Source organism: Gossypium hirsutum, chromosome D12 (assembly GCF_007990345.1).
Source record: "Gossypium hirsutum isolate 1008001.06 chromosome D12, Gossypium_hirsutum_v2.1, whole genome shotgun sequence".
Lineage (NCBI taxonomy): Eukaryota > Viridiplantae > Streptophyta > Magnoliopsida > Malvales > Malvaceae > Gossypium > Gossypium hirsutum.
Genome location: NC_053448.1, coordinates 14150670 through 14222758, shown reverse-complemented (window position 1 = coordinate 14222758; position 72089 = coordinate 14150670). Strand labels below are relative to the sequence as shown.

General features: G+C 34.6%; 2 protein-coding genes and 4 non-coding genes across 10 annotated transcripts; 2 read left to right on the top strand and 4 right to left on the bottom strand.

Moving 5' to 3' along the window:
• The first annotated feature begins 530 nt into the window (after nt 1-530).
• LOC121224737 (small nucleolar RNA R71) lies at nt 531-637 on the top strand. The gene has a single exon (XR_005922482.1). It is a non-coding gene; the product is annotated as a small nucleolar RNA R71 (small nucleolar RNA).
• A 14197-nt stretch (nt 638-14834) lies between these two features.
• Nucleotides 14835-28372, bottom strand: LOC107945408 (uncharacterized). 4 transcript variants are annotated; one of them, XM_041108505.1, is made up of 25 exons: nt 28236-28372; nt 26639-26865; nt 26394-26503; nt 25394-25559; nt 25185-25285; nt 24611-24683; nt 24387-24522; nt 24112-24272; nt 23883-24007; nt 23703-23802; nt 22928-23024; nt 22673-22724; nt 22429-22530; nt 22195-22341; nt 21962-22124; nt 21615-21857; nt 21378-21532; nt 20558-20686; nt 19876-19993; nt 19571-19766; nt 19271-19382; nt 19031-19185; nt 17014-18439; nt 16507-16701; nt 14835-15747 (listed from the first exon to the last, which is right to left on the bottom strand). In XM_041108505.1, exons 2-25 carry the CDS (start codon nt 26772-26774, stop codon nt 15271-15273), a joined length of 4875 nt encoding a protein of 1624 aa, XP_040964439.1. In that variant the 5' UTR covers nt 26775-26865; nt 28236-28372; the 3' UTR covers nt 14835-15270. The 4 variants fall into 4 exon arrangements, with proteins under 4 accessions (XP_040964439.1, XP_016734903.1, XP_016734902.1 ...); XM_016879414.2 differs by lacking the exon at nt 28236-28372 and adding an exon at nt 26911-27163 and having other exon boundaries at nt 26639-26802; XM_016879413.2 differs by lacking the exon at nt 28236-28372 and adding an exon at nt 26911-27162 and having other exon boundaries at nt 26639-26798.
• LOC107945409 (zinc finger CCCH domain-containing protein 62) lies at nt 27918-30837 on the bottom strand. Of its 2 annotated transcripts, none has more exons than XM_016879415.2 (9): nt 30582-30837; nt 30398-30504; nt 30174-30291; nt 29966-30027; nt 29816-29867; nt 29596-29701; nt 29263-29361; nt 29066-29180; nt 27918-28954 (listed from the first exon to the last, which is right to left on the bottom strand). In XM_016879415.2, exons 1-9 carry the CDS (start codon nt 30707-30709, stop codon nt 28512-28514), a joined length of 1230 nt encoding a protein of 409 aa, XP_016734904.1. In that variant the 5' UTR covers nt 30710-30837; the 3' UTR covers nt 27918-28511. The 2 variants fall into 2 exon arrangements, with proteins under 2 accessions (XP_016734904.1, XP_040964440.1); XM_041108506.1 differs by having other exon boundaries at nt 29040-29180; nt 30582-30829.
• A 3748-nt stretch (nt 30838-34585) lies between these two features.
• Nucleotides 34586-34691, bottom strand: LOC121224723 (small nucleolar RNA R71). Its single transcript, XR_005922468.1, has one exon. It is a non-coding gene; the product is annotated as a small nucleolar RNA R71 (small nucleolar RNA).
• A 15635-nt stretch (nt 34692-50326) lies between these two features.
• Nucleotides 50327-50433, top strand: LOC121224826 (small nucleolar RNA R71). The gene has a single exon (XR_005922570.1). It is a non-coding gene; the product is annotated as a small nucleolar RNA R71 (small nucleolar RNA).
• A 17771-nt stretch (nt 50434-68204) lies between these two features.
• On the bottom strand, nt 68205-68310 carry LOC121224743 (small nucleolar RNA R71). Its single transcript, XR_005922488.1, has one exon. It is a non-coding gene; the product is annotated as a small nucleolar RNA R71 (small nucleolar RNA).
• Nucleotides 68311-72089: the final 3779 nt, after the last annotated feature.

The following is a 72089-nucleotide window of genomic DNA, read 5'->3' as shown; positions in this document are numbered from 1 at the left end:
ACTAGTTAAATAATCAGTTCATATAAATGCAACATTGAGTATAAATAATAGGATTCATTAACTCGACTCGACTTGACTCAAAATTTTTTGACTCGATTCGATCCGATTAAAAAAATTCAAATTGAGTTTGGTTGCTAAAATAGGATTCGTCAACTCGACTAACTCAAAATTTTTTAACTCAATTAGACTCGACTCGATCGAATACTCACCCCTAAACACACGATAGTTCAACTAATTTTAATACCTAGACTACAGTAGGATTTTTCATTATTTTAATCATATTAGCCAAGAAAGATACTTGGGCTATCAATGAAGTGATTGCATCCAACTCCATAGTACCAGCAGCTCTTTTGCCTGTCCCAACTCTTGTGGTAGGATATTGATAATCATTGTGGGAAATCTTTTCCAAAATCTCATTTGCTTCATTATGAGAGTTATCTAGCAAAGTACCATTGGCCGAAGCCTCAATTATGATCCTCGTATGTGCGTTCAGCCCATTGTAGAATATCTCTATCTGAGTCCAATGTTGGAATCCATGCATCGGACATTTTCGAATTGAATCTTTGAATCGTTCCCAAGCTTCATATAGTGTTTCATCCTCCATTTTCTGAAAAAATGTAATGTCATTTCTAATTTTGGCATTCATATTCGGGGGATTATATCATAGCAAAAACTTCTGGAAAAGATTATTCCATGATGCCACTATTCCCGACGATAAAGCATTCAACCATGCTCTCGCTCAATCTCTTGAATATGGAAATAGTTTAAGTCGTACAGCGTCTTCAGGCACACCCTGCTATCTAAACGAGTCACAAACCTCTAGAAAAAGTCTTAAATGCAGCATTGGATCTTCAGTAGGTAATTTACTAAACTGTCTTACTATTTGTAACATGTGAAACATTATTGGTTTCAGTTCAAACTATTGCACCTGTATTTGTGGTCTTACTATCCCTGGATTCAGGTCATCCAAAATTGGCACAACATACTCTTGAATTCATCTATCTTAGTCATCTATTACCTCACGAATATGAGGATTAGTGTCCTGACCATTCGAATTATCATTCATACCTAGTATCACCTTATGAATAGGAGGACTGACATCTTGACCATTCAGATTATCATTAAGACTAAGTTCATTCTTGTTCTTAGACGATTTTCACAGTTCTTTTTGCCTTCTTCGTAAAGTCCTTTCGATATCTGGGTCAAAAGGATATTCTTTATTAATAGGAATGCCTCTTATCATGCACTGATGGCAAACCTATAGAAATTAAATTAAATTAAATTAAGTTAGATAAAACTAATGGAATTAAGTAAAATAACTAAACCAAATTACACCAAATTACCGATCCCTGACAATGACGCCAAAAACTTGTCGTGTGTGAATATAATATGTGAATTGTGCAAGTATACACGTCGAATCAAGTAATAAAGTGATAAGTGAGATCGTCTCCACAGGGATCGGATTAGGTTTAGAAATGGTCAAGTTATGAAAATGATTACTGTTATGGCAAAACCAAGTTAAGTACGCAGTGATAAATTAAAATAATAAGGGTGAGTGTAAAATGTATACTGACTAATATTGGAAAATGATAAGGCAAAACAAGAATAAAAATGCAATGGCAATTATGAGAATAATCGAGAGAACAAATAAATAACTAAGAATGTTATGGCAAAGATGCTGCGACAATGAATTGAAGGTCTACTATGTTGATTTGGAAGGTTGGGACTACTAAGAATCTGCCCTTACTTTCAGTAATGCCTCAGCATAATTGTACTTAATCTACTGCTCAGAAGAGACCTAAAGTGACCTACTTCTTTCGAAAGCAAGGTCTCAAGTTACCTGGCCTGTGACTATAGGCCTTATCACGGTACCCTGCACTATTTTGTCTTCATTTTATACAAATGTTGCTCTATGTCTAGAGCCTACTGTGAGTATTCAGTCGAATACTCACTTATATCATTCAATTTTGGTCAAATTAATCCAACCTTTTCAGAATTTGATTCAGTTTTTGGGCATGCTACACATTCATCCATTTCTAGAGAATATACACATACATTTAAAAAATAAAAACAGTTAAATGAAACAGTAGATTAAATAAAATATATGCTTCAACAATTATAGAAAATAAAAGTTTTCATCATGTAATCCCAACCCTATGAGATTTAGCTCATCGATTGGCAATTAAAATTCAAGTTTGAAATAATATCCAACATCGTTTTGATTAAATTAATTCATCGAATAACATATTAAGAAATAAAGTAAGAACTTAGGAAGATGGCTATCACCAAATCAATTTGCAATCCAACAGCACAATGTCCTGTGGTGGTTGAGAGGGATAGTTTTCGGGTTCCTCTTTCCCATCTCTACTCAGCCACTACCCTCTATTGTTGCCTTTGACTCTCTCTCCCCCTTCTTTAAGTCTTTTTTCTTTGGCTTTTTATAAGCATTTCGTCCTAGGGTAACTTCAACAACCGACGGTATCCTCTCCTCTTTTTTAGGCAGATATTCTTCGTACAAGTAGAGTTGGGCTAAGGCTGGTATGTGCTGAATGTTGACTCGGTCATCCTCTTGAATTTTCATGACATTCAAGGTGGCAAACTGTCTAACCTTTTGCCCCGATAAACCTTTACTCCTTTATTTCTTTCTACCCAGCATGTACTTGCCAAACCGCTAAACACAACCCTTCCACATACAATTAAAAGTATCTAACATGTAAACACAGTCCAAACTCCTAATTCAAATGATAAAAATACTAATAAAATATCCTAAAATGCCAGTAAGTGTACCTAAGTATAAACATTTAACTAGGCTTAAAGGCATGAAATATAACTCTTTTGAAGAGTTATCACCCATACCCAGTCCAGTCGCCAAACTCAAGCTATGGAATGCCACATTAGCCACCTAAGTGACTCTCCAATAACACCCAGCCTAACCTCTAACACACAACAAGTTCAAACTAATAAAACATGTATAGGTTTTAGATAGTACAAGCTCGTGAACTCACTTCACTTGTTTCATGATATGCAGAGGTAATAACGTGAGAACCTACTTCGCATGCAAGGATTTAACTTACTTTATTTTTGAAGTCATAGAGATTTGGAGAAAGGAGTTAAGAATAGGCTAACCCTTAGTTCGCAAAAAAATATACAACTATTCAACTATCTAACATTGGGGTTCTTGTAATAGCCCGTTTTTAGTGAAATTAGAATAGTGATTTTGAAACCACAAATCTGACAAGTAAATTATTATTTCATTAATATTTAAATGTCTAGGGGATGTTAGTAAGGTTGTATTAAAATTTCGTTAAGAAATTTTGATGTTTGCATGATTAATTAAGTGAAAAGGACTAAATTATAAAAAAAATGTAAAAGGAAAGTTCTAATAATTAAAAGGATCAAATGGCTATGAAACTTGAAAATAAATGGACTTAAATGGTAATTATACCATTCATAAGGTTAGTGGACAATTATGGGCATAAATTGAATGCTTTTTAAAGATAATAAATAAGGTTAAAAAGGTAACTTAATAAATTAAGATAAAGTAAAATAAAGTAAAACTTTGTATCATCTTCTTTAGTGACTTTCACCACCGAAATAGGGAAAGAAAAACAACATTCTTGGTGCTTTGAGGATTCAGTTATGTATAGCTCATGCATGTTGATGTTTTAAGGTTAGTTTTTAATAATTTTTATGTTTTCGGGATCGTTGTAGCTTAATCTAGCTAGCCCAGGGGTCAATTTGTAAAAATTTTAAAGATTGAGGGTTATGTAATGAATTTTCTTGAATGATTTTTTATATTAAATGATAGATTATGAACCTTTTTTGAAAAGTAAACAAGTTTTGTTAAGTGATTTTTGATAAATTTTAGAGTAAGAGATTAAATTATTAAAGGTATAAATTATACGATTTTATTGTTAAAAATGATAAATAGGAGTAGTTTCAAGGTCCTTGCATGTTTAGTTAACATGGAATTTGATAGAAATGGTTAGATTTTAAGTTATAAGCTTAAGGACTAAATTGTGAAAAGTTAAAACGTTAATGACAAAATAGTAATTATGCATAAATGTGAACTATGGATTGAATTGAATGTTTGAGATTAATTGAAATACTTAATTGAATATAATTATTTATTTAGATCAAGAGAAACCTCAATTGGATTTAATCCGAGCAAAGACGAAAGCTATGGATTAGCTCGATTACATTTCTATGTCCTAGTCATCAAGGTAAGTTCGTGGTATTTCAATATCTAAACAATTTCTATTTGTGTATCTATATTGGTGCTTTAATTACTATGTCTTTAGAAGATTATTGTGAATTGCACCTATGTGCCCCCGTTTGTACTTCAGTACCCCTAAATTGCACATACATGCCCCCGTTTGTACTTTGGTACCCCTAATTGCACATACATGCCCCTATTTGTACTTCGGTACCCCCTGAATTGCACCTATGCGCCCCCGTTTATACGTTGGTACCCTTGAATTGCACATACGTGCCCCTGTTTGTACTTTGATACCCCTGAATTGCACATACGCTCCCCTATTTGTACTTCGGTACCCTTGAATTGCACATACATGCCCCTGTTTGTACTTCGATACCCCTAAATACACTTTTGTTCCCCTGTTTGCACTCCGGTAACTTTGAATCAAATAGTATATGAATCATATTTAATTATTTCTAGATTAAATGCTATACTATGTTCTTACTAAGCTTTAAAAGCTTATCAATTTTTGTGGATTGTTTTGTAGATTTTTGTTGCTGACATTTTGGTCGAATCAATCAATCGGCTTACACTATCCATCAATGTTGGTAGTTTTTGTATCTCCTAGGGTAGTGGCATGTATAAACTTATGTAGTAGAATTTTTGGTTGGAATGTATAAGATGTTTTAAAATGGTGTTTTAATGAATATGTAAATATTAACTAAATGTGTTTGTGTTTTGGTGTTATGTATGCATAATAGGTTATAATGCTTACTTTAGAAAGTACTTTTGATCACTTTTGATAATGGATGAGAATGGTTTATTAGTATCATTTGATGCTTTGTGTCATTAAGCTACCTCATGTTGTATGTTTTGAATGGCTCAAATGGCATGTTTTATGATGGTATAGTAATGGTCAAGTTGAGGTATGTTTAGGTAAGTTTTGATGATTGCATTTGAGGTGCCTTGAACGACATATTGGCTAGTTTATTTTAGGACTCTTGAATTGGTCATTATATGTATGTTTTGATAGAGTTTTGATGCTTTGATTATGTGCACATAAGGCCTAAAGGTTTATACATGAATTGATATTGGGAATGGCTTGATTTTAGGCAAATTTTAGATCCACGTGGTCTGAGACACGGGCGAGTGATTCAGCCGTGTGTTTCCTGTCGGTTCCTTTGCATGCAAGTCAGTGACTTGCATGGCCTAGCACACAGCCTGGCACACGGGCATGTGAAGAGATTTCGAGAGTTACACGGCTTGGCACACGGGCGTGTGGCACGACTGTGTGACCCTACTCAGAGAGTTACACGGGTGAGGACACGGGCTAAGACACTACTGTGTGTCTAGTCAAACGTTACACGGCCTGAGACACGGGCGTGGGTCTCAGCCATGTGAGGCACACGACTGTGTGACCCATGTATTCAAATTTTTGTATTTTTTTTCTAGACTTTCTAAATGATTTCAATTTAGTCCCAAATTGTTTCCAAGGTATATTTAAGACCTCGAGATCTCGATTTATGGACAATATGAATCTGAATGAACGTTTATTAATATGTTTATGATAATGTATGAAATGCATGTTTACATGTTCTATTTTTTAGGTAATGCTCCGTAACTCTATTCGGCGACAGATACGGGTTAGGGGTGTTACATTCGCACCCTTACTTAGCTCGCACATTCTAAGTCTTCTCAGAGTAAGACTCTTTAAGTAGTGTAAGTCTCGCGAACCATCTTTTAGGTGCTTAGATACTTCAAACATGGTTCACAAGGTTCTTCCTATACAATATATCGAAACTCATTAAGGGTTCACAAAACTAGTTCAACAATTGATGGGGTTTACACTTTGCACAATTCGCCAACCCTGTCACTTCGCAGCAGCTTTATCAAACTCTACATAAGTTTGTTAGATTTGAATATTTTATGCTATTTCTTATGACAAATACTATTATTAGAAATTAAGTACTTGAGAGTGAACTTGTCAATAAAGAAAACTTCAATCGAACTTGGACTATATTCATATACTTAAAATTCAGATTACTTTAATAAGTATTATCAGTTCGCAAATAAAAACTAAAGGGAAACATAACAAATAATAAAAATAACTAAGTCCTAGAAAAATTGGCGAAGTCAACAGAATGACAACTCTAAGCCTAAGAAAAATCCCACATTGCCTTTAATCCAGAGTTCACTTGTATCACCTTTTCAATATTTTTGCTTCTCCTCGATCACTTGCCTCGTTGCTACTCACCGTGCAATCTAACTATTTGTAGTGTTTAGAAAGGAGTGTCTGAGTTCTTGTGAACTCAGTGAATATATAGGAAATAATAACCACATAGCATACACAAATAATAAGTTAAGAAAAAGCTTTGGCAAAGTCACAGAACTGCGAACTAGGTTCGCCATTCTTATGCAAAGTTTATTTCGTAGATACTCATTGCTAATTAGCTTAAAACAGTAAAACATAGTATTTTAAAAAGACAAACTTATTCATATGTTTTTTTTTCCTGTTGCATAAGCGAATCTCCTTTTAACGCCTCAGAATGACTCAATGATTCTTAACATGTCCCATAAGTGTAGCATAAAGCTAAGCACTCTCCAACACACCAACATGTCCCATTGAATGGAGCTTAGCTCGACATTCCATTATCTCTCCAACCTATCTCAGGACCTTTCGCTCAAAACAGAAAACATAAGGTGAGTACTCACAATCCTATGACATGCCATTATATCCAACAGTTTTAGAAGGTTATCATGTCAAAACATATACTTAAACATAGAGCTCACAAATCATGAGGAGCTTGCAGAGCACTGTTCATATTGAGCTCACAGTATCACTGTTTATAAAAACACATATTTAAACATAGTTACAAAAATAGAGTTTTAGAGAAGCTTACTCTCAGAACTTAGGTTCAAAACCTAAGCTCCTGATTAACGCTATGGTTCACACATGCATGTGGCGAGAACACTCCCCAATTTGTTGAAAAATTAGACAAGCTTCGCTTTTCCATTGTCTTTGCTTGTAGACGATTCTGTCAGTTTCACAATTTCACAAACTCACACAAGTTACAAACAGACTGAGCACATGAAAACTCATACATAAACATAAGAGAACCTAGGTTCACACATGCTTGTGTTTTGGTGAACCTAGTTTCCTTTATTGTGAACCTTTCTTAATTACTTGAACGCATTAGAGAAACAAAGTCTTGCGTTAGATCCTAAGAGCTAAGTTCTAGGTAGAAACTTGAAAACAAGATAATCGATGGGAAAATTTAAGCGAATTTTCCCGTTTAAAAAAACAATATGGAATTTATTAATGAGAAGAGCTTAATTTGTAGGCTTTAAATGTTTTAATGTTCTTAGGATACCCTAGTTGCAGTAAAAGTAGGAAAGACTTACGTGCATGGATGGTTTTATGAAGAGAAAAGTAAGTCAACTTCTTAATTTCGGTATAATTTCCTTTTGATTACTCCTACTTTTGAATCTTGGCCAAAAATAGTGATTACAGCTTGTCAGGCCCACTGCGACCACAGCTCACTAGGCCCACTAGTAATCCCTACTTCACCATGCCCACTGGGGATCATAGTTTGTTAAATCCATTGGTGACCTCAGTTGGTCAGGCATTTTGGTGAACTCTAGCTCGCCAGGCCTATTGGCGAACATCAACTCGCCAAGCCTGCTGGAAAATACTAGCTCACCAAGCCTATTAGCAAATACCAACTTGCCAGGTCTACTAGCATATACCTGCTTGCCAGGCTCAAATTTTTTAGTTCCTATATTAAGATGTTACAACTTTCCCCCTCTTAAGAAATTTCATTCTCAAAATTACCTATGTCAAAACATATGAGGATATTGATGCTTCATTACTTCCTCAGTCTCCTAAGTGGCTTCGTTGGTTTTGTGGTTTTGCCACAACACTTTAACTAAATGAATTCTCTTATTTTGTAGGACTTTTTCTTCGCGAGCTATAACTTCAACTAGTTCCTCATCATAAGTTAAATCAGGTCATACCTCAACTTCAACTACTGACACTATATGGGATGGGTCTACATGATACTTTCTTAACATGGACACATGGAAAACATTATGGACTCACTCAAGTTCTGGTGGCAACTTAAGTTGATAGGCCACTGGACCGATCCTTTCAGCCACCTCATATAGACCAATGAACATTAGACTTGTTTTTCCTTTTCACCTAAATCTTAAAACTTTCTTCCATGGTGAGACCTTTAAGAATACTTTCTCTTCCACTTGGTACTCAATATCTCATTGTTTTAAATTAACGTAGGGTTCTTTTTAATCAGAAGAGGTCTTTAGTCGCTCACAAATCATATTCACTTTTTCCCCTGTTTCGCAAACTAGCTATGGTCCAACCATTCGCCTTTCATCTAGTTCTGCCCAACACAAGGGAGTTCTACATTTTCTTCCATAAAACGCTCCCAACTTCCTGCGAACTCTAACACAGAACATTGCAACATCTCTTCTAGTACTTCTAACACTCTCTTAGATTGACCATCTGTTTGTAGATGATAAACAGCATTGAAGTTAAGTTTTGAACCTAGACCTTCTTGTAAATTTTTCCAAAATCTCAAAGAGAATTGAGGATCTCGATTGGAGGTAATGGAAACAGGTACGCCATGGAGTCGTACTATCTATGCGATGTATAACTCTACCAGTTTTTTACAATGTATAGTTTGTGCAAATAGCTAGGAAGTGTGAACTCTTTGTAAGGCGATCCACAATCGCTTATATAGCATCTTTCTTTGTCAAAGTCAAGGGTAAGCTTGAAATGAAGTCTATGGTGATCCTTTTCCACTTCCATTCTGGAATTTTGAGTGGTTGTAGCAAACTTGAGGGAAATTGATGCTCTGCTTTCACCTTCTGACATACTAAGCATTTTGTTAGAAAGTCAGTGATAGCTTGCTTCAAGCTAGGCCACCAATATAATGTGCGAAGGTCACGGTACATCTTATTTCTCCCTGGGTGCATTGTGTAAGGGCTACTATGAGCTTCAGTAAGGATCACATGTCGAAACTTCTTGTCACTGGGCACGTAGATTCTTTCATGAAAATAGAGTACCTCTTCCTTATTTAGTGCGAAGTCTCCCTGCATTCCCTACCCTACTTGGTGTACCCGCCTCACCAAGTTTTTATCTATGACTTTCTTTTTCTTTATCTGTTGTGAAAGGGTCAGTTTTACTTGTAGTTTGTGAGTAGTCCCCCATCACTTATCACACACAAACGTGCGAGCAGAGAATTTTCAGAATAACAATTTTACCGGTTTCTATTAAAGAAGAGAATTTTCGTTTTCACCACAAAAAGGAAAACTTTTTCTAATTTTATGTTTTGATTCAATTGGTTCAAACCCACACTCGAAGTAGTTCATAGTACGAGAATAGTGAAGAAGATCGTTTGTTTGAAAGTCAAAAAACATTAAGGATCAGCTTATCCAAAAAATAGGTATGAATTCTATTAAGGTTTATTGTTATAAATATCACAAACTGGGTCGATTTTTAAATTTTTTATTTTTCGTTGTGCAAGAAAACCATTTTCAAATTGGGTTTTTTCCAATAGTCGAAGTATTTCGAAATGAGAGGATTGATGGATTCTAGGTATCTCGAATTTAAACCTAAAGGTAATAGAAATAGGGATACTACTACCCAATATAGTACATGACCTGATGAAATGTAAATTGTGACATACCACACCCGACTCGTTCATTGAATTCGAATGTTTGATGTCACATTATGTTACCAGAGCAACTCAGACTATTCCGACACATTTTATAGAAATTATATATGCATGCAAGGATTAATTATAAAATTCACATTATGTGAATAGAAATATACTAAATCACAATCAAATAGGCCTACAAAGAGAGGCTCAGGTCATATGAGGTCAATCGCGGAGTCAAGACACGAATCCTAACTCAATTAATAAATTTTGAAGCAGATGTCTCAAGACGAGGTAAACATGTCTCAAGACATGCTTCCTTTGTTTTATATTTTAGCTTTAGTGTAGAGATTTCTCGAGACAATGGGGTCCATTTCTCGATACTTGCCCTTTTACCTCTCAAGATGTAACTCCCTTGTTTTAAACCCCTAGCTTCAATGTTTTACTACCTTGAGACATAAGCCATTATGTCTTAAGGTTTCAACCATGATGTCTCAAGACTTTCTTGGTAAGTCTCAAGACTTATACCTAGAAATGCATAAAATGGCCATTTTTGTTCTTGAGATCTCGAGACACGCTTTTGATGTCCCGAGACCAAAGGGAAATTTTACCTATTCACATTCTAACTTATCAAAATGGGCAACTAGTCATACTGAAACATAATCATTATAATGCCAAATCAGCATGCACCAATTTAACTCCCAAAAACATATCCAAAACATTCAAAAACATAAAATTCAATGCATTATGCCTTAACATGACTAGGTAAGTAACTTAATACTTATAAGCATGCATACTAATCCATTAATCAAACATTGAAATTCATCAAGTATAACTTCACAAGTCCAAAATTGACCAAAACATACCGAATAGCCAAAATATCAACCACAATTCATAACTTATACTATTAACCTAGGTACATGCCAAATACAACTAGGTTCAAAATGAGGATCATAAACATTAGCTAAACTTAGGGATGGATCTTTGAATGCTTTCAGACTCACTATTATATCAACACCTAACATTATCTGAGCACGAAAATAAACAATTTTTCATGTGAAGCAATAAAAGCTCAATTGCCCTAACATAATTTGAAAATCAACACATAATGGTATTAAACAATAAAACATAATAAAATGGCATTATAATATATTACAACTAAGTTTTATTTCAACATCAATGATCACATAATCTTATGTCATTTTATCAATTAACCCTTTGGGTATTCATGCTTCATTTACCAAGTATTATTATCATAATAATTTTCAATATCACTGAATCATTTCATTTACCACATATCAATGCACCCTCAAGGGATTTACATCTTGTTCCATATATCACAGTCAATAATCGATATCATGCTATTATTCACTTTCCATTATCATATCTATTTCACATTTTATTTTTCACAATTAAACCCCTATTAATTGATTCAGACTCAAGGGTGAATACACAGATCAATCCACCAACACAAAAAAAATACACACATAAGTGTTGACCGGACATAAATGCATTGATACCTACAACCACATCAATATACGCTCGTATCCCCAGGGTATTTGAGCAAGAGATATGTTCTCGACCCCTAAGGTATTAGAGAACTATCAAATAATAATACACGTTTAGCGCTAAAGCTCCCTCTGATATAATATACCCAATGACCTGCCAAGTATACCCGTAATTCTATCCAACACCGTTAATAAAGCATTTTTTATTATCAATTATCACTGAATCATACTCTAACATAATTGACATCATGATATCACCATCACAAACATATATATACTTTGAACATATACCAAACATTTCAAAGTGATCAAGTACAACATACATTTTATATCTTTATTCATCATCAATAATTTTATAAATTTAGCTGATTAATAAATTATGTAGTGAAAATAAATTATGAAAGTACAAATCGAAAAATACTACTCATTGACAGCATTCACCTTTCCTTTGTCTCTTGACATCTCGTCGTCATCTTTTGCTATGTACGATAATTCAATTACAAAAATAGTATTAGTATCACATTCAACAAGAACATATCCATATTCAAACATGAATGCACATTACACAATTAGGTCCCTTAGAACCCTAATATCCCTAAATCTCGTAACTCACAATCTACCCGATCAAATATAAATTCGACTTCGTATCTATACTCTACGGACCTCAAACTATCAATAAACATCATTAAATACCAAGGTTCTCATCTCTTACACTTAGGTCCTTAAAAACTCAGTAATGACCTTAAAGCTTTAACTTAATTTTACCTTACTCTAAATTAACCAACTTTATTTTCCAACATAATTCTCGCATTAACTAAGCTTAATCAACTAGATATTTCAGAATCTAAAAGTCAATTTTTCTATGTATTTAACAATGGCAATTCAAACTAACTTCCAAAATTACAAAAACTAACTAATGTGTTGACTACACCAAGCTTCCTTAGATAAAAATCCATGAAAATTTATCAATAAAAGCTTACTTACCTCTAGCTTTTGGTGGTCGGTTATGGAGAAGAAAAACCCTTTTTTTTCCTCCTTTCTTATGGACGGTTTTGAGAGGAATAATCGAAGATGAATATCATCTTCTCTCTCCCATTTAAACATATATATATACACATGAGATTAATTAAATTAATTAACTTAATTAATAAAAAAAGTGAAAGGCCATCATTTAATTTCACTTATCTTAGTGGATTTCAATGACAAGATCATGTTTGTCCATTAAGCTAAGCTCCAACAGTGGCTAATTGCATTATAGACCTTCGCAAAATTACTACTTAAGTGCTTACCCAATTCCTTAATCAAATTTCTCTAGTTTAATCATTTTATAATTTAGTCCATGTTCTATAGATAACAATTTATCTAATTTAATCATATAGCAAATCGATTCTAGAATTTCATACATGACACTTAAATTCCTTGATTAAAAATTTCAAATTAACTCATTTTAAGAAATCCGGCTTCGAAACTAAAATTTTCAACACCGACTAAAATCGGAACATTACATAAACAATAAAAGAAGGATATTGATGCAGAAGCTCTGGAATGAAGTTTAAGAGCTAAACAATCAACTTGAAGTTTATGATTTTTTCTTGCAACCTAAGTAACTTCTTACAAGAGTAGTTTCTAGACCAAAGTTCTTGAATTCAAATATGAAAATTTCCAACAAGAATTAGATGATAAAACAATAGAAAAATAAAGAACTAAAGAATTAGAAAACATAAAAAGAAAAAAAGAAACAAAGGATGATAGGTGGATTGATGAAAAGAAGATCGTGTTGATGACAAATAGTTGGAAAGATAGCCTAGCCTCATTGGTGAACTTACACCAACAAAGAACTATATTGGCCTTTAATTAAACCTCTCGATTGACTTGAATTAGGCAAGCTGGAGTTATGATAAACCTCCTCCACAATCTTAAAGAATTGAAGCAAAAGTTCTATTGAGAAAGAAACAAGAAATTAGTCTTGTAAGAAAAACTCTCTCATAGCAAGATATTAGTCAAACAACCTAAAAATGTTTGGATTCCATCAAGAAATACATCACAAGTCAACTAATCTTTTAAAGTTGAAAATTGACAGCTTTAATGAAATTAATTTAATGAGTTTCAACTCATCCATGTATCCATCAAATGTGAATCTGGATATACCGTTATTTAACATATGCAAAATGATGATGAATGGACAAGAGATCGCTGATGTCAACCAAAATTCAAAATTTTCATATGACGAATGTGCAGTAACTCCACTGCATCTAAAGAGAATCTTGCTCAGACATAGGGGTATGTTCCAAAATGTCTTAAATGAGGTTTAGGGTTTTAAGGTGAGAAGATTAGATCACTGAAAATATTTATTCATTTGTCCTTTAGCAGATGATATTCAGAAAGTTTCAAAGTTTGGATACGCCTCATCATCACAAGGATTCGGATCGTTGGCATATTGGTGAAAGGCAGGTTCCCATATTCTCATTAATTCAAACCAGAGTGATAATCTTAGCCGAATTACAAAGATTTGTTGGAGAAATTTAAAAGGCCAAATACTTGGAGATCTTTGAAGGAATACTGAACCTTCTTACATATGGTTGCATGCTAAGCTCACTCGGGATGAGTTTCTTTTGTTTAGTAAAGAAGAATCTTACCCAATTCAATGAATAATCACTCAAGAATTAGAACCTCATCTTCTTGGGTTGTACCTCCAAATGAAGGAGCAAAGTTCACATAGATGCTTCTTTGATCCCAAAACTCAAATGGTGGCCCCAATGGGAAATTATGAACGGTTTTAGTGATCGCATTTTTACATCTTCATTGGTCATGGCATCAGGCGATGAGGATGGAAGCGAAAATGCATGTTTTTTGAATCTGACTCCGAGGATCTGATCCATATTCATGGGTGGGAGGATAAAGGCTACCATCCCTTGAAAAATTGATGCAACCATCCATTATACATTGAATGTATGTTACTAGACTTTATGTATTGCCCAATTCATTGAATGTATGTTACTCCCTCGTATATTTCAAAATATAAACACACTAATACAAATGGCATTTCAGCCGTCGATCAAAAGTTGATAAAAGAATCCTACAAAAGCATGTTTTTATAGTTAACTGATTAGACAGAAATGATGCCCCCAGTGCATTTTAGTGACAAGACATCAGCAAGCAGGCGATGTGAAACTTGATTTGATGGTGATGATTGATGGATGTTCCAACCATTTTTCCCAAATTAAGTCCAATGAAATAATCATTCATTTCATAGGTTTGCTTTCTCTCCTACTTTTACCAAGCACACTATAGGCATTTAGCACCACTACCACACCATTCGTTCAAAAAAAAAAAAGAAAAGGACAAACGTCCCCCACGCCTATGAAATAATTGAAATGAAATAGCTAATTTTTCCAATGGTTGAAAAGACACTAATACAATCCAAATGAAGCCAAGGTTGAAACCATCTCCAACTAAAACACCAACCAAAATTTTTGCTTGCTAAAAAAAAGGCATATATCTATCACCAATGTAAAATACAAACCGAGATTAGTTCCTAACTAATGAAAAATTCAACGTAAAACCCTATATTACAAAAGAGGAAGGTCCCAAGTCACACAACAAACAAATGGGGCTGAGCCTGAGGCTTAAGGCGATATATAGGAAAAAAAAAAGTAGGGTAGTGGGGTACTCAGAAAAAAGAATGATATACAAACAAATGAAAAGAGAAATTATACATATACCTCGCGGAACCAGCTAGATTCTTGATGGTGAAGGAACTCAACTTTGAAATGAAATATCAGTGTCCCAAAATGGAGATTTCTGTAGGCAGAGGCCTGTAGCTTAGAATGGGAGAAAGCCTACCTGACCAGGAGAGCTTGCAAGATTAGAGAAATGGTAGATTGTGATCTCAGCCAAATGGAGAAGGAACTGGTCCTGCCCCCCCAAGTGCATCTGATCTTTTAATACTTCCCATGCCACAGATGATGCATCCAGGAGCAGAGAGAGCGGAAAATTTGGCCCCACAAAGATCACAAACATCATATCCAATAGTAGACAGACGGCTGAGCGTGGCAGCACAGAACTGAGAGGGATCCTCTAGTGGATCGATAGACTTGTTGGTTAAACCCCTCTGAACACAAATGTCAATCAGGCTCCTCAATTCCTCTTGCTTACCTGGAGGTGCCTTAGATAGGAGAAGTTCAAGCATCTGCTTCGCATAAGCATAGTTCTGAACATCCATATTTCGTTTTATGGCAGTGCGAATGCAATTTATTCGGTGCTTTGCCTGCAGAGGCAAAGAACCTAGATGTCTAGATAGTCTAGCCATCTCATCTTTTGCGCTGAGTGCTCTTGGGCCTTGGACTTTCTGCAGCCTTGTAATTTCCTGCAGGAGAGCCAAAGGAACATATATTCCGTCATAAAGAACAATTTTATGTTCCAAACTATAGCATAAAGGTGAAGGCTTGGGACTTTCAAATGAGATTAAAGTAAACGCAATTAGAGAGCTTAGCCTATCCACCAAAACCATTTAAATGCTAACTTTTGAATTTACGAATTGTCAAAGTATCAAAGATTAGCATAAACCACCCAATTTGTAAAGGATCCAAACTGAACTACATATTATGAATAATGTGGTCCACATACCCAGACTACATTCATTCTTGTTCCATAAATATTACAGATCAGCTCATTATATGATCTCTAGAACCATGAATGCAATACAAAGACTGGAGTTAAATTGATGAGAATCAATAAAAACTGCTAGCAACAATGAGCCTAAGCAAAAATATCCTTATCATGCTATTGGCATGTAAAATTCAAAAGCAAGAACAGAATAAGATCAATCAAAGATGAGAAAGAACATTGAACCTAAATTAATATTTTCAAAACTTGAAAGAATCTTAAGCTCTTAGCTTGTAAAAACAGTAGACTAGCTTGACTACTGAGCATAAGACCAAAATAAAAAGCTCACGCAGGATGATCAAGAGCTCAATGTTCGAAAAATCATAAAATATTATCATCAATCCATTCTCTGTCTTCAGTCTTTAGCACAACTCGATCTAAAAGACAAATGCTCGTTAAATTTCCTCAGATGCTTGACCCAAGTTGTAATTCATTTAGTGCCCCAAAAATGATGACATACCTGAAGAAGCATTACAGCTATCTTGTATTGAGCACAGATGGTAGCTTGAGCTTTAATATCAGCTCCACGAGAGTTATCCTTAGCCAGTGCCAGAAAAGCTTCATCAAAACAGGATAATGAATCTGGAAGTTGATTCTGCTCAAGGTGAGCAAGTCCAGTCTTAAAACATATGGGAGCTGCTGCCCCACGTGGAACCTATTAAGAGAGAAAATATTGTAAATGGAAGTATTTAGAAAGCTACATAATAAACATATCTCCAGAGAATGACAGAATTAGTAGCTTCCAAGTCACAAGGACAGATTATTACTACAAAGCCAATCAGTTAAAACAACCTTTATTCCAAATACTGTTAGAAATGATTTTGTTTTTCCCCAGGGCAATAAGTTAAGCAACTTGAAGTTATTGGACACATGCAGCCATGTTTGTTAATTACAAAATGCAAGTGCATCCCACAATCAGGATTGAAGAGGAGGGGAGAAGAAGAAATAACATAATGCACATATTCACCTGTCCAGGACGCACAGATGTTGGAGTGGGTGCAGAGGAAGTAGGTTTTTCAGACTCTGCAGAGTTTGGAACTCCAAGAGCACTAAGGTCAAGAGGTTGCGTGGATAGTGGCATTTGAGCAGGCTGAACTTGAGGCTGTGGCAAACCAGCAGCTGGAGCTGAGTATTGTGGAGGAATACCGCCACCAGGAAGTGCAAGAGACTCAGGAGGAATAGGTTGTTCAGCGGACTGAGGAGGAACCCCACCACCGGGGAGACCAATATCAGCCGCAGGTGCATTTACATGGTCAGGTGGTACCTTTCCACCAACTTCAACCTTTTGAGGAGTTTGATCCAACTTTGAAAGATAAGATCCAGGAGGAGGCAAAGCAGCTGCAACCTGGAGGGATGGTATTGTGTTCTGGAAAAAGTCTTCTGGTATAGGTCCAGCAGCAGTTCCAACACCTTTGGTCGCAGGAGCTGATTCTGATACCAATGCAGGTTGTACCCATGAATCAGTGCCGAAGAGATCTCCAGGGGCAGAAACTGTGGGATTAGTCAGAGAAGCACTGGTAGCAGGATAAGGTTGCTGTTGACTCTGACCAAGATCCTGACCAGTCCATGATTTTGTCCTGGCTATAGGTAGGCCCAAGCCATCACCAAGTCGCTTTGTCGCTTCTTTAATCTTATTAACATCCACAGTTCCTGACGTTGGCTTTTCTCGTATTCTGATCTGTAACTTCTTCATTTTTGACACTCCTTCTTCATCACTGCTGCTACCACTATCAGCTGTGCCATACATTGTTTTCTTGAATTCTTCAGCAGCTTTAGCCTGTTCATCAGCAGCAGTGGAACTGTGATTGGGTTTGATTAAAGTTTCCAGACCCATCAAAGAACCAGCCTTGGTTTCACCACTTGTAACTCCCATAGAACTATCTGTAGATTTAGCCACAGAAGTATGGACTCCATTTGGCTTATGGTCACCTGCTGCAGGTATAACCAAGCTACCTTCCTTTACTTCAATAATGTTTCCTCTTCCTTTGATTGAACCAAGGTAAACACCAATATGATCTGTGATAATTGATGGAATGGCACCATCATCAGTCTTCATGTATGGCATAACTTCTGCAGCAAGCTCCCATTGAGGTATACTCTTTAAGTTCGTAGGGGTCTTGAATTCCCAGTTTCCACCACCCCATTCAGGTCCCTTGGGAACCATACTTTCAGCAGCGAAGTTGGCAAAAATGCCTTGTGTCCAACCACTTGAGCGGACTCTTAAAATCCTTTCACAATATCGCCTCAATTCTGAATCAGCGCCTTCTTCCTCAAGCCTCTGAGCAAGACGCCGCATTGCACTGGGGTTGAGGTGGCATATAAACAGGTCTAGCATGCTTTCATAGTCTGCTATGACTTCAAAAGTTTCCTTCGCACTGTCAAACTGACCATACCTGCGGTTCAAAATTTTAGTCTCATCAAAGAAAAAATGGGACCATATAATGACAAGTCAGTCATAAAGGCTGAACAATGTTAATGGATAGAAGCTCAGAAGATTACTGTATAATGCTCTTAATAAAGTAACATGATTTGTGATAATAATTCTAAACATAGATGCTTAAACTCAAAATGCATAACATCATTTTATGTGCTTTGAACTTTTGGTAAAGAACTTAAACAGCATCCTTAACTATAAGACAGATCCAAATAGGCACTAGAGGTACATAACCACAGCAAAAACTGGAGTCATATATCCCAAAATTGCATAAACGAAAGATTGGTATGAATACTAATTTAAGTTCAGCACACACTGCAAACAATCAAAATGTAATGATCTGAACTGTGAACCAGAGATCAGCAGAAAAATATCGAGCATGATATATTACAAATTGAATCTTCTGAAAAGTAACCAACACATTCACTTCATTTATGAAAGAGTCCGTTATATCCTCAACCTTCTAAAAAATTATTATTGACAAGTTCATTTACAAAATCAAGAACCTCAGCACTGAGAAAGGAAGAAGTCAATGGCTGTGATCGCTTACTTGATACAGGCATATCCCAATTGGCGGAACCGGTGGAACAAATGAGAGTTTGGTGGGCATTTTGGATAATCTCTAGAGCGCACAAATTCATCTTTTAAAACAGATAGAGCAGTAGAAAAACGAAGTGCTTTGATTGCATAGAGTCCCCGCATCACCTAAAATTGTTTTATTATAGCAAAGTTCAGAACCAATAGTAAAAGGTTAATAAAATGTAAACATAATACACAATTGTTCATCTACCTGAGTGAACTGTGGACCTGCTTGGGATAATGATACTGCAAGATCTCCACAAACAGGGGGACCAACAGCAAGAATATCAAGAGATCGAGGAGTGATACGTAAGCTGTCAAACCTTAATAAGGTAAAAAAATATAGAAGTCAGATGCCAAGTTTCATGCATAAATCCACTTTGCTATAGCTAATGAAAAGATAATAATAACAAAAAATGCTAAGTTCTACACATCAAACATGAGCAAGATTTCAATTAGATGAGTAACATTAGGCAAAAAACATGAAAAATATGCAAAGGGAAAGGAAAACCTTGATGTTATTTGGTATAGTATTTCAGAAAGGTCAAGCTTCTGGTCAAAGTTTTGTTGCATGGTAGCAAAACCAATAAGAAGAGGTTCAAGAAGCCCAACAAGGCAGCTCTTAATCTCAACCCCCTTCTTTTGTCTAGGATTTATATCTGTAGGGTTAGCTAGCAACAACCGATCATTTAGAGCCCCAACTAGAGCTGCAGGATAGAAATCATCTCAGTAACTCCACAATATAATCATGCCGCACCAGGTTGCATTTGATACAATACAATGGTGTAAAAATCAATTGGGAACAAGAATGCAAACCTGCATTTGGCATGCTAATGGAGAGTACAGTCCTCACTTTCCCATCCCATCCTAAAATACAAACTGCAGTTGCAGTAGAAAAAAGAAGTGTAGGTCCAACCCACAAAAGGGATCTAAAGTGCTCATGAGTTAAGAAGTAAAACAAATTAATTAATCTTGACTATATAAATTATGTATTAGTACAAGGATGCATGCAAATATATACAAGACTAACCACATATCACTAATAAAAGATTTTCATTCCTTAACACATAAATGGGATTGAATTTATACTGAACACGTCCCGACAAATATTGTTGGAATGGGTAAAACCAGAGCGTAATTCCATGGGGAAAATGGTATGAAGAAGCAAAACCGGTAAAAGAACCTAATGCAAATCAAAAAGAATAAAAAAATGCTAAGATACAGGTATCAGCAATTACTCCTAGTAGAAGCAGGTATTGTTCCAATGAGAATCATAGAAAGAGGAACTGATTCATAAAATTGACTTTCTGGTAGTATGATAAGGGAAACAAGAGATTGTCAGTTGCTATATATCAGGTAGAACATTAAAAGGCCTATAACATGCATATACTTTTACAAGCATCCAAGGAGAGAGTTATTTTTTACACATGTATATGTATTCATGTATGCATGCATGTATTTGTGATAGGATTTATGCTGCATTACGTATTCAGGATATTGAAGGATTTCCTTTGTCAAATTTAAAAGAACTGCTTGCAAGTACATCAAGGTCTGCTGAAACCATAAGCACCCTGTGAGTGGTTAACACTCCTGCAACATAGCCTCTTGGAGTTTCTTGCCAATGTACCTGCAGATATTGGAAAACTACAGGGTTAAAATTCCAAACCTGTATTATTTTCAAGAAAAAAGCAGTCAAGCTAGATAGTTGATGCATAAATTTGTGCACAGAATAAAGGTATACATAGATAAAGGTGCGATAGATATGTATTAGTTTGTAAATGTACATATATGTATGCATTCAGTTCCTAGATGCAATTCCTTTTGCACAAAAATGCATGTGTTTTATAAGCAGTCAAATCCACAATTCAGCAGATCTCAGTCATCAATGCTATTAGATTACATGAAGGCTTGAGTAAATAAAGCAGTGTTAGGATCTTATATAAGGTGGTCAGTTGACCCAAGCAGCTCCAGGTGTTATATGTATTTTTCCCCTAATACATTCATGATATCAATCCTTCATGGATCTGGCATAATTCACATGCTAAATTGAGATTTCTTTAAAATTTAGTGATGAATTAAAGAAAAGAAAAGGCAGAGGCCTTTGCAAGTTTATGGAGGAACCAAACAAAAAGGACAGGTGACACCACAAGGTCTGCAACAGGAAAAATTAGAAGGGACAGCTAGCAAATTAAATCCTTTCTTTTTTCTTTTAGTTTATATATATATAACTTCCATGTACTTTCATGAGTTTTATCATATTATCTAAAAAGCTTTCATGAAATGAACAAAAGTCATCCTTAAAGAGTTGAATAACTCACCTGAAGCACAATCTCATTTGCTTTTAACCTTATAAACTTTTTCCCCTCTGTTTTTGTTGATATATAGTGACCATCAGAAGATGGAAGAATGTAACCTTGAACTAACTTAGCCAACCCAATCTGCTTCCCGTTACATGCAAACATCAAAGTGGACTCTGAAACCACAGAAGATACTTATCAGTATCATGTCTTACAAATGGTGATATCTAACATGAAGTATCATATGTGCCCAACCACCTATAGGAGTGGAAAATATTCGATCAATTTCGGTGTCGAACAAAAATGGCATAGGACCCTGAATAGAATTAGGGTTTCCATCCACAGGTTGATCAGGTAAAAAATTTGGTTCAACTGCAGCATTTTTTCCATCAGCTTCTTGTAAAGCTGCTCCTGGAAGAATATACAGAGCCAGTCCAGACTTATCTTCATCAAGAATAGCAAATTGATTTTCATTGGGGCCAATAAATGCAGCATCACAACCTACAATTTGAAAAGGAGAATAGCATAAATAAATTCTTGAGGCATAATATGTGAGAAACGAGCTGGTAAAACAAGCAAGACAAACATATTTTTGTCAGATATACCTTTGATTGTGCTTCCCTTGTTGTTAGCTAACTTTATATCGGTATGTTCCCAATAAAGGACCACTTCATTTGTAGTGCCACTAAACTCGTAAACAATGAGAAATAGATGCCTCTTCTTACCATAAACCATATATTTAGGATAATATTCCACATTTCCTGGGATCTGAAAGAAAATTATATTGTTAAGAACCAAAACCTTGTCAGCATTAAAAAACATCTTTTTAAGCATTTACCGATGTGAAAAGTTTCTTGTAAATACTATCTCCTCCAGAAGAAAGATTATAAGCCATGAGGTTAACACCATCTACATAAAAAGCCCTGACAGGGTAATGAAGAACACGGTTCTCCTTATTGAAGAAATTGAGCTCCAAATGAAATGGCTGCCAATAAAGTGAGTCATATCAGCCAAATAGTAAACAGAGGCAACATAGATATTAATGCATAATCAAAATCACAAACCAATGCACCTGGCAAACAGGAATGTCCTTCAGTTTATTTTTAGCATCCACAATAGAGATGAGAGGCAGCCTAGATATTGGGGCAGTTTTAGCATGACCTTCCATGAAATGCTGCAATAATAAAGAAAGGTAATGAGTTAAAAGAAAATGAAACAGTTCAGCATTCTTGAAACTGAAGTTAACATACATTTTAGAAATTAATATATAAAAATAACTTAATTTGAAATGAATAAAGTTCAAAGGAGGAGCATACACTATAGAGGAATGCCTTCCGTGCAATGTCTGAAATTGCAAGATCACTTTGGCTGCCATGAAAAATATATAAATGGTCAACAATGATACATGATTACATAAAAATAGATTGTATGATTGAGTTGAATCATATCAATGTAAAAATTTATCCATGATAGTATGTAACAGTTATAAATGTACGACCACTAAACCAAAATAATTAAACATTACAACCTCCAAACTAAATACATTTATCTGCACTCCAGATTTAACCTACCCCTTAATATGTTGTTCTTGCAGTTGTGCTTGAAGCTGATGATCAGCCAAAATTCCAGAGGAACCCATAGATGAAAGCTTCTCCTTTAGGACAGATGCTGCACATGATATCTACTTTCAGCAAATATACTCAAAAAGTTAAGCAGCATATCACATATGTTACACAGACTATGAGGTGAGTGTTAGATATGGATGTCCCGACAAAGGCGTGCTAAATTTTTTTGCAAGTTTTACAAAATTTATGGAAAATCAGTCATAACCATGTCCAAATATGTATAGGATACAGGTGTCTCAAACGGATCCTTGAGGAAAAACGAAGAGTCTCGGTAATACAGGATATCACCATAAAGAATGTTCTTACTGTGATATACAAAAAAAATAACATAATGTAGAGAGAAAACATAGAAGGCATTGACAGCTTTACTTATTTTTGGTCTTAGCAAATGCATACAACATTATCAAATAAAAACTGAGCAGTTTCTCAAGAGTTGAGAGAATATGAGTTTAGATTCTGTAGAAGCAGTGCTGAAGAGAACAAAACATTCAGTTCTGCTTCGATCACATCAATGAGGTATAACTTTAAACAAGACCATGCTCTGAAAGCAATCGCACCATCCTATATTGAAAGAAACTGCTCCAATAATATATCTTAAGACCGTTAACACTTGATATTCAGGTATATTCAGAAATTAAACTAGCATAAATTATTTTAAAACAGATTATTTCCTTCATATGTAACAATGCACATGTAGACAGATGATCCATTAAATGTCCACCTGAAGATCCCCTGGCACTTTGCAAAACTGCAAAGAGTTGTTTCCTTCCTTCCCTAGTGTAAGAAGCCCTGTTCTTCATGTTGTCACCGCCACTCATATTCTGTCATGGGAAATGCTTATTTATACATCATAAATTAACAAATAGTTTATAATGCAATGACATAGGTGAGCGCTCTTAACTGCAAAAAGCAGAGCCGCTAAGTTCAATTTTGGATGAACTTCCAAAGCTCTGATAAGAGGCAAGGGATAAACTGCTTCCCCACCCTGCTGAGACAGAATGCGTGGTATGTCCAATGATTCAATTGCTGCAAAGAAAACACCAACGGCTCTTGAGTATGTGATTTCCATTTAAGAAAAAAATGTATGTATCTCATCCTCCTTCACTCCCAGGGAGTGTGTTTGTACTTACAAGCCGGCTCAAAAAAATTTACTTGTGTTGGAGGTTTATTTGGATTAACTAGCAATCGTGTTTTCCAAACTTGTAAAGTTCCATCCTTGGAAAGAATGACGAGTAAACGCAACATTGGAAGCCAAGCTAATGATGTGATTGGTTGAGTACCCACCTGTGTGCTGTGTGGCAAAAACAGAACATTTCAACAAATAAGTGCCTTCTTCTAATATCAACACACATAATACAGGCTTGAAAAGAAGGAAAAGATAAAAAGTTAGAAAAAACAAGCTTACATTCCAATCATAATAGGTCTTTCTGTTGATACATCCCAGGCAAGAAGTGTACCACGTCTATCACCAACAAAAATCCATTCCAGTGTTGGATGAAAGGCAAATGCACCAGCACCAACTAGCTTAATGGTATTATCAACTGAAGGGAACAAGACAGGAAAGCATATGATATTTAAGCATGATATATAATAAAATACAAAAGGAGAATAATTTTTTCCTCAACTTACGTTGTAGTGTATAATGGACAGCATATGTATGAATGTTGTACGCCCGAATCAAACCTTCTGCATATGCTACATACTTTTCTCCCCCAAAACAGAAGGGACAGGAACAAGAAAACAGACAACTATTCAGTACATTCTTAATCATAAGAATGAAAATGATCATTTAGCCATATAATGGCAGATAAAAGATGTAAGTAGATCAGATTGCATTGCAACTGCTATCGAGTTAGTCATGTATGTCAGAAGAGAAGATGATATTTTGGAAATCCAGTTCCAGCCAAGAAGAAAAGATCCATTTCAACAATCATTCCATCAGAATTAAATTAAACAAGCACTTTGAGCATCTCCACTTCACTGCTATATCACATATCTCATGTGCATTAAATAATCCAGCCAAAAACCAAGAACAGATTCAAATTTCAAGTTTCATGCTTATCCTAGTAAATTCCGAAGCACTGAAACTTCGAACAACTATTAACTACCTGGAACAATTAATTTCATTTACAACATCAGAAAGAAACAAAAGATAATAAAAATCATAAGAATAAAACCTATAGCTGGAAAATGACAAATGTACCAGGACAGGTAGTCGAGGATGACAAGCAAGATTCACAACAGGTTTCTTCAAGTCTGTCTTTATTTTTGTAGGGGGTCTCCCACCTTCAATGGTCCCAACAACTTCACATATGACAGTAAAAATATTAGAAACATTATTAAAATCCCTAGTATAATATGATGATGCAAGTACAAAATAATTCTGCTAGAAAACACATGGAGCTAAGTAACCTGTTACACTCATTCTCTTGTGAAAACCAAAAAATACAACAGGTTGGAGAGGAGTCAAAGCAAGATGAACTTCTGTTTCAGACGAAATGTGCTCCGTCTTCTTTTCAGGTGAATGTAAAACACAAGTTTGTTCAGCATCAAAGTCACAAGAACGTATTGTACAATCCTGCAACATGACATTTTCAGAAAGATAAAGGGTTATAATTTGCATTAGGGAACTTCATATAGAGGGGAACTAATATAAGCGACTCTTTCATGTAAAAAAAGGAGCTTAAAGGCAACAATCATACCATTATTGCATTAAATCAAAATGTCAGAGGAGGTGGTATTTCTTTCTTTAAAATGTAATCCAATAAGGCTCAAGTAAAAATAAAAGGGGTAAAGTCCGCCATGGCAGGGACCTTAAGGATAACATCAAAAAAAGCAACTGGGATCTAATTATAAATTATAATATCAGAATAATGAAAAGGAACAACAAAATTTTTCCTCATTACATGGGTTAGACAATCTATATATCTAGAATGACTGCTTGTCACCACTTTCTCCAACTTGGGAACGACCACACAAAATATATGACCCCTAGAATACCACTAGCATAGATTGGTTCCAATAAACCATCTTACCACAACATATTTTGTGAATAATTGAAAACTGAAAAGGAAATGAATTTTAGGAAGCTATCTAAAATATCAACGCCACACATTGAAAGAACACACCCTACCTTAAAATGCCTCGACATTCTTAGGAACAAAAAAATAAGATTCAAACTATCTCCTCATACTAGAATATTTACAAAGAAACCTGTCTAATGGCAGTAAAATCATAAGATTGAACTAATACCAATCTTATATGCTCTACCCTCTACATCAATTGATTAACAATTGTACTAATACTAATCTTAATATGCAGTAATTCTATTCTCATGATAATTGAATGCAATTTCTTTTTTGTTCTTTTTTGTGGTAATGATCGAAGCTAACTTTAAAATTGCGGAACCAACCTCAAGAATGGCAATCAAAGAGTGACCACTTGTAGGACTATAAGCCATCCGAACCACCGGCGAACCAATGTCTATAGTAGCTAGCTTACTTCCAGTTAAAGCATCAAATTCTGCAACCAAAAAAGATCCAAACATGTTTTAATCCTTTTAAAGCAGATTTAACTGCTCAGCTCTAAAAGTTATCCAAAACCTATCCAAATTCCTTTTTTTTAAAAAGACAAAAGTTGAACTTTAGTCGTCATTACCGATGATGTAAGTGCCGATGGCAGCGGAAACGAGAGCCTGAGTAGGATGAAAAGCTGCAGCGTGTGGCTGCAACGGTTTGTAAATACCTCGTGCGACATGGCGTAGATCCAAGTGTTGCAAAGTCGTCCACTCCATCGATTCTTCTTTTGAACTCTCTCTCTATCTCTCACACAGAAAAAGGAAAATCAGAATTGGGAAGAGAGCGGAGACCTAGATCCGATCTGAACTGCACGTTGAGAATTGAAGGAAATTTTAAAATTAATCTGTTTACCTCTTGTGTTTTCTATGCGAAAGAAGTTCAATTCATCCCGAGATTTCTTTTGAAAGGGAAATGCGTAGAAAAGAATATCAAAATAACAAAAATAAGCTGTGAAATTTAAGAGAAAAAAAAATAGGCTGGTCTGGCTGGTTGGTGATGGCGAAACTGAGAGTTGGCCTTAATGGGGGAACAAATATTTGGGCCTCCTTTTATTTGCTGGTTTTATTTTAGTATACTACGATTTAGCCCATTTTGGACTATCGAGTTAATAATATAAAACTTTCTAAGTGAACTTGGGAAAGATATTTAAGATGTTAATGACGGGAAGTGGGGTGGGCAATTTTTGGGTCATGTTACACATATCATATTTGTATTAATTGTTTTAGTTAATATATATGAAGTTACCTGAAATTTGCAATTTGTACTCTTTTTAACTTTAATTGGTATCTAACCTTAAAATTGCGATTTCAATTTGGTACTTTTTTTTTAAGGTATCTAACATTATTAATACAAGCGGACATGGCAACATGCCAATCTCACATTGACAGATGACAAAATTTTAAAAAAAAATTAAAATTAAGTACCTAAACTTGACTTAAAAGGAACAAATTGGCACTTACGAGGTTTTTTATCGAATAGGTACCTAAACTTGACTTGATATCTAAACTTTTTTTATCCAATTAGGTACCTGAACTTGGCTTTTTTATTCCAATTAGTACCTAAACTTAGCTTCATGGTTCAAATAAGTCATTCACAAAAAGTATTAATTTGGACCAAAAAGCCAAGTACCAATTTGAACCAAGAAGCCAAGTTCAAGTACTTAATTGCACCAAAATATACTTTACGTACCAAACTGAACTTTAGGGTCAAGTTCAAGTACCTAATTGAAGTAAAAAACATTAAGCAACAATATGAACTTTAAAACCAAATTCAAGTACCAAAAAATATATTTACCCAATTTTGACATATTTAATAATATTTTCACGTCTATATTCAAATTGATGACACCAAAAAAAAAATTCGAAACACAGACATGCATATAGCTCAGCCATCAGCTAGTCTTATCCAGGAACAGGTAACTCCATGGGTCACCATCAGCAGTGGCTATCAATGCCTAATCTTTGGCATGAATAAGGCCTAACTGCTATAAAACAACAAAACTATCAGTATGTAGCTTACACAGAGTTATAGTTGATCGGTTTAGATCAACTATCCGTCAAGCAAATCTTCACATATTTAATCTACACTGTAAAACTAAAATATCAACAGAAAAAAATTTGTGGCCATAAAAAGTGCGCAAAATATATGCAAAGAATTGCATTGTTCAACCATATTACCATTTCATAGAATGAAAAGTGCAGAAGATGTTCGTTTCCTATTTATCTTTGCATGATTTCCATGCTGAGAAGGTAACTTCCAGCTGTTGCTTGTGCATTGTAGCATCCTAATGAAAATTGAGTCAAAAGAAATTTTGCGTCCATTTACACGCCTTCACTGCAGAAAGTGATCAGTATTATAACTGCCTGTCAACATTCATCAAATCTGGAGATTGGATCAAATTCCTTTATCTATTGCAAAAGCCAGGATTTGAGTTGGGATGGTGGCTGTATTTGTCAGTTGAACTGCTGGTTTTGAGAAGCAGGTATTGTCCATGGATCTACATAAGGTCTAAAGGGCAATGACCTTACCATTGTTGAAGTAGATCCGATATTATAGCTGGAAAACCCATGAGGTGCACTCTGGTGGTTAAAGTTTCGTTGAGGTTGATATGGATTTAGGATAGTACCGGCATATGAATGATGAAAGGCACCTGTATCTTTAGCAAAATGAACGGGCTTTTCATAACTATAAGAGGTATTAGAGACTCTTAACCTTGAGTTTTGCTTCTTTTTCACTTTTCCAACTGGAGAAGACACTTGGTAATTGTTACCCATACTTGGACACCTTGGAATAGGGGTTTTTCTTCGTGGGTTATTAATCTTTCCCCTGTCCGGTTCAGTAGTTTTTCTTTTTTTCGATGGTCTTGATTGATGTGAATGCTTTTGGCATTTTGTACCTAGTTATAAAAGAAGAAACATGTGATGTAAAATTCCAGTAGCCCAATAGTCAAGAGAAATGGAATTCACAGAAACATAGTTTACTTTCACCATCTCGCTCTCCAACATACCAACATCAGTAGACCACTTCCTCGTTCTTTTCATTGCTTTTACCAGTCTTGCTGCGTTGCCTCGTTTGTGCTTCTCGGCAAGTACATGTTTTCTTTCGGCCTCATCACTCCAATGCTGATGTAGACCAAAAGAAGAAAAGCATAAATAAACCAAGCCCATCATGGCTAAAAATGTCAATTTCCAGCCAGATACTTGCCTGTCTGTAAGTTTTCAATTTATAAAGGTTTCGACCCTTTACAAGCAAAGGAAATAATGAAGGCAATTTTTTACTCCCCTTGCTCCATAATACTTCAACCTATACATCAAAAACACGGAACTGGTGGATACTATCATCAAGTGCACAAACAACTCATTGGGGAAAAAAAAATTACAGAAAACGCATGAAAGGAACAATTTGTCACCTATTGCAAACTATCACTCAGATTGGCAAAATCAACCGTTTTGAACATATCTTTGTTTTAGAAACCAAATATGTGCAACATTTACAGGACTTCTACCTACCTAACATAAGATAGTGCATTGGAATTACCGTAAATGTGTGTTGTTGTTTGGCTTTGCCATAGCTTTCCTTCACAACCCTTCCTGCAATAGTTCTCTTCCCCAGAAGTTTTCCACGCCTAGTCATTTTATTGAACCTGTTTTAAAAACCAAACCTTGATTTACATAGCCCCAAAAATGACAAGGAAATGTAAGAAGAGAAATAGACAAGATAAGGAGAATCTGCAATGTTAGTTCAGATAAGGGATTACTTCTTATAAACCTTCTGAGTAAACAAAACAACATCTCCTTTACAAACATCACCTACATTATTAAGTAACAATAACTTCGTATTACTCATTCAAATTGCCGAAATAATAATTCAAATGAAAAGAAAAAACAAATCAATAACAGGTAATTACCAGTACAGTTGATGAAAAACGATGACCTGGGATATAAGGCTTCAGCTCTCCCATCTTTTATTCTGAGAAAGAAAAAAGAATGTGTTGTTAAGTGAGGATATTAATACCTACTCATTTTTCCAAAGTTTTGAGAGATCTATTGCAACGTGGGAACAGAAAATTGTATGAAATTTCTACAAAAATGGATAAAAAGATGTGAAGAGATTACCTCCAATGCTCAAGAATTCTCTGTTGACACACTGCCTTAGTGCCTGTGATTCGGAGGCCATGGTTTCTCAAATAAGCTTTGAGTTGTTTCAAGCTCAAGCTTTCTAAGTCACCTCCTTCTATGGAATACAAGGATCATAAATTGTAAGGACTTTTTTTCGGATCAAATACAATTATTATTTTCAAAAACAAAAAATTAATAAATTCAAAGAAGGCAAATATGACCTTTGAGAAGAGTGATAACTCCATTGCAGAGAGAATCGTCGTTATCGGTCCGATCATTATCGTCCGAATCGTTCTCTTCCTCTTCCTCTTCCTCAGTTTCATCTCCACTGATGATATGAGAATTAAATCAATATTAAAGGGGGGAAACCCGAATAAATTGAAAATGAAATAGGAATTACAATACCTGGAACTGGAAAAGCTTTTATCTTCATAATCATCATCGTCACCATCTTCTTCTTCTGTTTCGTCTTCTTCCTCGGAAGAAGAGAGGGAAATCAAAGTAGGTTTGGCTTTTCCTTTCTTATCAGACATTTTGATTGAAGTCAAACGGAAGAGCGAAATTTACGACTGCAAACTCGAATCAAATTTTCTTACTAATTTAATTTTAATAACTTCACAATTTTTGAAGACATTTTATCTGAGGAAATCCGAGTCGACACATGTAAGGTCAGGTCGCGTTGGAATTTAAAGCCGAATATCGAAATTAGCCCAACACTATAAAAACCATTCTCGGCCCAATTACAGTCCATTATCTCCGTTTTTGGTTAATTCAGTTTTTTCAGTTCAATCGATCTAATATTGATTAGGAAGATTTTGTAAGTTAATAAGCTCGCTAAGTTTGCTTCTTCTATTTAAATTAGTTAACCACCATTCTAACATCAATTTATATGATTGTAATTCCTTCAAGAATTCTGTATGTATTAGATTCTTATTTCCAAGGTTATATGCAACCCTAAAGCCTACAAAATTCTTGGACAAGCTTTTGAACACCTTTATTTGCGTGTTCTGGTCCAGATTGGCCTCATTATCTGTATTCTCGGTAAATTTTCCCATAAGAGTAATCATATGGTCTTTAACTGAAATGTCGGGCTTTTTTTGGGCATTTATCAAACTAGTTATAGCTAACTGTCGAGCCAATGCAGCTTAACCTCCGAATATATCCTCTAATTTGCTAGCATATAGCAAGGAGTTATCTCATCATACTTCTCTCAACATTTTCTAGCCTTAGCTTCAATTTCTCACAACTTAAGACAATCATGAGATTTTTTTTCCATTCCTTATAGTTATTTTTCATTCAGCTTGTTTCAGTAAGAATGCTTAGTAAGGGAGTATGTGCTATTTTTTGAACTAAAAAATAAAATATTCATTCATTAATATCTTTTACGTAGCAAATATTAATAAAATGTTTTGCAACATACGATATACATTAATATGATGCATGTGTTTTACATTAAAATTTGAAAACATTTATAAGTTGTTGCGACGATAATTCCTACACTTATTGAATTAAGTTACCATGGGCCAACCCTAATCAACTAGTGATAACATGGATTTCCATCCAATTAATACATGAACCTAATTCTTTAGGCATTCATACGTACTAATAATCATTTAACATTTGACCATCATTCTAATTTAAGTAGAGCTTCGTGGGAAGCTACTTAACTAGAAGACTTTGAATGTATAACCATCAACTCAACACTTATCACATCATGTACCACAAATGAGTCATCGTGGGACAATCTCACCAAGTGACATGCTATGACTAGTTGTCATTTTTAAAGAAAAACTTCTTGTTATATTGCATGATAATTGATAACTCGAAATTATATAGACATTTATAGCATCTTCTGACTAATAATTCATGCAAATCCGAGTATTTTGATAGCAAATTTTGTAGTTTCATTACAAATTTGTAAAGTAAGACAAAATTAAAGATGAAATTTTAATCTTACTTATTTAAATGCTAATTTGACATATTTTTTTCTAATCAATTTGTAAAGTAAGACAAAATTAAAGATGAAATTTTAATCTTACTTATTTACATGCTAATTTGACATATTTTTTTCTAATTTGACACAGTTTGGTAAAATAGAAAAAAGTTAGATTTGAAGCTCACCTATTCGATGTTCGATGTTGTAGCATTCATGCAACAGAGGCCAGGCTGACGTAGGTTGATGGCTGATTAGCATGGGGCATAAAATTCACTTATTGGACTTTTAAATTCAATTTGACCCAACTCATAAATGGGTTAATGAAGTGGACAAGCATGTTGCCAAATTTGAAGCCCAAAATGTCCACTAAGGAGGAAATAGCCCAATTTGGCTATGAGAAATCCAACCGTCCATAAAAATAATTAATTTAAACACCCAAGACTTCTTAAAATATCACAAATCAGCCACAATAATTTTCCCATGTGACCATTCAACTCCTTCCCATGAATCAAACATGAACTAGCTAAATTTAGCAAAGTTATCCACCTTCCTTCCTTAACATAATAGGTCAGCCATGCATGAGATAAAAAATGGGGATTATCATGCCAAAAATAGAAAACTCAATGGGCTCCTCACTATTATAAATAGAGAGAAATTTGCTATTTGTTTCATTAATCACACACTTATCATATCTTCCATTTGCTATTTGTTTAATTCATCACACACTTATCATATCTTCTCCCTTTTCTATCTTCTTTTACTTCTCATTTTCCATTCTTCAAAAAGTGTTTGCAATACTTTAAGAGCAGCCCCATTCAACCATATTAGGAGCTTTTAAGCTTGGTAGTCACCGCAAGAAGCAAAGAACGAAAGAAGAGCAAAGTGAGTTGTGCCTCGGAGGACCACTGGAAATGGTTTAGCATTTCTTTTCCCTTCAATCTTTTTTTGTTCAAATCAAGAAACATGATTGCAAATGAGTTTTCTGCTTTTAATATAATCATGATTGCTTAATTTTGTTGGTGTTAGAATGATTTAAATTTCGTAGCTTATATCATTTAATATTGTTAAAGATGTTCTGTACATTTGATATATTTATTTATTCAAATAAAATCATGAACATGTTATTCTTGCATTATAAATGTAGGGATGCAATTTAATTGATTATTAAATCAAAACCATATTGTAATTAATTGACACAATATATGAATGGTGCATGTTTGATCTTTTTATGATGAAATTAGGTCAAATTAGTAATAATATCGAAAAAACTTTATTACCTTGCATAACCTTAGGATTAATGTGATTAAACCGTTTCAGTGTAAAAAGATTACTGTTACCTCACATGATTTGATTTCTGCTTATTAAAATACTAAGTTGATTGAACATAGACATATTATAGAAAAACTTAATAATTTAATAAGTGTGATTTCTTAGATGATGCCTGGAAAGGTAATCTTGAAGTCAGACGTGACACAGAAATATGCAAGGAGACCAAAAGGTTAAGCTTAGGCCTTTGAGAGAAGTCAATGCACTCATAAAATCAGGGTTAGTAAATTATCAATATGCCACGAAATCATCGTAACATCTTTTAACCGTGTTTAAATAATTGTAAGTTAAAAAGAAAGATTATTCTAACACATGCATTCTATTGTGATTACTCTTAAAACATGCATGCTTTTTTTGTGTTTATTTTAATTTTAAGCATACTTAGATTAGTTTTAGTATAACCAGAAATCCATCACACTTTAATTTATTTCATCACCAACCAATTTGCCAAGTATTAATTTTGCAATACTTGACTTGCATAAATAGTCCCTATGGAGACAATAACTATTTCTTACTACTTTATTACTTGCCAACGATTGTGTATACTTGCACATCAATCGAATAATTTCGAGAAAAATTTTTGGCACTGTTGCCGGAGACTATTATTTTAGTCAATTATTTATGAAATTAATTATCTTGCAATTTGGTTCAATTTTCTTTTGTTTTTACTTTAATAGCTTTCGTTATTATTCAGGTGTTAATGGATCCCCCACAATATATTCAAGGAGGAGCATTTGCTTATAAAGCTCAAAATTCGATTATTGTTGCAGATGAAAGAAACTGTGCCATTCGACAATATGTCGTTCCTCTCTTTAATGAGCTCAATCCGAGTATTGTGAGACCCAAAATTGAGGCACTGTAATTCGAACTAAAACCACTTATGTTTCAAATGTCGCAAACTGTGAGTCAATTTAGTGGGATGCCTATTGAGAATTTACATCTTCATCTTCAGCTATTCATGGAAGTGAGCGATTCTTTCAAATTAGCCAAGGTGACTGAGGACGACTTGAGATTGAAATTGTTTTCATACTCCTTAAGATATAGAGCACAAGTATGGTTGAACTCTCTACCGTTCGGTTTTATAACTACATGACAAGAGTTGATTGAATGTTTCTTAATGAAATACTTTCCTCCATTTCTAAATGCCAAGCTCTGAAATAAGTCACTTCACTTTAGCAATTTGATGAAGACTCATTATATGAAGCATGGGAGCGGTTTAATGATTTACTATGAAAGTGCCCTCATCATAACATTCCTTATTGCATTCAAATGGAGACTTTCTATATTGGTTTTAATTCTCATATTAGAATGATGGTGGATGCCTCTACAAATAGACCCCTTCTTTTGAAATCTTACAATGAGGCTTACAAAATTCTTGAAAGGATTTCTAGCAAAAATTTCAACAGCCGGCTAATTGAGTAGCCACGGGAAGAAGAGTGACAGGAGTACAGGGAGCGGACACACTTACTTCTTTAGCAACCCAGGTATCTTCTCTGTCTTCTATGCTTAAGAACATTATTGCTAATGGTTTCAATAGTAATTTGATAGGTCAGCAGTCGAACCAGATTGAGAATATTTCTTGTGTATACTGTGTGATGGTCATTTCTTTGAAAATTGCCCATTAAATCCATAGTTAAAACATTACATGAGAAACCAGAATTAGAGTAGTTCGCAATTGAATTTGTGCAATCCTTCATGGCAGAATCATCTAAATTTCTCATGGAGTAACCAATGGGCGGGCCCTAGCACCTCTTTTATGCCATCTCGACCAAATTATCTGCTAGAATATTCTCAACAAGTGCAACAACTCCCACCAATTGAATCTTCAAGTAATCTTGAGAATCTACTAAAGGCGTACATAGTGAAGAATGATGTACTAATCCAAAGCCAAGCAGCAATGTTGAGGAATTTAGGAAACCAAGTGGGACAGGTAACTAATGAACTCAGAAGTAGGCCCCAAGGTATTTTTCTTAGCGACATAGAAAACCTGAGAAGCACGAGCAAAGAGCATTGCAAAGTTGTCACATTAAGGAGTGAAAAGACGTTGGAACCCAAAGTTGTTAAAGCTGGAGGTAAACCTGTTGTTACTCAAAACAAGGAGGAAATTAAACCGGATGTTGGAATTCCTACAGCACACAAGACTGTTCCCGCAGCTGAGACCCAAGAAGTAGTCTTACCGCAACAAAGTAGATAGGACAAGATCAAAACCCCACCACCTCTATATCCTTAACGGTTCTAGAAGTAGGAACAGGATACTCAATTTAAGAAAATTTTGGATGACACAGCAGCTTTTAACGACTTCAATGTTACTAAATCCCTAGATGTAATTGAAGATTGTTCTACTATTTCCAAGATAGAATTGATAGCTTCTATAGAATTGGAAATCAAATTCTCTAGACGATCCATTACAATGCATTCTACTAGGAAAATCGCCAAGTGATGATGAAGACGAGGAATGTTTTGCCTTGTTAAAAGCTAATTCGAAGGGATTCATTCAGGAAGTTTGTAACATCCCAAGTCCGACCTGTTTGTCAGATTCGGGTATGGAGCGTCACAATGGTTCGGTTTTACCTATACTTAATTTTTTATTTGCCTAAAATATTATAAAGCAGACTAAAGATAAAAACTAATAATAAATCTTACAACAAATGCCTTAAGCCACTGAATGTTTAAATCCTCATAGTTTCTATTTCTAATCAGTCTATTTGTTTACAAAATAACTTTTAAAATTTAACTGAGGACTATCTGTCCTATAATCTAGATTTTAAGGGTGTTGTCTGGCTTCATTATTATTGATCATGAGGAGAAGCCTCTAATGGTACCCTATTCCTAAGTGCATGACTCTAATTGCCTGCGAACCCCGATCTCCTCACTATCTGGCTGGGTCCCTCCTCTGAGTCATTGATCAACCTCTCAAATCCTGTGAACATCAACCACACTGCTGTAAGTTCAAATGAACTTAGTGAGTTCCTTCACTAGGTCACAATAAATAAACAATATCACACAAGGGTAAAAAATGTAAAATAAATTAAACTTAAATTAACTCCCTACTAGTTCAAGGTAGATGTTCTTTATTAGTGTCGTGGACTCCACTCGATCTTTCAAGCTTTTCGGCTCACTATGAGACCTTCCTCTGGTTGAACTCTCTACTTGACAGTGATCCGTACACCTCGTCATATCAGCGATTCTTATCCTTACTTCGCGTCTTTCCTTCCTTTCATACACCCCGTATACAGGGTGTTTGGTGACCTTTAACTTACTTGGATATATGCCTGTTTTCCCATATTGTACCTCTGTTTTAGCTTTCTCATCTTCCCATTCAATGGTTCTTAGGACCTACCTTTTTTGGAAGACTTTCATGATTGAACTAGTCTTTGGTGGACTCCCCCTCTCCATACCATAGTCCCGAAAGACTTATTGACACCTCCGTATTATGTTGACTTTCAGCAGACCTTGCCACTCTGGCGAACCCATTCTCTTTCCATCCTACTAATAACAATGGTGGGATTACTCCTAATAATTTGCGTTATGTACAAGACTAACGTGGGACCTCACCTATCTCATATGATGAACAATTAACTTATCATCCTGGCTGGCCATCGCTCATTAAACTATACGAGTCTACCTTCCCTTTTACATAGGTTCTCCTTTTGGGGATAACTTTATGGCATGTTTTTGTAAAGGACTATCCTCAAAGAGGAATAGTATTGACAGACATACTATCTCATGGATAGAATCCTTATCCTAGGAGTAGAAATTCCCATCCCTCACATGAGATTTGCTTCTCATATACAACTTCATTATTGACTACTCGTGCTCATGCGGATTAAAATGAATGATTTTGGAAAAATATTTTGAAACACAAGCTTTAACTGCAAGCGGACAGCGTCATTTGTAATATTTATTGTTCCGATGGAACAATATTTTAATGGGTCGAACCCAAAGGAGACGACGATCGAGTAATAAATAGCGTGCACTTTAGAGTCTAAGCAGCTATTGGTATGATTTTATAGTACGATAAATCATAATAAGAAAATGTTGCAAGGGAATTAAATACGCTACTCTAGGGACCAAATTGTAAAGAGTAAAAAACTACGAAATTAATCATTAAATGACTAACATTGGTTGGTTGACTTCGATGTGGTTTGTCAATTTTCAAAGGAAGGACTTAAATCGCTTAAATTACTAAAGTGGCTTAATTTTATCTATCGATCTCAATTTTCCCAAATTAGACAAATTAGGTCGATTTATCTTTTGATCTCATCAGGTAATCTGGGACTAATAAATTGGTGCACAACAAGATTACCTCTCGGTCTCACTTGTCTAGATGTTCCCTTAGGGGCATCAATCCTAAGTTTTTAGGTTCATTCAAATTAATCCAATTTATTACAATTTGGTCTTTCATCCAAAAATCAACTCATCATATCTCTATCAACCAACCCCGTTAAAGGTTAAACTACTCATGTTGAAAATACAGCTAACTACCATGGAAATGAAAAGTAAAGAAGCCATTAAAGTAAAGCTTAAGAAAAATATAAAAGTTGAGATTTTTATGCAAAAAAAATGTAAAAGACATGTAAAGAAAAGCATTCAACAAGAAAATCAAAAGAAATAAACATAAAAGGAAAAAAGTTGAACAACTACAAAGTAAAAGAAACTGAAATACACTAAACTAAATCTAAAAATGTCTTACAACCAAGGTATAGGGACTAAAGATGCAAATAACCTTAAGCTACAATGATAACTAACTTAACTAACTACAAGACATTAAGAAGAAGAAGGAAATGCTGTAAAAAAACCCTAAAACTAAGAAAGGCAAAGAAAAAATATAAACACTAAAAATGTTACAAAAAAAACTAAAAGAAAACCTAAAGAAAAATAATGCTAAAAACTAAACTAATGTATGTCTCCTACTGATTTATCGTAATTCGATGTAGCAGATTAAACTAGTTTTCGTACTTAAGGAGCTTGAATACAAGCAATTTTATTATGTTGTAGTTAAGTTTTCATATTTTTGTTTGAATTCAATAAAAAGTGTATTTTGAGTCTTTTATTGTCTTTAGGGACCGAATAAGGCCTAAAACCAAGCTAACGTACTTAGTAAGTGTGCAGAAGAACATTCAAAGGCATAGGAACTCCAAGCTGGTCACTATGTTGCAACATGGGGAGTTTTATGTCACAGTATGAGGAGTAGAATACAAGAATTTCAAGTCTACCTTTGGTGCTACGACACAGCAATGGGATGTCGTAACACACATCTGAACTATGCATATTGCCTTTAGTGTCACGACACAAGCATTAGGGTGCCACGACAACGACCCTGTACGAGATTAATTACAAGGGGCATTTTGGTCAGCACAATGGAAATTAAATATGAGAACGTCAGCTAAGCTAGAGCTGAGGACGACGACTACCCTAATTCTATAAATAGGCTTATTTAGCACTTGTTTAAAGACAACTTTTCGTATTCTAATTTTTCTTTGTAATTTTAGTTTCAGTTTTCTTTTCTTTCAAGCCTTAGGTTTATTTTTTAGTTCTTTTTATTTTTGTTCTCCGGACAGTTTAAGGCTTAGCGCGGTTTGAGATTCAAACAATAGATACTCAAAATGGGTTCAAGCACTAGAAATGGTTAATAACATGACATTGTTCCCTACTCGCTCCCAATTTATTCACAAGCTCACCTCATTATTTCTCCTTCCCTCTCCTATCTTATTTCTCCAAAATGTTAGAAGGTATTATAGGAGATTAGCATATACAAAAATTTTGTAAATGTGAATCAAAAGATTTTCATTTTTTAGCTTAATTTTGATTTAGCTCTCTTTTTCTTTATTTTACACTCTTTCGCTCACCTTGTTTTTTAAACAAAATGTTCTAATCCGCATAATCTCTTCATTTTTTCTCACACAAAGCCACCATGATGTCTCTACCTAGCCCTTAATGTCCATGGCCCAACGTCCATTACATAGTGCATTTTAAAGAACGGGACCGAAAATGATTGAATGCTAGACTTATTTAGGCTCAATGCTTTGATATTAAGGTAAAAGGAAAAGGTATTTGGGGCTCAAAGAAAAAACTAAATCCAAAAGATAGTGTAGTTTAATAGTTTACATGTTGCACAAATAAAAATAAAATGAAATGTGAAAACATGTAACTAAGCATTGGACGTATCGTCCTCCAAGTCAGTTTCCTCAATTATCTACCTATTTCTTTTCTTGGGAGCGGTTCTCTTGCTGCGTATTCGATGAATTGGTGTACTCTACTCTCCGATGGCAACACCCTCGGTTTTCAGACATGCAACGGTAAATACTATTAGGTCTGTTGCCCTAAGTATAGTATTTTTGTCTAAGTACATGTAATTTTTTCGAACAGATTGGTTAATAAAATTATTCATAAATTACATTAATACTTTATATATTGTCCTTACATGATTTTTGCACGCAAAGTAAAATGGAAGAAAATGTTGCTTATTGGTTGTCTAAATGTTTAAATAATACTAAGCGGTATAACGTGGTCAGGTCATAGTACGGAAAGATAGCTTATATTAATAGACGAACCTAAACATGTCCTTAGTTTAATAAAAAATGAGCAAACCAATTAAAAGACTAATATGTCATCTATCAAGTCCAACTGAGGAAATGCCTTATATTGGGCATCGGAGCGGATGACTCCCAGAAGATAAAGACATATATGTGACTGATTGGACTAATAGTACATCAGATAGGACCCAAGTAGAATAGATCTTGAGTCCATTTTTGGATTTATTCATTTGTTACATTCATAGTGTGACATACCTAAATCCTGAGTGGATGACGAACTATGTATGCATGACTCTTATAGTTTGATGTAAGAAAATAGATAAGGAACAGAAAGTTGGTGCATTGGGTGTATGACTTCTGTAGTATGTAGCGTCATTCCCAATAGTGGAATTCGTAGCCCAAAACATGGGTAAATGATATCCTCTCGTTGGCATTACATGGTTTATGAAAAGTAAATGTAGCCACGAGCTGTCCGTCTTTGTGATGGATGAATTTATCACTATTTGATAGTGATTGTCTTTTCATGAAAGAAAATGTAATTGTTACCATGAGATAAAATAAGATCATATTGGGAGAACGAATATTATCCCAAAGAGATTAAGGATATCCTATGAGGGTAACACAACACTAAGTCTTTGCTTTCGTAATAGTATGTCGTTAGGGAAAGCTTAATCACAATACTATAGTGGAATGACTTCATGACTAAATGAGTTTATAATTAATAGGCAAAAAGACAGAACTTAATTATAAATCATTTGAGTCTCAACTACATATGTCCAATCGATCCCTTCGATACCTCCTTGAAACTAGAAATGAATTGCGTGTTTGAATAGAAATGAACGGAATGAATAGAAAAAGAGAAATGAGAAACATTCAAAAATGATTATGGTTTTCTTCGAAATAGAGAAATGGAATCATTTGAAAATGAATGTAGGTTTCCAAAAATGGAAATAGAAACGGAAATGATCCATTTGCAATTCTATATGGATTACTTAAAAATGACTGGAAGAATAAGTTTATGTTTTTTATCTGTTTTAAAGCTTGAAAATGAAAATAAATCATTCAATCATAGTGAATATGTTGAGTTGTAAAATATCGAACGAATTTTCTCAAAATTTTAACAGGGTAAAATTGTCAAAACTTTATCAAGGGTTAAATTGTCAGAATTTTACAATGGGTAAAATTGGGATGAGAAAATAATTTAATATATATTGAAGTTTATTTTGGGAAATAGAAAAACAGAAATGAGTTGGATCAAATTACTAAGTGTGGGTTAAAAACCAAAAAATGCTACTAATTGGGCCTAATGTGAGAGAGGCCCAAAAAGCCTATCTTGTAATAAGGTGGGATGAGAAAACCCTAGTATTATTAACTAGGGTTGCCGCCCTCTGCATCCTATTTGAGCTAGGATATCATTTTTCAAGTAGAAATAAACTTCTAAAACTCTAAAAGGGTTCTTCCTTCTCTACCTATAAATAGATGACACCAATTGAGCTATTTACAGATTTTTAAAAGATATCCTTCTAGAATAAAAATTCTATCGGTTTCTAATAAGAAGAGAGAATTTTCGTCTTCACCCCAAAAAAGGAGAGAAAACTCTCTCTAGTTCTGTGTTTCGGTTCAATTGGTTTGAGCCCACACTCGAAACAATTCGTGGAACAAGAATAGCAGAGAAGATCGTTTGGTGGAAAGCAAGGAACAACAAACGTCCGCTAAGCCGAAAACACAGGTATGAATTTGGTTAGAGTTTATTGCTATAAATATCACAAATTGAGTTAGTTTTCAAAATTTAAATTTTTCGCTGTGCAAGAAAATCATTTTCAATCCAGATTTTTCCAACAAATATTTCATCGATGGTATCAGCATCCGTTTGTCGTGTCGTCATCAGTTTATTTGCTGATTTACTGTAATTCGGTGTAATAGATTAAACTGGTTTTCGGATTTAAGGAGCTTAAATACAAGCATTTTCGTTATGTTTAAGTTAAGTTTCTTTAGTTTTACTTACATTCAATAAAATGTGCACATCGAGTCTTCTGTGGATTCGTATAATTCAATATCAATCAGGCTTTCTTAAACTCTTTATTCCACTTTATTCCCCCATGATTAATTATTCCATTCTTTCTATGTTGTTTCTTTAAGTCATGAGGAACTAATCCTTCTATGGGGGATTAGCGAGTGGAGGCACGATATTTTAACTATTTTTTAGGTTTGCTCAACGGATCAATTGTTTGGAAAAAATGAGAACATGAGACAAACCCTAGGCCTGTCAAACCTGAGAAGCCATCAGGTGAGAATTAACCCAAAATTGGTATTGCCCATTCGTGAACACCTTTACCCCCATCTAGTCTGAACTATGATGTCGGAAGATAAGTAGTTCTTGCTGACTCGTTATGTTAGTGGAAGATCGAAAGATCCTTCTAGGGTAATGACTAGTATGTTGATGAGGAACCCAAAACGACAGTTAATTGAGATTGTCGAAACGAGCTAATCACCCATCCTCAAATTTGGATTCACTTTATTTTTCTCTATCTCTCGCAACTTTAATTTCTCTTTATGTTATTTTATTTTATTATTTTACAAGTCCTAAACATATTTCTCAGTTTGCACTCGTACTACATCTAACTTAAAGTATTAATTAGATCTTTAATTCTTTAGGTTCAGATTGATTTAGTACTCACCTCCCTTGGGTACGATCCTCAGAGTACTCACCTACTTCAGGAACCCAACACGAAGAAGACAAACAATTTGAGCTTTACATGATCAAAGAAAGAAGCACCCACCAATAGGAGTTAGAGCGGTCATGATCAATCGAGTAACTTCTTTCTTTATCTTTTAATGGGCTACACATTGAGAACAATGTGTCAACTAAAGTGTGGGGGTAACTTAGGTTGTTTTTAAAGTTTTAAAGTTTTAATTTTTTGTTGATTTTTCATTGTCTTTTGTTGTGATTGAGTTTGTAGAAATACAAATGATTGTTTAGGAGCATGTACATAGGTTGCTTATGTTTATAAATAAGTTTGACATGACAATAGGAGGTTTTAAAGTTTTTATTATTAGACTACTAAAGTTCTATATGTTAGTTGATTAAATCTGTGCATGATAAGATAGTTAGGGCTGACCTAAGGCATTGTTTGGAACACAACTAGTGCCAAAAAGCTATCCTATTTTACTCTACCTTTAGTACCAATTTTAAGTCTTTTTGATACTTCTTGATGAACCACATTACAAACCCCAAGTCTGAAAATGTTAATTTGTATATACCCTTTTTCTTTGGTCCTGTACCGCAAAATTAAGATGTCTAGCCATACGTATTGAGGGTTAAGTAGATACATCACGAAAAAGTTTGCAAAATTAGAGTGAAATAGGAAAGATTTGTGTGATATAGGAACTATAAGTTTTCCTAATGTTTGAAACAAAAAGAAAAACCCAAAAAGGGATTTAGTGCCAGTAGAAAAAGTCTTTAACCAGCGAAAAAAGCATTCATGAGTGAGATGTATTGAAAAAGAGAAAAGTTACAAGGTCACAAAAGAAAGAAAAACTCGTTCATTAGTGCACAAAAACTCGTAGGGCTAGCCATAGTTACTATGTCATGCTATGATTTCCTACAGATTGAGAGACAAGGAAGGTAAGAGAATGAGAAATAAGTTGGTGAGTGGGTAAGGGTCACTAAGGGGAGAAGAATAAGGATTAATACAATGTGCCAAACTACTTTCGTGTTTGTAACCTTTTGATGCTTACTGCTTTTTAATTCCATACTTGTCCTAAGCCTCAGAACGTTACAAGTCGAAAAGCCCTATGTGACATAAGTATCATCATACATGAATGGACATCATACTGAACATATGCATAAACAACTATTGGTATTCTGCTCGGATACTCAAATTACTTGTATGATTTGTTAATGGATTCCTATAGGTGAGAAACTTAATACTTGTATATTCTGTAACATACTGAACTTAGATGTTTGTAATCAAAAGTGGTAAGTCAACTACTCATCATGTTGAAATTGTTAATAAGCATGAAATGCCTAAGTCATATGCTCTGAAGTCAATGCTTTTATCATACTTGCTTAAGGGTCGTCACTTTTATTTGTCATCTTTGTTTATGTTGCTTGAGGACAAGCAATGACTTAAGTGTGGGGGAGTTTGATCTACCGTAATTTGGCGTAGCAGATTAAACTAGTTTTCACATTTCAGAAGCTTGAATATAATCATTTTCATTATGTTTTAGTTAAGTATCTTTAGTTTTACTTATATTCAATAAAATGTACACATCAAGTCTTTTATTGACCTTAAGGGCTGAAGGAGTCCTAAGGGAGAGCTAACGTATTTTGTGAGTGTGAAGGAGACCATTAGAAGGCATTTTTCGCTAATACTGGACGTTATGTCACAACATAGGAGATTTAATGTTGCAAGATAGAGAGCAGAATAGAGAAAGTGAGAAACTACCTTCAATGTCACGACATACCCCTAATGACGGCTATAGAGGAGCATAATGGTTGCTATGTCGCAACATAGGTCCTGGTGTGTAGCGACATCAACTCGATGATGAGAATAAAACATGAAGTAGGGGTATTTTAGTTTACACAATCAAACTTTACTATTTTATTTATCTCTCTCGTAACTTTAATTTCCTTTTATGTTATTTTATTTTATTATTTTACAATCCCTAAACATATTTCTTAGTTTACTCTCTTACTACAACTAACTTAAAGTATTAATTAGATCTTTAACTGTTTAGGTTAAGATTGATTTAGTACTCGCCTCCCTTGGGTATGATCCTCGGAGTACTCACCTACTTCAATGTAAAATCTATATTACAACTTGATCCGTATACTTGTGGATACCACCTCATAACTCTCTATTTTAGTGTAGTATTCACACCCTGGATGTTAGTACGTCTAGAGGCAATCATTCGCCTTCATCACTCCTCTACGCATTGGTTTCTGATCGCCTCCGAATACACCAACGTCTAGAGTAGAAATCCTACACAAAAGATGTGAAAATGCAGTATCCGCTAATATACGGGTCAAGTTGTAATATAGTTACAACAGAGTAGGTAAGTACTCTGAGGATCATACCCAATGGAGGCAAGCACTAAATTAATTCTAACTTAAACATAAATAGATCTAAATAATTTTTTAATTAAATTATAGCACGAAAGATTAAAAGAAGGGTTTTAATAAACTAAACTAATAATAAGCAAGGACATAAAAAAATTAAATAAATGAAAAATAAGAAATCAAATAAGAAAATATATATCAAATTCGAGCATGGGTGATTAGCTCGCTTTGGTAATCTTAGTAAACTATCGACTTGGGTTTTCTTGTTTAATCAACTATTTAATACCTAGCAGGATCTTCCAATGCATTCACTGGAATACTAATTCAGCAAAAAATACTTATCTATCAATCTCGTAGTCCAGACCGATTCAGGGTTAAGGTGTTCACGGATAAGCCATAAAAAATTTTAGTTAATTCCCACCTTGATGACTTCCTAGGGTTGTCAGGCCTAGGGTTTTAGATTCTTCCTCTCCTGACCAGCTAATGCATTAAGAAATACCTACAAAATAGCTAATTATTCATACCTCCACTTGCTAATCCCCCCATAGGAGGATATTCTTCCTCTCCTGAACAGCTAATGCATTAAGAAATACCTACAAAATAGCTAATTATTCATACCTCCACTTGCTAATCCCCCCATAGGAGGATCAGTTCCTCCTGGATCTAGTAAACAATATAAACTTGAACGAAAGAGTGAACATAAAGAACAATTTCAAGAATAGAGTTTAGAAGAAGCCTAATTGTATTAAATTTAAGCGTAGAATCCTCACTGAGTTTGAGAATAATTTCAGAATCTGATTTCACCCCAAAAGTAAAATAACAAGAACAGAAATTTAAAACCTAAGAAAAAGAAAACTAAAGGCTAAATCTAAAGAGAAAATTTTACAATATGAAAAAGGTGTCTATAACATGTGTTTGTTGAGCCTATTTATAGACTTAGAATGGTCATCGTCCATAACCCTAGGTCAATTGACATTCTTGAGCTTAAAATTGGAACGTGTGGACAAAAACACTCTTGGCTCGTATTAATTTCCCGTCCAGAGGTGATGTCATGACACACCATGTCCTATGTCGCGACATTGATAGCAGTATGCTCAACTTTAAGTTATCTTCAAGGGTATGTCACGACATCCTCAGGCTGTGTCGCGACATTAAATGGGGTCTTGGAATTTTCTTATTCTACTCTTTACGTTGTGAAATCCCATGTTTTATGTTGCAACCTAGCGATGAGTATCGAGTTAATGCGCCTTATAATGGTCTCCTACACACTCACAAAGTATATTAGCTCACCCTTAGGCCTCGTTTGACCCCTAAGGTAAATAAAAGACACAAACAACACATTTTATTGAATTTAAATAAATGTAAGAAATCTTAACTAAATTCCAACTAAAATGCTCGCATTAAAGCTCCACAAATGCAACAACTAGTTTAATTTACTACACCGAATTATGGCAGATTAGTTTTTTCCTCCTCATCTTCATCTTCCTCAAATGAATCACTTGACCTGTTAGGCCATTGTATGACCTCTACTCCCTAACTTGCCATAAATGTATCCACAAATGGCTCAATTCCCTCTAACATACAAGTGTTGTATCGCACGTGTCAACCTAACTTATGTTGCTAGTATGTAGGCTCATCCTTAGTCTTGTTCTTAGTGCTTAGTTTTTTTTTGCTACTCAGACACACGTCCATTGTGTTTTTATGTCGGTGATTCCAGTCTTGAATCTACTTCCTATGAAGCTTTTGGAATTGGTGGAGCAAGGAATCACTAATGCTGCTATGAGTAGGACGATGAGTCTGCTCGGTGGATGTGATGTCTACTCCAGCCTTATAATAGAGATCGATGACCAAATTCGAGAAATAAATACCCACCTTTCCACCTGCAATGCAATAGTTCAATTGTTCATTTATCCATATACCTACACAAATTTTTTTGCGTTATAAAATAGAGTACAATAGGGTTGCTTTAAAAATGTTACAGTTATTAGTGTCGTGTGTTGGGCTGAGACGAGTACATAAAAATTGCATCCAAATTTTTGCAATGGGGAACACTATTGTTTTTTTAAATGAGAAAGGTCACCCCAATGAAGCTTCCTGCTTCCACTCGCCTCTAACCTTCCGTAAGGTAGTTCAAAATCGCGTCCATGTCTATGTTAGTAAAATGAGTTAAATCGAGGGATGATAGATCGTCCTCCTCATAACAAAGGATGCCATAATATTCGCAAGTGGCCTCGGAGGAAATATATAAACTAGCATACCTAATATACACCCGATCACATTTAGAAATTTTAAAATTGGAGTAAAACTCTAATGGGTACTACAATAGGCCTACAATAGGCTTCTTAGGAAGCATGCAAATAATTTCCCACTAGTGAAAGCAGATATTAGCCCAAATTTCATTGTTAAATGAAGAGCCCGGATCAAAACCACGTTCAGGGATGAACGACAATCCTTGAATCGCCTGATAGAAGCCTACAACCTTTTTTTGGGAAAATTTAACGCTATTAAAGTCCGAAAATAGACCTGAGGTGGTTTAGGATCGAGACCGATTTTTGTTGTTTCGGGGGCCCTTTTATAACTTTCACAATTTTAAATAAACAATATTAAACTAACCAACTTGCCACAAGCACCAAGGAACAATCTAAACTAAAAATAACAAAAGCATAAATAAATCTAACTATCAAGATAACAAGAAATTCTAACTAAAGAAAAATAAATAAAGCAAAAATAACAAAAACTAAGAAACGAGAAATAAAAATAAAAGAAAAGAAAACTTAAATTGAATTTGTTGTGATGGCAAAGTCAGTGGATTCCACAAAGCTCTATGCCTTCCAAACTATATAAGATAATAAAAGTTGCAAAAGAAGGAAATGAACCAAAACAAAGTAGAGGGAAAAATGAAATCTCAAAGAAAATAGAGGAGATTAAAAGTGAGATTGAGAGAAAATAGAGAGGGGGAGTGTTTTTAGGGATTTCAATTTGAAACTTTGGGAAGAAAAGGAAGGGAATGAGGGTGTTGGGAGGCTTTTTAAGCCTCCCAAAATAAGGGATATTGTGATACTCGGTTAGGGTATCAACTGACTTGACATGGGTATCGCGATACCCAGGGTGGGTATCACAACATCCTCTATTTTTGGGCCCTTCCAATTCCCATGCTATCTGAGGTACAGTGATACCCAGTCATCAGTATCGTGGTACCGCGATACCAGGGGTTCGATATCGTGATGCCTAGAAAAATTTTTGGCCCCCAATAAAAAATATTTAAGAAATTGCGATGCCCTCTTGGATATCACAATTTCATTGAACGAAACCCCAAAATACTTACAAATTTTTCAAATTTTCTCTCAACTCTCAAAAATCTGACCTACCAAGTTCAAAATTAAATCAACATAAATTAAAATCCTAATCTAAATATAGAAAATATGTGGAGTCCATGCTTAATAATCCAAGTATTTACAAATTTTTTGGTTCAATTGCCACGTGCTGCAAAAGAAAAATGGAATTCAGGGTGACCAATTACACCCCCGTAGTGATGCTTCATTGGTATCCTCGACACCTAGATGCACCTCTTATTCCATGTTCAATTGTTGACTTCTAAGAATTGTATTGGCTACTTCATCCTTGTTCACTTTCAGATCCTCTTGCATGTCAAATGAACACCTACAAAATTACACCATTCTAAAAAAATATGAATTTGTTAGCAAGAAAAGGTTTTGTCTCAACCACCTGTTACTCATACATTGTGATGGCAACACCTACTTAGACTCAGGCTCGGGCTCTACGCATTTGAAAATTTTGGTCTCTCCCTCAATGTCCATGGTCAACTCACCCTTTCCTACATTTATGGTAGCTCTAGACGTGGCCAAGAAAGTTCTCCCTGAAAGGATAGGAATTTCAAGATCCTCCTCGCAATCCAGTATGATGAAGTCAACGGGAAAAATAATTGCCTAAACCTTACTAAAATGTCCTCAAGGACTTTCTTGGGACGTACCAAAGATCGGTCGGCTAATTGGAAAGTCACCATCATTTCCCTAAGATCCCATAGACCTAACCTCTTATAAATTGACAATAACATGAGGTTAATGCTTGCTCTTAAATCACACAAAGCTTTCCTGAAACTCACTCATCCTATTTCTATTTGGACGATGAAGCTATCAGGGTCCTTGAGCTTGGGGGGAACTCTTCTAGATACTACAGCGTTGTATTCAGCATTAAAAGTGAATCACTCTTCTCCTCCAATCTTTTTTCTCCTAGACATCACTTTTCCAAGGAACTTGGCATATTTCAGCACTTTTTCTAGGACCTCAAAAAATGGGAGGTTTACATTTGAATCCTTAAATATCTTAAGAAAGTCTAAAACTCCTCATTGTCTCGCTTCTTCTTCTTTTCTAGTCTAATCGAAAAGGGTATGGGGATTGGATTTAGTTGTTATATTGGAACGATTCTATCCTTTGGTTCAGTTTGTGTGGGCTCACTTTCAGTTCCTTCCTTTTCTCCCACCTTATCTCCAAAACTAGAAGCGTGGGTGCTCTCATCCCACAACCTCAGATCTAAGGATAATTGCCTTGGCATGTTTTTCTTCCTTCCATCTTTGGGTCTGGCTCAATATTAATAGGGATTCTAGAGGGTGCATGGTTTTGCAATAATTTTACGATTTTTTCTAATTGACCACGAATTTGATGCACATTTACTTGCACCACATGCAAGCCTTCCTCTACCTTGCTTACCCTAATCGACATCGGAGGGTCACTATTAAAGGCTAGTTATTTTTTTGGATCTTGAGGTGCCCTAAATGGTAATAAAGGTTCATAAGATGTAGGGTCTAGGAGGATTAAGATTTTGGACTCCTTAATTAGAAGGACCTCCTTAGTTATAGGTGTTGGAGTATGGATTATATCATTTATACCACATATAGTTAACCTCCATTTGGCTGCTCTCATTAGTATTTCCCAACATAATGCCTTCACCATCATGTGTTGCATTAGAATGAGTTAGAATTGGATGATTTTGGACTTGCGCTGTGGTTGAACTCATCTCTAATTGATGGAGCCTTTTGAGAACTTGTTGATACTTGCCATCGCTATTAACCGCATTCACGATCGATTGTTTGGCTCTATATGTGAACTACTTAACCGACCACATGTAAGAATTCATTACCATGTGCTCGATGAGTTGGAAAGCTTTAATGTAACTCTTTGACATGAACGCCCGTGTAGACGCTCTGTCAAGACCAGAGTGCAAATTTCCATCAAGCCAATTATAAAAAACTTGAAATTGCAGCCAATCTTGCAAGCCATGATATGGGCACTTATGTAACATGAGTTTAAAGCGCTCCTACGCCTCATATAGTAATTCCCCATCCAATTGCCGAAAATTTTTAATATCCATACAAAGCTTCATTGTCTTACTCGAGAGAAAGTATTTCGCCAAGAATTTGCTCGCTAGCTCATCCCAAGTGTTGGTGGAATCTACCTGCTGTGAATCAAACCGCATAAATGCATCATCAGTAAAAGAGAAAGGGAATAATCGAAGATAGATAGCATCATTGGATATCCCATTGTATTTAAAGGCATCACAAATGGTTAGAAATCTCTTAAAATGTTAATACGGATTCTCATTCATTAACCCTCAAAATTGAAGGTTTGATTGTATTATTTGGACCATTGTCAGTTTGATTTCGAATTTATTAACATTAATCAACGAGCAATTAATGCTACCTCGAACAACATCAAGATTGGACAACGCGTAGTCGTACAAAGTATGTTGCTCCATAGATGGGTTTGGTGGTGGTTGAATATCTACCCGTGGATTTTTTATGGTCTAATCTCTTTGTGGAGGTTGGGTATCTCTTGGATGTTGTGCCCTCCTTAAATGTGTGATGATATGTTTCAGTTCCAGCTCAAATGGTATGACACCATTACCAGTCCGAGTCATATAACGCCTCCTAGAGGCACAAGAGAGTTAAGTAAATTAATTAAAAATTTAAAATGATATAAAGGCAAATAAAAACAAAGTCGTATCTATAAAACCTACATTTGCTACTTATCTTTATGTAAAGGTACACAACTAAAAATTTTTCAATCTTGCACCGTCTCACCGAAAATGGTGCCGACAGCTTTGACCACCCGACGCATGCGGATTAAAACAAATGATTTTGGAAAAATATTTTGAAACGCAAGCTTTAACTGCAAGCGGATAGTGTCATTTGTAACATTTATAGTTCCAATGGAACAACTATTCCAATATGTCAAACCCAAAGGAGACGGCGATTGACAACAAATAGCTTGCACTTTAGAGTCTAAGCAGCTATTGGTATGATTTTATAGTACAAAAAATTATAACAAGAAAATGTTGCACAGAAATTAAATACGCTACTTTAGGGACCAAATTATAAAGAGTACAAAACTACAAAATTAATCAATAAATGACTAATAGTGGGTGGTTAACTTCGATGTGGTTTGTCGATTTTCGAAAGAGGGACTTAAATTGCTTAAATTACTAAAGTGGCTCAATTTTATCTCTCGATCTCAATTTTTCCAAATTAGACAAATTAGGTCAGTTTATCTCTCGATCTCATCAGGTAAACCGGGACTAACGAATTGGTGCACAACAAGATTACCTCTCGGCCTCACTTGTCTAGATGTTCCCCTAGGGGCATCAATCTTAAGTTTTTAGGTTCATTCAAATTAATCCAATTTATTACAATTTGGTCCTTGATCCAAAAATTAGCTCATCACATCTCCATCAACCAACCCCCTTAAAGGTTTAGCTACTCATGCTAAAAATACAACTAACTACCATAGAAATGAAAAGCAAAGAAGTCGTTAAAGTAAAGCTTAAGAAAAATATAAAAGTTGAGATATTTATGCAAGAAAATGTAAAAGGCATGTAAAGAAAAGCATTCAACAAGAAAATCTAAAGCAACAAGCATAAAAGGAACAAACTTTAACAACTACAACGTAAAAGAAACTAAAATACATTAAACTAAATCTAAAAATGTCTTACAACCAAGGTACAAGGACTAAAGATGCAAATAATCCTAAGTTACAATGATAACTAACTTAACTAACTACAAGAACACTAAGAATAAGAAGGAAATGCAGTAAAACAAACTCTAAAACTAAGAAAGGAGAAGAGAAACTATAAACCCTAAAAAAGTTGTGGAAAAACTAAAAAAACATAGAGAAAACTAAAGTTAAAAACTAAACTAATGTGTGTCTCCTCCCTCATCAGCCAAAATTGGTTGTTTTAGGCTGATGGCTAATGAATTTTTGTTGCCAAAATTACCCCTGCACGGGCCTCGTGTGATTAGTGTGTTAGGTGGACAAACACTACAATTTTTTCTAATTGTCTCCTCACATTATCAATATCACGATACCCAAGAAGAGGATATCACGATACCCCGATCTTTTTTAAACTTGGGAGTCTTCTTGGAAGGTGGATATCGAGATGCCACTAAATGATGGTCTCCAATCTTCAAGTTTGTTAGAGGTATCGCGATTCCAAGGTTTTGATATGGTGATTCCCTTTCCTTTAGTGTCATTTTTGCTTGTTTTCAACCTCCAACACGCCCCTACACTACTCAATCTCACGTTAGGGCCCCTGATGGCACTATTGGCCAAGTTGTATCACAAAATGACTAAAAATGAGATATTTACACTTATTAACTTAAAATCTAAAAATTACGAAAATACATTACTTTGCTTGAGAATAAGCTCTTTAAGTATACCAAGAAAGCCTAATTTTCCATATCAAATTATGGTAGATCAGTTATACTCAATATTCTTAGCTTAAACCCACTTTTCCAGAAACATGCAGAACCCTTAAAATTATTTTGATGTCCATAACTTTATTCTACATACACAAAAGGGTTAAAAACCTTACCTACTTGCTCGTTTCCCTAGTTTTCCATCTCCACCCTCATTAAGTTTTCTCCATACAGAACCTTCCATGTTTATTCCTTCTTCAGGCTATCACAGAAGGTGAAGAAAAGAAAATGGAGAAAAGTTGGGAAGAAAATTCAACCCTGGGAAGCTATTTCTAGCTATTTATAACCCTTCTTGTGCTATTACCAACCTCATGAGAACTGTGGCTTCACAATCATTATGTCCCCCACAATTAAATCGATTGGTTCCTTTCTAACCGAACCAGATTTGGTTCTCAAACATGTCCAATTTAGTTTTTTGCTTTCCCCTTTCTTCTAATTCAAGCTGCCAACTTGCAGTCTCTTTCGTTTTAGTCCACCAATTATTTCAAGTTTCCAAGTTAATTGGGAATCCGGTGTTACAAATTTCCACTCGAATCATTAAAGTTATCACCTCGGAAGTACACACAACCAAAAGTGTTGATTTAAGAGCTAGTTGAATTGGAACTAAAGATTTTGCCCCCTCATTTCAAATATGATTATTTCGCTCTATCTTCAACTTTACTTGTCATTATTTTAATTGAGTTCACCAAGAATCAAGAAGAAGAGTCACTTGTGGTTTTGGAAAGGCACAAGAAGGGTATCAGATGAATTGTTTCAGATATTCGAGTCATAGGTTAGAGGATTTGCATGAATTACAGGAAGTTAAATAAAGCCACTAGGAAAGACCATTTTCGGCTTTCTTTCCTTAATCAGATGTTGGATAGATTTGCTGGGAAGGAGTATGATTAGTTCTTAGATAAGTATGGTTGGTATGATAAATGGCCCTTTGACACCGTTTCAATTAGTGACGATTCCAAATAAAATTGAGGGATTTTTCTTAACTTTTCTCTGTCATTATTTTCAGTTGCCATCCATTTCATTTTTTCTCTACTGTTATTTTACATTTTTAGTTCAATAAATATTAAGTTGCAATAATGAATAAATTGAGCAAACTTGCATTTTATTTTTAAATTTCCGAAAAAATGAGAAGTGTGGTAATGGAAATGTGCATGTCTAAGATTGGATCTGTTAAGGAAAGATTGGTATTTAAGCAGTCAAATTTGACTCACATCCCTTTCCTAATATCCTACCTGGTGCATAATTTTCATTCACTTATTTTATTTTTCCCTTCTATTATGTGTTTTAAACAATGAGGACATGTTTCTCTTTAGTGGAGGACTGGAAATATTTTTTTAGGGGATTTTTTTATAAAAATTAATATTTCCAAAAAGTTATGTTTAAGTAAAAAATTGCTCAAGTTTTTAATTTTTTCTTAATTATTTTAGCTTTAGTATCTATAAAATTTTATTATTTCAATTATTTTTAATGCTATCTTAATTATGTCAAAAATGCTAAACTTAGTAATTATGTATAAGTCAAAACCATGAGAATTTATTTCCTTAGAAAAACTAATCATGCATGAAAGTTTAAGCCTTTAGAATTACCTTAGTGGATTCCCTGAGATGAAATCTTAGGAGGCATGGTAATTTGAAAATGATTTAGACAATTTTTTAGGGGTCGTTTGAACTTTTCAAGCTAACCTTAGTAAATAATTATCCCTTGAAACCCTACTTTGAGCTATATGGCCAGATTTTTCTTTTAAATCTTATATTAATTAGCCATCCTTCCTTTAATATTTATCTCAACTTGTCCCTAATCATAGACTCAGTTCATCTAGAATATTCTTTGTGATTAAGTTTGGAAGGGTTAGAGAGAAGTACTGGAATGCTCAAGAATAAAGTGTTGAGTTGTAAGCTCAAGAAAGCATCTGTGATTGCTTAAAAAAATACGTTGTTGAAAAAAGATGTACAGAGATCATGTGTACTCAAACTTAAAGTAAGTTGGTGTTGCTTGGGATAGTTGTATTTGGAAGGTTGGAGTTAAGCTGAGACTAAGGTTTTAGCCTAAAAATTATCTATTCTTTTTCCTACCTTAACCTAAGCCACATTACAACCATTTTAAAGACCTATTGGTTTAGATTTCTGTGCTAACTACATTAGTGGAGAGGAATTACTTAGTTCAACATATGAAGGGGTAATTAAACATTAGGACTGTTACTTAGTTCCATCAAGGGAAATAAAATTTGATTGGGAATGTAACAGCCTAATTTTTAGTGGTGTCAAAAACAGTGGTTCGAGACCACTAAATCAGACAAATGAGCTCGTAAAATTTCTCATATAGTATTTATGAGTCGATTGTGAATTTAGAAAGACTTATGAACTAGTGAATTATGCTTTAGAAATATTTGTTAGATTAATTGGTTCTAAAAACGAGGTATCGAGACCATAATTTAATAAATCGAGCTGTAAATGTTTTTATAAATATTTTTGGAGTTTCATTAAGGTAGAATTAAAGTTTTGTTAGAAAATTTTAACATTTGGATAGTTAATTAACTAAAAAGGACTAAATTGAAAAAGGTACAAAATTTTCTAATTAAAGAAATAGTGATTAAATGGATTAATTAATGAACAAAGGAGGACTTAATGAGCAATTATGCCGAAAATAAAGGCTTGAGGCAGCATAAGCAAAAAAGAAAACAAAAATCATGTGATTAAAGGGAAAATTTGTAAATTTTTTGAAATTAACTTAAATAAATTGAATCCTAAACTTTTCTAGGTTATTCTTCTTTTAATTTTCAGTCCAAAAATGCCATTGAAGATCCTATAAGCTGGTTTTTCATATTTTGCAGCATGTGAGATCAATTCTTGCTCTTTTCTTGTAATTTTTGTGTTTTAAGACTTTTACAATTAGGTCCAACTATCTAATTAATTAGTTTTTTATTCTATGGGTAATTTTGAAAGTTACCATTGATGTGTTCAGGATGTTTATGATGAATTAACATGGATTTGAAGTGTTAATTTTGTTATATGAAGATTTTATCAAGTAATTTCAATAGAAATTGATTTTAGGACTAAATTGTAAAAAAGATTAAATCTTAGGGTTTGATATTAAAATTTTTTTATTAAAGGCTTTTGAATAGCTTATAATATTTAGATACAGTGTTAATTGAGAAAAATTAGCTCATTTGATGAGTTAATTAATGAGGGGCTAAATTGTAAAAATTGTAAAAGTTGGGGTAATTGTGTAATTTTAAAATTTGAAGGGTATAAATTGTGAAGTGGACTAAAATTGAAATATATGCTAATGAATGAAAAAATTTACATTCTAGATCAAGAGCTCGTAGATCAACGAGAAAAAGGGAAATTAGTCGAGTAGTCTCTAAACTACTACTAATTTTACAATCCAACCCAGGTAAGTTCATATGGTTAAACTTTCATGATTACTTGTTAATTTAGGAATGGTATAATATATTTATTCATATTTTGTTTTTGAAATTAAGATTATTGTAAAAGTATGAATATTTAATTGAATGTTTAAAATGAGTAGAACGCAGGATTGAGTATGATTGTTCCGTGGCAAAGAATGAATTGATGGATAAGACCATGGTTAGACCATGGAAATGTTTAAATGTTAAACCATAGTTGGGCTATGGGATTTTAATGAAAAGACCATATCTGGGTTATGGCACCTTGAACGTAAGACCATTGTTGGATAATGGCAGTATAGATACATGTGTAAGACCATAGTTGGGCAATGGCATTCTGATGATTAGACCATAATTGGGTTATGGCACTACAAATTTAAAACCATGGTAGGGCCATGGAAATGTATGTGTAAGACAATAGTTGGACTATGGCACAAAAAGAACAATGTACTCATATCTGTAAGTCGTTCTTCAATTAAATAAGAAATGGTAAGAGACTTTTGTGATTGAATTGAAAGATTTATAGATTATTATTGATATTGATATGAAGGAAGTGTGATTATTGATTATGTTCTACTTGACAGGGAAAAATGTATGATTTATTTACAATTTATTTTATTTTATTATATTAAGTTCGGTAAGATCAATGCTTAACCTATTGAACTTACTAAGCTACATTATGCTTACTCGTGTTTTTTAATGTTCTTGTAGATTAACGTGTAGTTGGAATATTTGATCAACACATCAAGCTAGAGTATCTAGTTTATTGTAGTAGTTTTTACATTGTAAATTTTGGTTTATATGGCATGTATAGGGTTGGTTTGCCAGTGAAATAGTTTGAATTGTTGTTGTGAATCTTAAATATTTGTATGTATGTAATTAGTAGTAGAATTTGATAAATCAATGAAATGACTTAAATAGGTAGGTATAAGTAAATGAAATATTTGTGATTTTATGTCATGTTGAGAACATGTTTTAGCTTGTATTGATTGCTTGGTTAGGATATATTGGTGTATGTGAATGTTGAGTGCAGGTTAATGTCAAAATGGGTGAGAAAAGTGGCCTTAAATGGCTTATTTTCATCCACACAGGCAGAGACACGGGCGTGCGTCTCAGCCGTGGGTGAAACACGTCCTGGAAAATGGGCGCGTAGTCTGGTCGTGTGTCCCCTACACCTTGAATTTTATAACAGAATACCCAAGTTTGTACACACGGCCTAGCACACGGGCGTGTGGCTTAGCCGTGTGACCCCTGCACCTTGCACACGACCTAGCACATGGGCGTGTAGTTGGCAGTGTGACCCAAGTTAAAGAGTTGCACGGGTAAGGACACAGGTTGGGACACGGCCATGTGCCTCATATCAAATGCCCACACGGCCTAAGACACAGGCGTGTCTCCTAGCCATGTGAGCCACATGGCCGGCTCACACGGCTGGCCACACGGGCGTGTCTCCTAGCCGTGTGAGCCACACAGCTAGCCACAAGGGCGTGTGTCCCCTACTTTTAAGAAAAGTTTTGAGATTTTGGGAAAAATTCCCTGAGTACCCAATTTAGTCCCGATTCACTTCTAAGGTGAATATTGGGTCTCGAGGATCCATCAAAGGGACAATATGAGTGTTATATGATTGATTTTTAATATGTGCAACAAAGGTCGGGAAATGCCTGTAGTTAATTTATAAAGTTTGGCAATGCTCTGTAACCCCATTTTGGTGACAGATAAGGGTTAGGGCTGTTACATTTATTTGTATCCGAGCTTCGACTTAGTCGATTCTCGGAATGATAGTAATGTGTAAAATGTCTAGAAATACATGCCATATAAATCTGTGATAGTATGATGTGTATGATCTGATCTAACTCTTGTTTTTCTTATAGATTGTAAAGATGTGTGATAGATCTGAGCATGCTAAACATGATGAGGTCAATAGTAGAGTACAGGCATCTGAGCACGGGACAAGTAATAACGTCCCAATTTCTCCGGTTCAAGAACAAGAACTTAAAAATATGTTCTTTAGGTTTATGAATCAATGGTTTAATGAATTTATGCAGGAAAGAAATCAGGCTCAACAACATCCTCCCCCTACTGCACCGTCCGAAGTGCCCCTGGTAGCACCTCCACCTCCTTTGGTGATTGAATCCAGCAAACGTACTCCGATCAAAAAACTTAGAAAATATGGCACCGAAGAATTCCGAGGTAGGTCAGATGATGTTCCTACCAAAGCTGAGTACTAGCTTCAGAACACAATAAGAGTTTTTGAGGAATTAGCTTGTTCTTCCAAGGATTATCTGGGATGTGCTGTGTCACTACTAAAAGAAGAAGCTTATAATTGGTGGATGGCTATAGTGGTCGTGGTGCCGAAAGAGAAAATCACTTGGGAATTGTTCCATAGTGAATTTAAAAAGAAATATGTTGGCAATAGATATTTGGCTAAAAAGAAGAGGGAATTTCTTGACTTACGACAAGGAAATCGATTGGTAGCTGAATACGAGAAGGAATTTATATACCTTAGTAGATATGCCCAAGAAATTGTACAAACCAAAGAAGACATGTGTATTCAGTTTTAGGAAGGACTGAATGATAAAATCAGAATGATGATTAGGGGCATAGAAATACGAGAATTTGTCCTTTTGTCAGATCGTGCTCAGAAGTTGGAAAAGGTATATAACAGAAAAATACAAAGAGATAGAAGGAATAAAGAATCTTACAAGAGAAGTTCCTCCAAGTCATTTCCAACAATTCCGGCTAAAAAGACTAGAGATGATTTTAGTCGAGCCACTCCAATGCCGAAATGATCAAATAAGAATAAGGCAACTCAACAAGATTACGGGATTACTATTAGACCTACGGCTAGTGTGGGTAGTATGTAAAATGTTCCTATGCCCAAATGTAAATATTGTGGGAAAAATCACTTCGGTGAAGTAAAGGCAAGGCAGGAGCTTGTTAAAAATGTGGGGTCACCAATCATTTTATTCGAGATTGCCCTCAGTTACAAAGAGAGGAAGAAGAGCAGAAAGAGAAATAGACGGCCACTTCTCAAAGAAGTAAACATTCGGGCCAAAATAGTGTCGCTGGGACTACTCGTTCAGGTATGAGAGATTCTGCTTCCCGGTCAGAGGCTAGGGCACCTACACGTACTTATGCTATCCGAGTGAGGGAGGAAGCTACGGCTCCAGATGTAATAGCTGGTACATTTTATCTTTTTGATGCTATTGTGTATGCAATGATTGACCCTAGATTCATGCATTCTTATAGTTGCACTACATTACTAACAAAAAACAAAATGCCTGCTGAGTTTAATAATTATGATATTCAAGTCACTAATCCATTTGGCCAAAGTGTGATAGTTAATTTAGTGTGTCAAAATTGTTCATTGAAAGGAAAAGGCTGTGAATCCCCTGCTGATTTGATTGTGCTACCTTTTTAGGAATTTGATGTTATTTTGGGAATGGATTGGTTGACAAAGTATGATGCTATATTAAATTGTAAGGAAAAATAGATTGATCTGAATGTCAGATAGGTGAAATAATTACTGTTGAGCCTGAAAATTTGAAGGAAATTGTTAGAATTATTTTAGCTTTTTTAGCTCAAAAACTAATACGGAAAGGTATGAGGCATTTTTAGCCTACAATCTTGATCCCGGGATTCTAAATCAAACTTAGAACAGTTACCAGTTGTTAATGAGTTTGCTGATGTGTTTCCTGAGTAGTTGTTGGGTTTACCACCTGATCGTGAAGTTGAATTTCTAATTGATGTAATTTCGGGAACAGCACCAATATGGATAACAGCATACCGTATGGCACCAGCTGAGTTAAAGGAGTTAAAGACACAGTTGCAAGAGTTATTGGACAAAGGGTTCATCAGACCGAGTATGTCTCTTTGGGGTGAACCTGTCTTATTTATGAAAAAGAAAAGTGGTTATTTGAGACTGTGTATAGACTATAGGCAGTTGCACAACGTCATAATTAAAAATAAATATCCTTTGCCTCGTATTGACGATTTGTTTGACCAACTAAAAGGTGATGCAGTATTTTTGAAGATAGATCTCAGATCTGGGTATTATCAGTTGAAGGTTAAAGAGTGTAATGTGCCGAAAAATGCTTTCAGAACTTGGGATGGTCACTATGAGTTTCTGGTAATGTCATTTGGTTTGATCAATGCTCCTGCTGCTTTTATGGATCTAATGAATGAAATTTTTCAACCTTATTTGGATAGATTTGTGGTTGTGTTTATTGATGATATACTGATATATTCCAAGACAGAATCCGAGCATGTACAACACTTGAGAACTATGTTACAGATTTTGAGAGAAAATAATTGTATACAAAGTTTAATAAAAATAAATTTTGGCTACATGAGGTCGGATTCCTGGGTCATATTGTATCAACCGAAGGGATTCTAGTGGACCCGAGTAAAGTATCTACAGTGATGAATTGGAAAACTCCAAAGAATATAATAGAAGTGCAAAGTTTTCTGGGTTTAGCAGGATATTACCACCGATTTTTCAAGAAATTTTTGATGATTGCTTCACCGATGACTTGATTACTACAGAAAAACGTAGAATTTTTTTGGTCTGATGAGTATTAACAGAGTTTTGATCAATTGAAGAAAATGCTAACAGAAGCTCCGGTCTTACCTCGGCTAGAATCGGGTGTACCGTATGTTGTTTACAGTGATGCGTCTTTAAATGGATTGGGTTGTGTACTGATGTAATCGGGAAAAGTAGTGGCCTATGCTTCTCGGAAGTTAAAACCGCATGAGAAGAATTTTCCTGCACATGATCTTGAGTTGGCTGCAATTATGTTTGCTTTGAAAATCTAGAGACACTATTTATACGGTGAGAAATGTTATGTGTTTATGGATCACAAAAGTTTGAAATACTTGATGACTCAGAAAGAGATGAATTTGAGACTGAGACGGTGGTGAGAGATACTAAAAGATTATGCATGGTTATTGACTACCACCCGGGGAAGGCTAATGTGGTTGCAAATGCACTTAGTCGAAAGTCGTCATCGTTTGCACTTCAAGCGATGAACGCTCATTTGTCTCTTAATGAAGACGGTTCTGTATTAGTAGAATTGAGAACGAAACCTATGTTCCTTCAACGAATTCAGGAGTTGCAAGATAATGATCTAAAATTAGTGTTAAAACGACAAATGGTTCAGGACAAGTTGAGTTCAGAGTATACCATTGATGATAATGGTATGTTGCGTTATCGCAATAGAATTTGTGTTCCGAATAATTCAGATTTGAAAAATGAAATTCTTTTTGAAGCTCATAGTAGCATGTATTCCATTCATCCGTGTAGTATGAAAATGTATTGTGATTTGAAAAGAATGTATTGATGGCCGGGTATGAAACGAGAGATTTGTGAGTTTGTGGCAAACTGTTTGATTTGTCAACAATTCAAAGTAGAACATCAAATACCAACGGGTTTGTTACAACCTGTCATGATTCCTGAGTGGAAATGGGAGCATGTCACGATGGATTTTGCATCTGGATTACCTGTGGCTCTGAGAAAGAAAGATTCAATCTGGGTGATTCTTCATAGATTGAGTAAATCGGCACATTTTATCCCAGTCAGAATAGACTTTTCGATTGAAAAGTTAGCGGAATTGTATATATCAGAGATTGTGAAGTTACATGGGGTTCCCACATCTATTATTTCAGATCAGGATCCGAGGTTTACATCGAGATTTTAGAGTAAATTACAAGAAGTCCTGGGTACAAAATTAAATTTTAGCACAGCATTTCATCTTCAGACTGACGGGCAGGCAGAACGAGTAATTCAGATTTTGGAAGATATGTTAAGTGTTGTATACTCGAGTTTGGTGGTAGCTGGTAAAAGTATTTACCGTTGGGAAATTTTCATATAACAACAGTTATCAATCCAGTCTCAAAATGGCACCGTTTGAAGCTCTTTATGGGAGGAAATGTAAGACACCATTGTATTGGTCGAAATTGAGTGAATCCAAGTTAGTGGGAGTCGACTTAAGCCGAGAAACTGAAGATAAAGTTTTAATCATCCAAGATAGTTTGAAGGCTACTTCTGACTGTGAGAAATCATATACAGACTTGAAAAGAAGAGATATAGAATTTGCGGTTGGTGATCGAGTGTTTTTAAAAGTCTCTCCTTGGAAAAAAGTACTACGATTCAGTAGGAAAGGGAAACTGAGTCCAAGATTTATTGGACCGTATGAAGTTATTGAAAGAATTGGCCTTGTAGCTTATAGATTAGCTTTGCCTCCGGAACTTGAGAAAATTCATAACGTGTTTCACGTATCGATGTTGAGACGGTACAAATCAGATTCATCACATGTAATTCCTCATAGTGAAATTGAGCTACAACCGGATATGACATACTCGGAAGAACCGGTAAGAATTTTGGCTCAATAAGTTTAAAAACAACGGAATAAATGAGTATCATTAGTTAAAGTATTATGGCACCGTCATGGTTCGGAGAAGGCTAGTTGGGAAACAGAAGAATCGATAAGATCACAGTATCCGAACTTAATCTCACGTAACAAATTTTCAGTGGTTAAGGGGGGAGAGTTGTAACAACCCAAGTTTTAGTGGTGTCGAAAACAGTGGTTTGAGACCACTAAATCTAACCAGTGAGCTTGTAAATTTTATTCTATAGTGTTTATGAGTTGATTGTGAATTTATGAAGGCTTATGAATTAGTGAATTATGCTTTAGAAATATTTGTTAGCTTAATTGGTTTTGAAGACAAGGTATCGAGACCTCGATTTTATAAATCGAGCTGTAAATATTTTTATAAATATTTACGGAGTGTCATTAAGGTAGTATTAAAGTTTCATTAGAAAATTTTAACTTTTTGATAGTTAATTAACTAAAAGGGACTAAATTGAAAAATGTGCAAAACTTGCTAATTAAAGAAATAGTGATTAAATGGCTTAATTAATGAACAAGGACTTAAGGAGCAATTACGCCTAAAATAAAGGCATGAGGTGGCATAAGCAGAAAAGAAAAAAAATCATGTGATTAAAGGGCAAAATTATAAATTTTGTAAAATTAACTTAAATAAATTGAATTCTAAATTTTCTAGGCTATTTTCTTCTAATTTTCAGTCCAAAAATTCCATTGAAGGTCCTCTAAGCTGTTTTTTCATATTTTTGCATCATGTGAGTTCAATTCTTTCTCTTTTCTTGTAATTTTTTTATTTTTAAGACTTTTACAATTAGGTCCAACTATCTAATTCATTAGTTTTTTTTTATTCTATGAGTAATTTTGAAAGTTTCCATTGATGAGTGTTGAATTTTTATGATGAATTAACATGGATTTGAAGTTTTAATTTTGTTATATGAAGATTTTATCAAGTAAATTCAATAGAAAATAACTTTAGGACCAAATTGTGAAAAAGATTAAATCTTAGGGTTTGGTATTAAATTTTATTTATTAAATGTTGTTTAATAGGTTATAATATTTAGATAAAGTGTTAATTGAGAAAAATTAGCTCATTTGATGAGTTAATTGGTAAGGGACTAAATTACAAAAATTATAAAAGTTAGGGTAATTGTGTAATTTCAAAATTTGAAGGGTATAAATTATGAAATAGACTGAAATTGAAATATATGCTAATGAATGAAAAATTTTACATTCTAGATCAAGAGTTCGTAGATCAACGAGAAAAAAAGAAATTAGCCGAGTAGTCCCTGAACTACTACCAATTTTACAATCCAACCCAGGTAAGTTCATATGGTTAAACTTTCATGATTATTTGTTAATTTAGGAATGGTATAATATATTTATTCATATTTTGTTTTTGAAATTAAGATTATTTTAAAAGTGTGAAAATTGAATTGAATGTTTAAAACAAGTAGAACGCAGGATTGAGTACAATCGTTCCGTGGCAAAGAATGAATTGACGGATAAGACCATGGTTGGAACATGGCAATGTTTAAATGTAAGACCATAGCTGGGCTATGGCATTTTAATTAAAAGACCATAACTGGGTATGGCACCTTGAATGTAAGACCATCGTTGGACCATGGCAGTATAGATAAATATGTAAGACCATAGCTAGGCTATGACATTCTGATGATAAGACCATAACTGGGTTATAGCACTACAAAAGTAAGACCATGGCAGGGCCATGACAATGCATGTGTAAGACCATAGTTGGCAAGAGACTTATGTGATTGAATTGAAAAACTTATAGATTATTATTGATATTGATCTGAAGGAAGTGTGTTTATTGATTATATTGTATTTGACAGGGAAAAATATATGATTTATTTACAATTTAATTTATTTTATTATATTAAGTTCGGTAAGATCAATGTTTAACCTATTGAACTTACTAAGCTACATTAAGCTTACTCTTGTTATTTAATGTTCTTGTAGATTAACTTGTAGTAGGAAGATTTGATCAACACATCAAGCTATAATATCTAGTTTATTGTAGTAGTTTTTGCATTGTAAATTTTTATTTATATGACATGTATATGGTTGGTTTGTCAATGAAATAGTTTGAATTGTTGTTGTGAATCTTAAATATTTGTATTTATGTAATTAGTAGTAGAATTTGATAAATCAATGAAATGAGTTAAATAGGTAGGTATAAGTAAATGAAATATTTGTGATTTTATGTCATGTTAAGAACATGTTTTAGCTTGCATTGATTGCTTGGTTGGGATATATTCGTGTATGTGAATGTTGAGTGCAAGTTAATGTCAAAATGGGTGAGAAAAGTGGCTTTAAAATGGCTTACTTTCGTCCACACGGGCAGAGACATGTGCGTGTGTCTCAGCCGTGTGTGAAACACGTCCTGGAAAATGGGCGTGAAGTCTGGCCGTGTGTCCCCTACACCTTGAATTTTAAAACAGAATACCCAGGTTTGTACACACGGCCTAGCACACAGGCGTGTGGCTTGGCCGTGTGAGCCCTGCACCTTGCACACAGCCTAGCACATGGGCGTATGGTTGGTCGTGTGACCCAAATCAGAGAGTTACACGGGTAAGGACACGACCGTGTGCCTCATATTAAATACCCACACGGCCTAAGACACGGGCATGTCTCCTGGCCGTGTGGGCCACACGGGCGTGTGTCCCCTGCTTCTAAGAAAATTTTTGAGATTGTTGGAAAAATTCCTTGAGTATCTGGTTTAGTCTCGACTCACTTCTAAGGTGGTGAATATTGGGCCTCGAGGGTCCATCTAAGGGACAGTATGTGTGTTATATGATTGATTCTTAATATGTGTAACAAAGGTTGGGAAATGCCCGTATTTAATTCGTAAAGTTTTGTAATACTCTGTAACCTTGTTTCAGTGATGGATATGGGTTAGGGATGTTATAGGGAAGTACGAAGTATACATTTGTTAAGGGAAGGTCTTTAGTACATGTTTTTGTTAGCATACTAAAATTTGAAAATAATTGAGTGTTATATGTACTTAAGTTGCTTGTTTTAAAATTTTCTATTATTGAGAATAATTTTTCTAAACACATAACTATGAAAAGGATTGATTTCTTTTGAAGGAATTTTTGCAAAAGTGACTCGTTGAGATATATTGTAAGTTAGCATATATCATTACTTAATATTAGCAATGAATTAAGTTTTGGGGTTTGATAACTCAAAATTATATAGACAGTTAATGCACCTTCTGAATAATAATTCATGCAAATTTTCAATATTTTGATAGCAAATTTTGTAGTTTCATTATAAATTTTTAAAGTAAGACAAAATTAAAGATAAAATTGTAATCTTACTTATTTACATGCTAATTTGACATATTTTGTTCCAATTTGACGTAGTTTGGTGCAATAGAAGAAAAGTTAGTCTTGAACCTCACCTATTCGATGCTCAATGCTGTAGCATTCCAGCAATAGAGACCATGCAGATGTGGTTTGATGGCTTATCAGCATGAGACGTCCTAAATTAACTTATTGGACTCTTAAATTCAATTTGATCCAACTCCTAAATGGGTCACTGAAGTGAACTAGCTTGCTGCCAAATTTGAAGCCCAAAACGTTCATAAAAATAATTAATTTAGGCACCCAAGACTTGTTAAAATATCACAAATCAGGCACAATAATTTCCCATGTGACCGTTCAACTCCTTCCTATGAATCAAACATGAACTAGCTAAATTTAGCAAAGTCATCCACCTTCCTTCCTTAACATAATCGATCAACCATGCATGATAGAAAAAATAGGGATTATCATGCTAAAAAAAGAAAACTCAATTGGCTCCTCACTAGTATAAATAGAGAGACATTTGCTTTCCATTTCATTCATACATCACTCACCATCTCTTCTCCCTTTTCTATCTTCTTTCACTTCCCATTTTCCATTCTTCCAAAAGTGTTTACAAGGCTTTGAGAGCAGCCCCATTCTGCCATATTAGAAGCTTTTAAGCTTGGCAGTCATCACAAGAAGCAAAGAATGAAGGAGAAGCAAAGTGAGTTGTGCCTTCAAGAACCAATGAAAACGGCTTAGCATTTCTTTTCCCTTTAATCTTTTTTTTTTGTTCAATTCAAGAAACATGATTGCAACTGAGTTTTCTACTTTTAATATAATCATGATTGCTTAATTTTGTTGGTGTTAGAATGATTTAAATTCCATACCTTATATTATTTAATGTTGTTAAAGATGTTCTGTGCATTTGATCTATTTATTTAATTAGATAAAATCATGAAAATGTTATTTGTATAGGGATGCAATTTAATTGATTATTAAATCAGAACAATATTGTAATTAATTGAAACAATATATGAATGATGCATGTTTGATCTTTTTATGATGAAATTAGGTCAAACTAGTAATAATATCGAAAGAACTTTATTACCTTGCATAACCCTAAAATTAATGTGATTAAACTGTTTCAGTTTAGAAATATTATTATTACCTCACATAATCTGATTTCTACTTATCAAAGTACAAAATTGATTGAACATAGACATATGATAGAAAAACTTAATAATTTAATAAGTGTGATTTCTTAGACGGTGCTTGGAAAGGTAATCTTGAAGTTAGACTTGACATAGAAATATGCAAGGAGACCAAAAGGTTAAGCTTAGGCCTTAGAGAGAAGTTGATGCACTCGTAACGTCAAGGTTAGTAAATTATCAATATGCCATGAAATCACCGTAACATTTTTTAACCTTGTTTAAATAATTCTAAGTTAGCAAGGAAGATTATTCTAACACATGCATGCTATTGTGATTACTCTTAAAATGTGCATACTTATTTTTTTTGTGTTTTTTTTTAATTTTAAGCATACTTAGATTAGTTTTAGTATAACCAGAAATCTATCACAGTTTAATTCATTTCACCACCAACCAATTTGCCAAGTATTAATTTTGCAATACTTGACTTGCATAAATAATCCTTGTGGAGACGATAAATATTACTCACTACTTTATTACTTGTCAATGATTGTGTATACTTGTACATCAATCTAATAATTTTGAGAAATTTTTTTGGCACTGTTGTCTGGGACTATTATTTTAGTCAATTATTTGTGAAATTAATTATCTTACAATTTGGTTCAATTTTCATTTGTTTTTACTTTAATAGTTTTTGTTACTATTTAGGTTATAATGGATCCTCCACAACATGTTCAAGGAGGAGCATTTGCTTATAATGCTCAAATTTGATCATTGTTGCCAATGAAAAATTGCGCTATTCGACAATATGTCGTTCCTCTATTCAATAAGCTCAATCTGGGTATTCTGAGACCCGAAATTGAGGCACCACAATTCAAACTAAAACTAATCATGTTCCAAATGTTGCAAACTCTGGATCAATTTAGTGGGATGCCTATTGAGGATTCGCATATTCATCTTCGACCATTCATGGAAGTGAGTGACTTATTTAAATTAGCCGGGGTGGCTGAGGACTCCTTCAGACTGAAATTGTTTTCATACTCTTTAAGAGATAGAACATGAGCATGGTTGAACTCTCTATCATCCGGTTTCGTAACTACATGACAAGAGTTGACTGAATGTTTCGTAATGAAATACGTTCCACTCTTTCTAAATGCCAAGCTCTGAAATAAATCACTTCATTTTAGCAATTTGATGAAGAATCTTTATATGAGGCATGGGAGCAGTTTAATGATTTACTACAAAAGTTCCCTTATTGTGACATTCCTTATTGCATTCAAATGGAGACTTTCTATATTGGTTTTAATGCTCATACTAGAATGATGGTGGATGCCTCTACAAATAGAGCCTTTCTTTTAAAATCTTACAATGAAGCTTACGAAATTCCTGAAAGGATTTCTAACAACAATTTCAATGGCCATTTAATCGAGCAACCACGGGAAAAAAAGTGGCAAGAGTACATGGAGTGGACACACTTACTTCTTTAGCAGCCCAGGTATCTTTTATGGCTTATATGATTAAGGACGTAACTACTAATGGTTTCAATGGTAATTTGACAAGTCAGCAGCCAAGCCAGTTTGAGAATATTTCTTGTGTATACTATAGTGATAGTCATTTCTTTGAAAATTTCTCATTGAATTAAAAGTTAAAACATTACATGGGAAATTATGAGTATTTTGATAGCAAATTTTGTAGTCTCGTTATAAATTTTTAAAGTACGAAAAAATTAAAGATAAATTTGTAATCTTACTTTTTTACATTCTACTTTGACATATTTTTGCCAATTTGAAGTTGTTTTGTGCAATGGAAGAAAAGTTAGTTTTGAAGCTCACCTATTTGGTGCTCAATGTTATAGCATTCCTACAACAAAGGCCATGCAGACGTGGCTAAATGGCTGATCAACATGGGATGTTATAAATTAACCTATTGGACTTTTAAATTCAATTTGACCCAACTCCTAAATGGCTCACTGAAGTGGACAAGTCTACTGCCAAATTTGAAGCCCAAACCGTCCATTAAAAAGGAAATGGCCCAATTAGGTTTTAGGAAATCCAACCGTCCATAAAAATAATTAATTTAGGCACCAAAAACTTGGTAAAATATAACAAATCTGCCACAAAAATTTTCCCATGTGACAGTTCAACTCCTTTCCATAAATCATACATGAGCTAGCTAAATTTAGTAAAGTCATCCACCTTCCTTGATTAACATAAGAGCAAACCATGCATGAGAGAAAAAAGGGGATTATCATGATAAAAATCACAAACTCAAGGGGCTTTTCACTAGTATAAATAGAAAGGCATTTGCTCTCCATTTCATTCATCACTCACTCATCATATCTTCTCTCTTTTCCCTCTTCTTTCACTTTCCATTTTCCATTCTTCAAAGAGTGTTTTCGAGGCTTTGAGAGTAGCACCGTTCAGAAATATTATGAGCTTCTAAGCTTGGTAGTCACGGGAAGAAGAAAAGAAAGCAGGAGGAGCAAAGTGAGTTGTGCCTCTGAGAACCACCAGAACCGGCTTAGCATTTCTGCTTTTGTTCAATTCAAGAGACATGATTGCAACTGAGTTTTTTGCTTTTAATATAATCATGATTGCTTAATTTTGTTGGTGTTAGAATTATTTAAATTTTGTAGCTTAGATTATTTAATGTTGTTAAAGATGTTCTATGCATTTGATCTGTTTATTCATTCAGATAAAATCATGAACATGTTATTCATGCATTATAAATGTAGGGATGCAATTGAATTGATTATTAAATCAGAACAATATTTTAATTAATTGAAACAATATATGAATGATGCATGTTTGACCTTTTTCTGATGAAATTACGTCAAACTAGTAATAATATCAAAAGAACTTTATTACCTTGCATAACCCTAAAATTAATGTGCTTAAACTGTTTTAGTATAAAAATATTATTGTTACCTCACATAATATAATTTATGCTTATCAAAATACTAAGTTGATTGCACATAGACATATGGTAGATAAAATTAAATATTTAATACGAGTGATTTCTTAGATGATTCCTGGAAAGGTAATCTTGAAGTCGAACTTGACATAGAAACATGCAAGGAGACCAAAAGGCTAAGCTTAGGCCTTTGAGAGAGGCTGATACACTCGTAAAATCAGGGTTAGTAAATTATCAATATGCCACGAAATCTCCGTAACATCTTTTAACCTTGTTTAAATGATTCTATGTTAGGAAGGAAAATTATTCTAACACATGCATGCCATTGTGATTACTCTTAAAATGTGCATGCTTTTTTTGTGTTTATTTTAATTTTATGCATACTTAGGTTAGTTTTAGTATAATCATAAATCCATCACACTTTAATTTATTTCGCCACCGACCAATTTTCCAAGTATTAATTTTGCAATACTTGATTTGCATAAACTATCCCTGTAGAGACGATAACTATTACTCACTATTTTATTACTTGTCAGCGATTATGTATACTTGCACCTCAATTGAATAACTTCGAGACAATAAGACTTACCATATAGTCGACCAACTATCATACAATTACAAGATAATTCTTCTTTCTTGTAGGAAAGTTCCTCAGTGAAATTCACAAGACAATCTTATTGTTGGGTAGTTAAATTATCATGTCATCACAAGAGACCATTAATGGAAGCCGTAGGCCTTGTTTGAGACCTTCTTCCACTCTATCTTTTAAAAACATGTAAGGTTTTTAATGTCCAGTTGCAATCATGAATGATTAATAAATGCATGAAAAGTACATGTGGCATTCTTTTCCTAAACTATATGGCATGCTTATCATATATATGCATGAACATACTTTTATAGTCAAATATATGTTGGGAAATGTGCCCATATTGTAGTAAAGATGTAAGTTTTTCTATTTATTTGAACGATGAATAAATAAATTTAATTTGACATTTTACTATTATGTCTTTTATATTTTGCATGCATAGCGAAATTGTGACAAGCAAATATTAGCTCATTGATTGTCTAAAGTTCAAACTAAAGATAAGTGGCACTGTAAAGAATGTTTACATTACGAGAAAGACAACTTACTTCAGTAGATAATCTAAATGAGTATGTAATCCCGTAAAAGAATCAAAGTGAGAATTTAATTCAAATACTAAGAAGGATTATTATGTCGTCTACATTTCCAATTGGGGAGATAGCTAGTCTTGCTTATCGGAGCAGTTGATTCCACGAGTAGAGACATAGATATATTCATTGGTAGAATGATACATTAGACTGACCCAAGATGAATTCATTCTAAATCCGTTTGTGAATTAATTCACTTGTGACGTTCATGGTGTGATTTACCTAAATCCTGAGTTAGTCACTAACCATGCGTATGCAACTCATGTGTTTTGATATAAGTGGAGGCTTATGCTCTAAAGATGATCGAACCCATAGCAAGTATGTTGGATACATGACTTGTGTATGGCATGGCTTTACTAGCAATAGTGGAATTCATAGCTCAATTAAAGATTTAATGATATCCTCTCATTGGCATTGTGTGGATTGATAAATATGGAACGTGGCCACGGGTTGCTTATTCTCGACCGAGCAATTTATCACAGCAATTTGTTGACAGTGATCATATTAATCATTAAGAAAACATAATGGTGACAATGATATAAAATAGAATTGTATTGAGTGAACGGATTTAACTCAAAGGAATCAAGGATATCATATTAGGGTAACACACATATGGCGAGGTCATTGTACAAAGCAGTTGGATGAATTGCTTTTGTAAAAAGTATACAATAAGTAGTTTTAAATCACGGTACTTCTTCTAGATGGACTCTATGATTAAGTAATTGCGAATTATCGGAACTATACTTCTGGACATAATTGCAATCACTAGAGCCTAATTATATCTGCTAATTGGTCCCTCCGCTAGCTCAACAAAAGCTCAATCGAACTGCATTTGAATCAGATAAAAATTCTACGACTTTGAGAATAATTTAATTGAGTCAATTTATTCGATGTGAAATTAAATTAAGTACTCGTAAGAATTGTTCAACTAGAGAATTTGATTACAGAATTTTTTTGAAA

Excerpts from the sequence above, each read along its gene's own strand:
- LOC107945408 (XM_041108505.1), bottom strand. The coding sequence starts at position 26,774 with ATGGAGTGGACGACTTTGCAACACTTGGATCTACGCCATGTCGCACGA. Across the intron at positions 25,286-25,393 it reads CAAGAGAATGAGTGTAACAG|TTGTTGGGACCATTGAAGGT; the intron begins GTTACTTAGCTC and ends TCATATGTGAAG. Across the intron at positions 22,125-22,194 it reads ACAAGAAACTTTTCACATCG|ATCCCAGGAAATGTGGAATA; the intron begins GTAAATGCTTAA and ends ATTTTCTTTCAG.
- LOC107945409 (XM_016879415.2), bottom strand. The coding sequence starts at position 30,709 with ATGTCTGATAAGAAAGGAAAAGCCAAACCTACTTTGATTTCCCTCTCT. Across the intron at positions 30,505-30,581 it reads AAAAGCTTTTCCAGTTCCAG|TGGAGATGAAACTGAGGAAG; the intron begins GTATTGTAATTC and ends TCATATCATCAG. Across the intron at positions 29,702-29,815 it reads ACTCAGAAGGTTTATAAGAA|GTTCAATAAAATGACTAGGC; the intron begins GTAATCCCTTAT and ends TTTTTAAAACAG.